The 72,089-nt window shown below is 36.6% G+C and overlaps 1 non-coding gene across 1 annotated transcript; it reads right to left on the reverse strand.

Moving 5' to 3' along the window:
- Nucleotides 1-41,341: 41,341 nt before the first annotated feature.
- LOC128288301 (small nucleolar RNA R71) lies at nucleotides 41,342-41,448 on the reverse strand. Its single transcript, XR_008278735.1, has one exon. It is a non-coding gene; the product is annotated as a small nucleolar RNA R71 (small nucleolar RNA).
- Nucleotides 41,449-72,089: the final 30,641 nt, after the last annotated feature.

Genomic DNA, 72,089 nt, shown 5'->3' on the forward strand with positions numbered 1-72,089 from the left:
ATCCCAAATCCATCCATGAGATAGTTAGAATTTAGACTAATCATCCAAGGGATGTATGAACTTTCAAAGCAACTTTAAACATACCTTAATCTTGTGAGCCTTCATAGCCGATTTTTCTCCAAGCTCATTCCCTTCCTTTCTTTCTTCTATTCGGCCAAAGATGTTCAAGGATGAACACTTTTTTCTTTGTTTTCTTTCTTCCATTCACGGCAAAGGGGGGGCATGGATGAGACAATTTTTTTTTCATCTCTCCTCCCTTTTGCATTACTTTAATCCTAACCCCTTTTTTTTATTCTTTCTAACATAACTCACTAACACAACATGTTAACAACATGTTTCCACCCATAGCATGGCCGGCCACTATGCTTTAATTTTGGGTAATTTGACATGCAAACCCATCATTTCACAACATGCATTATTAGGCCACTTTACATTTGCCTAGCACATTTCCAAATTTTCTCACATAAGTCCTATTTGATAAAATTCACTTACTATTAACAAAATTCAAACATGAAATTTTCACACATGCATATGTACATATAATGAGCATCAACTATGACGGTTAATTATTTTTATGACTCGGTTTAGTGGTCTCGAAACCACTTTTCGACTAGGGTCAATTTAGGGCTGTCACAACTCTCCCCCACTTAAGAAATTTTCGTCCCCGAAAATCTTCCCAGTAAATAGGTTTGGGTAACGTTCTTTCATAGAGTTCTCAGTTTCCCAAGTAGCTTCTTCCATCCCGTGTTTGAGCCGTAACACTTTCACTAAAGGAACCCTTTTGTTTTGTAACTCTTTCACTTCACGAGCCAGGATACGAATCGGTTCTTCTTCATAACTCATATCGGGTTTAATTTCAACCTCTGATGGATTAATTATGTGCGATGGATCAGATCTATAATGTTGAAGCATCGAAACATGAAAGACGTCGTGAATCTTTTCAAGTTCAGGGGGCAAAATCAATCGATACGCAACTGGACCGACTCGTTCGGATATTTCATATGGCCCGATGAACCTCGGACTCAATTTGCCCTTACGCCCAAATCTGAGTATCTTTTTCCAAGGTGAAACTTTAAGAAACACTTTATCTCCCACGATATTCAATGTCCTTTCGTTTCAAATCCGCATACGATTTCGACGATCGTGGGTCGCCTTCGGACTTTCACGAATTATTTTACTTTCGCTCAAAGATCTCTAATCAAATCAACTCCGAAAATTTTTCTTTTACCGAGCTCGGTCCAAAACAATGGTGTACGGCATTTTCGACCGCATAAAGCCTCGTAAGGCGCCATCTTAATGCTTGACTGAAAACTATTGTTGTAAGCGAATTCAATCAAAGGTAAATACCGCTCCCATGAACCATTAAACTCGAGGATGCAACATCTCAACATATCCTCAAGTATCTGAATTATCCGCTCGGATTGACCATCGGTTTGTGGATGAAAAGCGGTGCTAAAATGCAGCTTGGTACCCAAAGCTTCTTGCAATTTCTTCCAAAATCGTGAGGTGAATCTCGGATCTCTATCCGACACAATAGAAATCGGTACCCCGTGTAATCTCACAATCTGAGAAACATACAACTCAGCTAGTTTTTTCCAATGAAAAATCCGTGCGTACAGGGATAAAGTGAGCCGACTTAGTCAGTCTATCCACAACAACCCAAATCGCATCTTTCTTACTTGCCGATACTGGCAACCCAGATACGAAATCCATCGTGACTTGATCCCATTTCCATTCAGGTATCATGATCGGCTGGAGTAAACCCGTAGGCACTTGATGTTCCGTCTTCACTTGTTGACATATTAAACACTTAGATACAAAATCGAAAATCTCTCGTTTCATACCACGCCACCAAAACTGGCGTCTCAGATCGTTGTACATTTTCATACTCCCTGGGTGAATTGATATTCGGCTACAATGAGCCTCGTTCAGAATCATCGGAATGAGTTCTGAATTTCTTGGAACGCACAAACGACTTCTGAACCTCAAACAATCGTCATTATCAATTTGAAATTCGGATTCCATATTCGGAACACATTCAGCCCATTTTGCAACCAATTCATCATTGACTTTCTGAGCTTCACGAATTTGATGAATCAATAATGGTTTGGCCTTTAATTCAGCTACTAGCACATTGTCGGGTAGAACAGACAAGTGTACATTCATCGTCAGAAAGCAAACAAGTGATTTCCGACTTTAAGGCGTCCGCAACCACATTAGCCTTTCCCGGGTGATAATCAATGACAAGCTCATAATCTTTTAACAACTCGAGCCAATGTCTTTGTCGCAGATTCAAGTCTCTTTGAGTCATCAAATATTTGAGACTTTTGTGATCCGAATATACATGGCACTTCTCACCAAATACGTAGTGTCGCCACATTTTCAAAGAAAATACGATGGCAGCTAGTTCGAGATCATGGGTCGGATAATTTTTCTCATGTGGCTTCAATTGTCTCGACACATAGGCCACAACTTGACCTTCTCACATCAATACGCAACCCAACCCAAGTAGGGATGCATCACTATAAATGACAAACTCTTTGCCTGATAAGGGCTGCACTAGAATTGGAGCTTTGGTCAAATAAGTTTTTGGTTGATCAAAACTTTTCTGACATTTTTCCGTCCATTCGAACTTAACATCTTTTTGAAGTAGCTTCGTCATTGGTGTGGCTATCATCGAGAAACCTTTTACAAACCGTCGGTAGTAGCCTAAGCAAGTCCCAAAAAGCTCGAACCTCGTAATGTTTCTGAGGCTTCCAGTTAAGTATGGCTGAAATTTTGCTCGGATCAACTCGAATACCGATGCGCAGATACCACATGACCCAAGAAGCTAACCTCTTAACCGAACTCACACTTACTGAACTTAGCATATAACTGTTTATCCCGTAAAATTTGCAACACAAATCTCAGGTGCTCAGCATGTTCGGTCTCATCTCTTGAATAGACCAAGATGTCATCAATAAACACAATTACGAACCGGTCCAAATACTGTCTGAAGATCCGATTCATCAAATCCATAAATACCGCAGGGGCTAGCTGGGTATTATCAGAGGTTTGTAAATGGATTTTCTATAATTGTTGCTCCTATAACTAGATTACTCCAAAAGGATGTTAAATTTGAATGGACGAAAGAATGTCAACAGAGTTTTGAAGAATTGAAAAAGTTATTAACAGAGGCACCAGTGTTAGTACAGCCCGAATCAGGTAAAGAATTTGTGGTGTATAATGATGCTTCCCTAAATGGTTTGAGGTGTGTGCTCATGCAAGAAGGAAAAGTGGTGGCATATGCTTTGAGGCAGTTAAAACCTCATGAGAGGAATTATCCTACTCACGATTTGGAATTGGCTGCGGTGGTGTTTGCTTTGAAAATTTGGCGACATTATTTGTATGGTGAAAAGTGCCGAGTATATATCAATCAAAAAAGTCTTAAATACTTGATGTCACAAAAAGACTTGAATTTGAGACAGCGAAGATGGTTGGAGTTATTGAAAGATTATGAGCTTGTTATTGATTATCATCCGGGAAAAGCGAATGTGGTTATCGATGCTTTAAGCAGAAAGTTGTTGTTTGCTTTGAGAGTTATGAACACTCAGTTGAAAATGTCAGATGAAGGTTCGATTCTAGCAGATTTAAGAGTAAAACTGAAGTTTTTACAAGAGATTTCTGAAGCTCAAAAAGATGATCAAGATTTGCAAACCAAGAGAAAACGGTGTGAAGTTAATACAGAGTTAGATTTTAGAATTGGTTCTGATGGGTGCTTAATGTTTAAATATCGGATTTGTGTACCACAGAATGAGGAATTGATTCAAAAGATCCTACAGGAAGCACATAGTAGTTATTTCTCGATTCATCCGAGTAGTACGAAAATGTATAATGACTTGAAGAAAATGTATTGGTGGAATGGAATGAAAAGAGATATATCAGAGTTTGTGTCCAAATGCTTAATTTGTCAACAGGTGAAAGTTGAACACCAAGTGCCTTCGGATTACTTCACCTATAATGGTTCCCTGAATGGAAATGGGATCGGATTACTATGGATTTTGTTTCAGGATTGCCATTGACTCCGGGAAAGAAAGATGCCATCTGGTTAATAGTTGACAGATTAACTAAGTCGGCTGAACTGTATATTAGAGAAATTGTTAGATTACACGGAATACCATTATCGATTATTTCAGATAGAGATCCAAGGTTTACCTCGCAGTTTTGGCAAAAGTTGCAAGACACGTTAGGTACAAAGTTAAATTTTAGTACTGCTTTTCATCCACAAACTGATGGACAATCAGAAAGAATAATTCAGATCCTTGAAGATATGCTTAGATGTTGTGTATTGGAATTTCAAGGAAGTTGGGAACGATATTTGCCGCTGGTAGAATTTGCTTACAACAATAGTTATCAGACGAGCTTGAAAATGGCACCTTATGAAGCATTATATGGTCGTAAGTGTCGAACGCCATTGTATTGACTGAACTCAAGGAAAATCGATTTATGGAGTTGATCTAATAAAAGAAATCAAGAAAAGTGAAAGTAATTCGAGATTGTTTGAAAGTCGCCAGATAGATGTAAATCTTATGCGCACCTAAAGCGAAAGGACATTGAATTTCAAGTTTGTGATAAAGTATTTTTAAAGGTGATTCCGTGGAAGAAAGTCCTTAGATTTGGACGGAAGGGCAAATTAAGTCCGCGTTTTGTTGGGCCGTATGAAGTAATTGAAAAGTTGGACCCAGTAGCATATCGGCTAGCATTACCACCGAATTAGAGAAGATTCATGATGTGTTCTACGATCTATGTTACGTCGGTAACGTTCGGATCCTTCACATGTAGTTTCACCGACGTAAATTGAACTACAACCAGATATGACCTACGAAGAAGAACCGATTAAGATTTTAGCTCGAGAGGTCAAACAACTAAGGAATAAAATGTTGCACTTGTGAAGGTGTTGTGGGAAAGGCATGGGGTAGAAGAAGCTACATGGGAATCTGAAGAAACTATGAGAAATCAATACCCACATCACATTTCCAGTAAGATTTTCGAGGACGAAAATCCTTAAAGGGGGAGAGTTGTAATATCCCGAATTAGGGCCTAATCGAATAGTGGTTTCGTGACCATAAATCCGAGATAGAAATAATTATTTTATAATTATTTTGAGGTTTATGATATGATTGCATGATTATGTGAAAATTTCGTGATGAAATTCTATGCCTAAAGTGCTTAAATTGAAAGTAGGGACTAAATCGAATAACTTGCAAAACTTGCATTCTAGAAGTTTTTAGTATGAAATTGTTTTGGAATATTAATGAGGAGGTCTTAAATAGCAATTTGACCAATTTTAAGTTCATGGACAAAATTAGGACATGGAAGGAATTTTTGGAAAGTTTAGTAGTAAGGGTATTTTGGTCATTTAGTTATTAAAATGAATTAAAACAAAATTAAAAGCCAATTTTGCCCATCTTCTTCATTAGGCCGAAATTGCAAGGGTTCTCCATAGCTAGGGTTTGTTTCAAGCTTCCAAGCTCCATAGTAAGTGATTCCAAGCCTCGTTTTTAATGGTTTTTACGTTTTTGAGATCCCGGTAACTCGATAAAGCTTATGTTAGCAATAATTTAACCTAGGGTTTATATTTGGAAAAATACCCATAGGTGAAATTTGTGTATTTTGATGTTTTATGATAGAATATGAAGTTTTAAATTATGTTAGACAACTTGTACTACTCGATTTTAAGCGAAAACGAGTAAAAGGGCTTAATCGGTAAAAATACCTAATAGTCATAAGTACATGTTAGAGTGAGAATTTGATGTTGCCATAGAAGAGAAAAGTGATCAGCATGTTGTAAAACATAGTAATAAGGAATAAAGTTTAATCCCGAGCCTAGGGGCAAAAATGTAAATATGCAAAAGTTTAGGGGCAAAATTGTAATTTTTCCAAAATTTGAGTTAAGGATTAATTTGATAATGTGAGTATTAAATGAGCTAAATGTGTTATTTTAGATCAAGAAAGACGTGTAATCGACCTCAATCAAGGAAAAGAAAAGATTGTGGACTAAATTGCAAAATCTTTGTATTTTGGTACCAAGGTAAGTTCATGTGTAAATAAAGTAGCATAATTGTTATTTTTAAGTTATTGATGTTAATCATATGTTATGCTGAATTTTATTATGAAATGTATGCTTTGTGGTTAATTTCAAATAATATGTAAATTATGTGAGCTACTTGTTAAATATAATTGTTACCGAGTATTGACTTCGGCATTCTACGGAAGACGGCAAGGATAAGTGTTCGAGAAAAATCCCGTTTGAACTTTAGGAATAGATTAGGATACAAGTGACATGTCACTAGGATGGTTGAGCATCCGAACTCGTTGAGTTGAGTCCGAGTTCACTTATGGATGCGAATGTCCGAACTCGTTGAGTTGAGTCCGAGTTCACTTATGGATGCGAACGCCCGAGCTCGTTGAGTTGAGTCCGAGTTTGCTTATGGGCGGGTTACAGGATTGCTTGATTGAATATATGGCACTTATGTGCAAGTTGTCCATGTATCCGAATTATATTCCGATATGTTCAACGGGTAAAGTTTTACTCAAATGGAGGAATACTCGAGATGAAAAGAGACGTATTGGTAAGTGATGAGAAATGGACATTTTGGACAGGTATGTATTTAACCCTCGGGTTGAGTGTTGATTACAACCACGATAAGGTAATAAGATGATGAAAAATGATTAAAAAAATGTGATAAGTGTGTTGATGATATATGCTAATGTTGATTAGTTTGATTGTTTGTTATGTTATTTATTATTTACATATGAACTTACTAAGCATTTATGCTTACTCCCTCCTTCTTACTCATTGTAGTTTTGGACAAGCCGGTTCGGGAGTTGGGATAGGTCAAGGCTCACCACACTATCAGGAAGATTTTTGGTAAATGGCTTGTAAATTTAAGTATGGCATGTATAGCAATATACCTTTTTTGTGTAAATGATCTTATGGTATGGTGATGGAATGGTTGAGGAAATGCTTGATAATGATAAATTATGAAAATAGTTAGTTTAGATTATATTTGATGTTAAGGAAAATTATTAAGATACTTAGTGCATATAAACTCATAAAAGGGATGAAATTTGCCATAAATGAATCATTGCAGCAACAACGACACAAGTTTAAAAATTTACTAAACATCATAGAAATTGAACTTGGTGATGGACTACATATAAAATTGAAGCTTATTATGTCTAGTTTCACATGAAACAAATGAAACAGGTAAAGGAATTATATGTTACAAGATATTTGAATTTTAGTGAAACAGGGTCATAGCAGTTTCTGAATCCCCTGTTCCAACTTTATAAATTCACCATAAATTGTAAAGATATAATTAGGTAGTGTATTTTATATTCTCAGAATCCTTATTGAGTCTAGTTTCAGTATAAATAAACCTCATAGTAATATGGATTTTTTACAGAGGGAAATGTGGTTCGTGGTAAACAGAGGTCAGACCAGTCAAGTCCTGAAATAGGGGTAACTTTAACTAATAAACTGTACTAATTGGACCAACTAAAAATTCTATAAAAAAATTAGTAGATAGGTATATGAGTCTAGATTTAGGAAAAATTTACGGATCTTGATTTCGAGTTTCGTAACTCGAGATATGATTTTTCTTGTGACTGTGATGCAAGTAGCTTAAAAGCTGTGAATGTAGAAATTAATAATCCAAAGTTCTAAATATGTTAAATTAAGCTTAGTAACACCTCATACTCGACTCCGGTGACGGTCTCGGGCGTGGGGGCTTTACATAACACATACTTTGGTAAAATTACCTTTTACCCCTAACTTTTCACTATTTACAATTGGTCCTTAGGCTCAGAAATGAAATGCATGCATTTTCTTTACTACCCAAGCCTAGCCGATTCATATTCCTACTCCTAGCAAAGTGTACATTTTTCTTTATTTCACATATTTACTACCCATTTTACAAATTTTACAAATAGGTCCTTTACATGCATTTCAATCAAAATCACTTAGTAAAAGATGTTAAACACACATCAAACTTTCATATTCCTCCATTAAACATCAAAATACATACATGTCACATATGGGTATGTTTTTGAACATGAACCCTAGCTTAAAATAAGGGTAGAAATAGCTATATCATGCTTCAAGGATCTCAAAAACATAAAGAACATAAAAAACAAGGTAGGATGTACTTACTATTGAGCTTGAAAAGTTGAAAAACCCTAGCTATTGAACCCTTAGGAATTTTGACTAAGGCATGGAGAAGATGAGCAAATTTTGCTTCATTTTTCCCTTTTTATTCTTTTATTAACCAAATGACTAAAATGCCCTTTAATGCATTTCTTTCAAATTTTCCTATGCATGCCTATTTTGTCCAAAATTTTAAAACTTGGTCAAATTACTATTTAAAGACCTCAAATTAATAATCCATAGCAATTTCATGCTTAAAGCTTCTAGAACTCAAGTTTTGTAACTTATTCAATTTAGTCCCTAACTTCAAATTTGGACACTTTAGGCATAAAATTTCTTCATGAAAATTTTACACAAACATGCATTCATATCATGGATCATCAAATAATCATAAAATAATTATTTCTACTTTGGATTTGTGGTTTCAAAACCACTGTTCCGACTAGACTCTAATTCGGGATGTAACAAATACACAAAATTCACATAATTTCATTATACTCTAGCTTAGCCAAATTAACTATAGGTACCTAGCAGCCCATAACTTTCATTTATTCCACATTTCAACCCATCAATTTACACATTTCACAATATAATCCCTATTTGACATTTTTGTGAGAAATCACTTTACAAAACATTACAATCTATCATCAAGCTTTCATATTTCATCATTAGACATCAAAGAACTCATAGATTCAACAATGGAAACTCTTATAATTTTTAACAGTTTCAAAATTAAAGGTACGGGCTAGCTAGATTAAGTTGCAACGATTACAAAAACATAGAAATAATAAAAAATCGAGTAAAAATTACTCACCAATTAGACCATGAAATAGCTGAAAAGCTTCAATGGCTTCTCCAAACATCAATTTTCAGTGGTGGAAGATGATAATATGAATATAATTTCTTTTTGTTTTATTAATTTAACTTTTAATTATTCAATACCAATATTAACCTTTATTATAAACTTATAAAATCATATAATGGATGTCTAATATTGTCCACCAACATTTCAAATGGTCTAATATCATCACAAGGACCTTAAATTTAATAAACCATAGCTATATAATACCTTTAACAAGTAGAATGTAAGTTTTGCATTTTACGTGATTTGGTCCTTTTTCTCAAATTGATTAATAAAACGATAAAATTAATTCACGAAATTTTCGAAATTTTCACACATATCAAATATCATGCTGCAAACACTAAAAATAATATTAAAATAATATTTTGACCTCAAATTTGTGGTCTCGGAATCACTGTTCTGAGTTGACTCAAAAACAGGCTGTTACATTAGACCTTGATGTGTAGAGTTTTGTCATCTCCTCACTGTTGTTACAATGGACACACCTCAAACACCCAATAAATGTGAAAGGCTCAAGCAAAAATAGGAAAACTAAAGATACGCGAGAACTCCCAAAATGGGAAATCGAATCCTTAGTAGAAGAGCCAAGCAATGCATTATTATGTTAGAAAAGCGGATGCTCATTCGCATCTCTTTAGCTTCAATAGGCTGGTACTATGCCGGCTAATAGAAAAGTCAATGAGAAAGAAAATAAAGGGGAAGAGAGGGTTGATTTTCAACCATATAATCGTCAACAATCACATCGTGAGCTGAAAGGTTAAGGCCTTACTTTAATACCAATGTTGACAACTTTAAAAAATCATATTTAAATTACTCTTGCCATTAATACAAAAATTTTTATAAAAAAACAAAAATTTAAATAATATAAATTAATAAATAATTCATAAAATATTTTGAAAAATTACACGAATTGCCGTCTACTACAACCCAAATTTATCGAACGAAAAACTGGTAAAATATATGCAATTACCAAACCTAATTTTGGGCAATTTAGGTTGGTGGAAAAAACCTATTATGATTAAAAGGCAAAGTATAAAATTGTTCAATTTTATTATCTCCTCTAAATGTTCTAAACTTAACCCATCATGGTATCCCTCTATCTTTCTTCGATTTCTCCACTTTTATCGTGTTGTCTAAGATCACCGCCACCGTCAGTCTCACCATTAACGGTGATAAGAACATGGTGTTCATGGATGCATTGAACTGAAAAAATCATTCACTTTTTTTACCCTTTTTTTTATCAATGAAGAATATGGAATTGGAGTTTTTTTTTTTAAAAAAAAACACTTACCCAGGCTGCATCGGTGTGAGCGAGGCCATGATGGGATGGGTTCCAATATTAGTTGAAGAATTGAGGGATGGAAATCCCTAAGAAGAGTGATAATCCTGTTATGATAAGGTTTCTCATGCAATTCATGTTTCTGAATAGTAGACACGATAATATAACGGAACCTGCAATCAACAAAGCAACAATATTTTCTCTAAGGTTACTAAGATAGGATAAACCAATATTTAGTCCTAAATGAAATAATTTTTTTCATCTTGGTCCACATTTGTCCTAGACAAAATTGGGAATTTTTGTCATGAACTTGGATTCGAATGATGTAACACTTTTAATCTCTGACGCCATCACCTAAAATTTCAAATTCTAAAAAATACTAGAAATATATTAAAATATTAATTTTAAAAAATCAGGTGATGGCATAGTAGAATTTAAAAATATCATTTTAGTATAATTTAATGAAATCTAAATTTAAGGATTAAATTGAGAAAAGTATCAAGTTCTTAAACTAATATGACCTTTTATGGTAAAATAAATAACTTTAAACCGGGCTCGAATTTTGATTAATTGAGTAAAGATCTATATGACACCCTAAACTCGGCCAGCATGGTCCTACCCAAATTTTGAGTGACATATTAGCCACCGAGGTGACTCTCCAAAAAAACTACCACAAATCACATCAAACATCCATACTCACCATACATATACAAAATATTTCATACAAGCATTTTCATCTAAGAGCATGCTTTTCTAAATCAAACTATAAGTCATATAATAAGCGTATAGACTGTTGTTGCCACCTGAGTTAGAAAAGATTCATAATATGTTCCATGTTTTGATGCTTCGTAGATATCGATCTGATCCCGAACATGTGATTAATCCGTTAGACATTGAGATTAAGTTTGATATGACATATGAGGAAGAACCGATTCGTATTCTGGCTTGCGAAGTTAAAGAATTGCAAAATAAGAAAATTTCATTAGTGAAAGTACTATGGCATAGACACGGAGTTGAAGAGTCAATGTGGGAGCCAAAGGATGCAATGAAAGAATGCTATCCGAACCTGTTCACCAATAAGATTTTCGGGGACGAAAATCTCTAAGAGGTATAGTTGTAACAGCCTAATTTAGACCTTATCCGGAACGGTGGGTTTTGGACCACGAATCTAAGTCAAAAAAATATTTAAAAATTATTTTCTGTGTTCATTACGTGTGAATTTATGTGTGTGAAAATTTCATTCGAAAATTTTATCATTTGAGTGCCCGATTTAATAAAAGGGCTTAATCGCATAAAATGAAAATTTGATGGTTTAATTTGTAATGGCTGAATTATGGTTGTTTTTATAATTTGAAGTGTTTAAGTTGTAATTAGACCATAGTTAAAGGTGATGGACGGTGTGACCTTATTTTATAATGGTTACATATTAATTAATAAAGGTTAAAAATGTAAAATGGTAAATATGTTAACATAATAAAACATATAATAAAATATCATGCATTCATCTTTTATTTGCATGACCGAATGTTAAAGAAAATATAAAGAAATAAGGTTTTCAAAGTTTCAACCAAGGTTTTGCTTGATTAAGACATGTAACTAGCTCCGTTTTTTATAATTTTTACGTTTTTGAGATCGTTGCAGTGTAATGTACAAAGCCCATGCTTGAATTTCTAATTTTGATGAATATTTTGAGTTATGACATTGATGAATAATTGAGCTTTGTGATGTTAGATGATGAACTATGAAAGATATGTTTTAGATTAATATATTTTGTATTGGAATTTTTGATGAATTTGAGTAATTAGGGCTAAATTGAGAAAATAATAAATTGAGAGACTAAAATGTGAAATAAATGAAATTTATGCACTTGTATGAGCATGGGTAACATTCGGCCTAAGCGTGGTGTGTGCAAATTTTGCAGGTTTTGTGTTTTGTGCAATTTGGACTAAATTGTAAAAAAAGTGTAAAATGTCAGGGGCAAAATGGGAATTTGCCCACTTATGTGTTTTTGGACTAAATTGAATGGAATTATATTTGAATGAGTTTAATTTGAATATGTTTAGATCAAGAACTAAAGAAATCGGATTTGGATTAGGGGAAAACCAAAGTTGTCGATGTAATAGGCCAATTTTGGCCTAGACTTAAAAACCAAAAACAGAGACTAACTAAAAAGTCCATCAGTCCAAATATTACAAAACAGCCCATTTACAACGGGACCCAATGACCCAAAACCTAAACCTAGGCTTAGCCAAACAGCAAATCCTAGCAGCAAGGAGCATTGTAGCCCTAGCCTCCAGCGCCGTACGACTTCCAACACACCTCCACACGCCAGCTCATAGCCTTCATACGCCTAGTGCCACGCTCTTCAGTGCCTGCAGAAAAAAAAACAACAAAAAGCAAGCAAAATGAAAGCAAAAAAAAAAAAGTGGAAATATTGTAACAGAGATTGGCTATAAAAGCCCCACAAAAACGAATGTATTTTTGTTACAAAAAAATCAATACAAAAAAGAAAAATAGATTCACAAAGCAGAGAAATCGAATTCATTTTCAAAGGTGGTTCATTCATTGATTCTTGGTCCTTATTTTGCTCTTTCATTTTTTCCTTTATCTTACAAATATACAAAAGAAAAAGAAGAAAGTTTGCTTCTCTGTTGTTTGGTATTGATTTAGCCAACGTCCGCTTCTCCAGTCTAAAGGTTGACGGATCCCTGTGGATCTGGTTAGAACCGCGACGGGGTAGAGGCGCGTTTGGCGCCGATGAAGCCCACGGGTCAACTGAGAGGGAGGAGAGGTTGAAAAGTTTTGAGAAAAAAGGTTTTGAAATCTGTTTTGAGAGAATAATCGCCCAAGTGAGGTTATTAAGGCAATTTTTTTGGTTCATATATGTGTTCAAAAACGGTGTCATTTTAAGTCGTGAGCTTTGGCATTAAAACGGCGTCGTTTCACGATGCAAACCGCCCACCCGACCTGTTTACCCTCAGTACCCACACGTTTTCGCGGTGAAGGGATATTTGTGCTATAAATCCCTCCACTCCTGCACCGTTCCTTAATTAAGTCTCAATCATGTTTTATTTGTTTTTTACATTTTCCTTGAGATTTGCGTGTTGTTAAAATTTAATCCTTATTGGAACGTTGCGTTTTGAGATTCGGGATATTTTCATTCCAAGTCCCTTCTCATTTGTGCGCGTTTTATTTCGATCTTCGGCTCTGTTTTAATGATTTGCTTTATTTATAAATTATCCTTTCAATTTTGGTTCTTATTTCAATTAAGTTTAAGTTTATATTCTTAAAATTTATTTATTATTCATTTTTAACCTATTATTTTAGCATACTATTTTGAACTATTTTATTAATTTCATTTTGTTTTTTTTTTCTTTTTGTATATTGTTGAATTGTTTTATTATATAATTTATCATTTTAAAATTTTCTCCATGCAATTCTATGTTTAAAAATTTTTATATAATATTTATCCTCATACATTCATATTTTTATATACATATATATAATTTACATTGAATTACTTATTTAAATTCCTTTTCTAACATGTTCATATACTTCTTCTTTTAAATTTACTTATGTATATTGTTTGTTTCTTTTAAGAATCCCATTTTGGTATTATATTTTGTTTGTTTCAAATATTTTCCTATATTATTATCCTTTTGTACATACATTATTTATATTAAGTTTTCATTTCATATATATCGTCATTTTTAAACCAATATGTTTTATTTTAAGTTATTTTGTATATTATTTATTTCATATTTCTTCTTACATAATATCTATTTTAATAATCATTCATAAATTATTAGTTTCATTATTTTTATACATGTAAACTCATTCAAACCCTAGCATGTGTTGTTCATTCATGAATTTTCCTATATCGATAGTTTATAAATTGTTTTATATCACATTAACTCCTGGTTTTCATATTGTTTTGTATATTATGTGTTGTTTTAGTTTTCATATTATTTTACGTATTATTGTTTCATATTGTTTATTAGTCTTTTGTATTATTATTTCAATTTTTGTTCATCTATGTTGAAACTTGTTATATTTTATTCTAATTTGTTTCTTGTATGTGAGCTCATTGTTATTGTGTGGATGTTAATTTGTTCCTTTTTGTTCATTTGTATAATATTTCACCTATGTATATTGTTCCATGTTTGTAACTTTGATTTTTCTACATTATTGCACCGTGATTCAAATTTCAATGTTTTGATTAATATTGGTCGTCTCATTTTGATTTCAAGTAAATCAAGTAAAGGTGTTTTGAGTCTATTTTATAATTGTTTATTTGAAAAGTTTCCCAAAACAAAGGTAATGTTTGATGTTTGGAAATTCGAGAAATCGTGCCCTAATGTGTTGGGTTTCAGTTTTTTGTTGGACCAAATAATTGAATATCCTTTTGTAATTTTCAAATGTATGAGCTTTTGGAAATCAAGAATTGATCGTGGTTTCGAGGGTTTAAAAGGTCATGTCCTAACTGAAACTCCCCCACGCCCGAGACCGTTGCCGGAGTCGAGTATGAGGTGTTACTAAGCTTAATTTAACATATTTAGAACTTTGGATTATTTATTTCTACATTCGCAGCTTTTAAGCTACTTGCATCACAGTCACAAGAAAAATCATATCTCGAGTTACGAAACTCAAAATCAAGATCCGTAAATTTTCCCTGAATCTAGACTCATATACCTATCTACTAATTTTTTTCTAGTATTTTTGGTTGGGCCAATTATTACAGTTTATTAGTTAAAGTTACCCCTGTTTCAGGACTTGACTGGTCTGCCCTCTGTTTACTACGAACCATATTTCTCTCTGTAAAAAATTCATATGAATATGAGTTTTATTTCTACTGAAACTAGAGTCAATAAGGATTCTGATAATATAAAATACACCACCTAATTATATCTTTACAATTTATGGTGAATTTCTAAAGTTGGAACAGAGGATTTAGAAACTGCTATGACCCTGTTTCACTAAAATTCAAATAACTTCTAACATATAATTCCTTTACTTGTTTCATTTGTTTCATGTGAAACTAGACATAATAAGCTTAAATTTGATATGTATTCCATCACCAAATTCAATTTTTATGATTTTTAGAAAATTTTTAAACTCGCGTCAGTGTTGCTGCAGTATCCTGTTTATGGAAAATTTTATCCCTTTTGATGAGTTTTTATACACTAAGTATCTTATTAATTTTCCTTAACATCAAACATAATCTAAACTAACCATTTTCATAATTTATCATTATCAAGCATTTCCTCAACCATTCCATCACCATACCATAAGATCATTTACACAAAATAGGTATATTGCTATACATGCCATACTTAAATTTACAAGCCTTTACCAAAAGTCTTCCAGATAGTGTGACTGAGCCTTCGACCTATCCTGACTCCTGAGCTGGCTTGGCCAAAACTACAATGAGAAAGAAGGAGGGAGTAAGCATAAATGCTTAGTAAGTTCATATGCAAATAATAAGTAACATAACAAACAGTCATACCAATCAACATTAGCATGCATCACTAAAACACATGTCATATTTCTAATCATTTTTCATCATCTTATTACCTTATCGTGATTGTATCAATACTCAACCCGAGGGTTAAATACATACTTGTTCAAAATATCCATTTCACATCACTTACCAATACGTCTCTTTACATCTCAAATATTCCTCCATTTGAGTAGAACTTTACCTGTTGAACACCTCGGAATATAATTCGGATACATGGATAACTTGCACATAAGTGCCATATATGAAATCAAGCAATCATGTAACCCGCCCATAAATGAACTCAGACTTAACTCAACGAGCTCGGGCGTTCGCATCCATAAGTGAACTCGGACTCAACTCAACGAGCTCGGATGCCTAGTTACATCTCACGAACTCGGACTCAACTCAACGAGTTCGGACATTCGCATCCATAAGTGAACTCGGACTCAACTCAACGAGTTCGGATGCTCAACCATCCTAGTGACATGTCACTTGTATCCTAATCTATTCCTAAGGTTCAAACGGGCTTTTCCCTCGAACACTTATCCTTGCCGTCTTCCGTGGAATGCCGAAATCAATACTCGGTAACAATTATATTTAACAAGTAGCTCACATAATTTACATATTATTTGAAATTAACCACAAAGCATACATTTCATAATAAAATTCAGCATAGCATGTAATTAACATCAATAACTTAAAAATAACAATTATGCTACTTTATTTACACATGAACTTACCTTGGTACCAAAATACAAGGATTTTGCAATCTAGTCCACAATCTTTTCTTTTCCTCGATTGAGCGTCTTTCTTGATCTAAAATAACATATTTAGCTTATTTAATACTCACATTATCAAATTAATCCTTAACTCAAATTTTGGAAAAATTACAATTTTACCCCTAAACTTTTGCATATTTACATTTTTGCCCCTAGGCTCGGGATTAAAATTTATTCCTTATTCTTATGTTTTACAACATGCTGATCACTTTTCTCTTCTATGGCAACATCAAATTCTCACTCTAACATGTACTTGTGACTATTAGGTATTTTTACCGATTAAGCCCTTTTACTCGTTTTTGCTTAAAATCGAGTAGTACAAGTTGTCTAACATAATTTAAAACTTCATATTCTATAATAAAACATCAAAATACACAAATTTTACCTATGGGTAGTTTTCCAAATATAAACCCTAGGTTAAATTATTGCTAACATAAGCTTTATCGAGTTACCGGGATCTCAAAAACGTAAAAATCATTAAAAACGGGGCTTAGAATCACTTACTATGAAGCTTGAAAGTTGAAGAAACCCTAGCTATGGTGAGAGTGAAGTTTCGGCAGCAACTAAATGGGGAAGATGACTATTTTGTGTTATTTTTCCCATTTTATTTCATTTAATATCAAAATGACCAAAATGCCCCTCCTCACTAAACTTTTAATAATTCCTTCCTTGTCCTAATTTTTCCCATGAACTTAAAATTGGTAAAATTTCTATTTAAGACCTCCTAATTAATATTTCAAAATAATTTCATACTAAAAACTTCTAGAATGCAAATTTTGTAACTTATTCAATTTAGTCCCTAACTTTAAATTAAACTCGTTATGCCCAAAATTTCTTCACGAAATCTTCACACAATTATGAATTCATATCATAAACCTCAAAATAATTATAAAATAATTATTTCTATCCCAGATTTGTGGTCACGAAACCACTATTCCGATATTACAACTCTCCCCCCCTTTAAGGATTTTCGTCCTCGAAAATCTTACCTGTAAACAGATGTGGGTATTGATTTCTCATAGTTTCTTCGGATTCCCATGTAGCTTCTTCTACTCCATGCCTTTGCCACAACACCTTCACAAGTGCAACATTTTTATTCCTTAGTTGTTTGACCTCTCGAACTAAAATTTTAATCGGTTCTTCTTTGTAGGTCATATCTGGTTGTAGTTCAATTTCTGTCGGTGAAACTACATGTGAAGGATCCGAACAATATCGACGTAACATAGATACGTGGAACACATCATGAATCTTCTCTAATTCAGGTGGTAATGCTAGCCGATATGCTACCGGTCCAACTTTTTCAATTACTTCATACGGCCCAACAAAACGCGGACTTAATTTTCCCTTCCGTCCAAATCTAAGGACTTTCTTCCACGGAGACACCTTTAAAAATACTTTATCACCAACTTGAAATTCAATATCCTTTCGTTTTAGATCTGCATAAGATTTCTGTCTATCTGAAGCAGCTTTCAAACAATCTCGAATTATCTTCACTTTTTCTTCAGTTTCTCTTATTAGATCAACTCCATAAATCTGATTTTCCTTGAGTTTAGTCCAATACAATGGCGTTCGACACTTACGACCATATAATGCTTCATAAGGTGCCATTTTCAAGCTCGTCTGATAACTATTATTATAAGCAAATTCCACCAACGGTAAGTATCTTTCCCAACTTCCTTGAAATTCCAATACACAACATCTAAGCATATCTTCAAGAATCAATTATTCTTTCCGATTGTCCATCGGTTTGTGGATGAAAAGCAAGATCGAAATTTAACCCAGTACCTAACGCGTTTTGCAACTTTTGCCAAAACCGCGAGGTAAACCTTGGATCTCTATCTGAAATAATCGATAATGATATTCCGTGTAATCTAACAATTTCTTTAATATACAGTTTAGCCAACTTGTTAAGAGAATAATCGGTACGTACCGGGATAAAATGAGCCGACTTAGTTAATCTATCAACTATTACCCAGATGGCATCTTTCTTTCCGGAGTCAATGGTAATCCTCGAAACAAAATCCATAGTAATCCGATCCCATTTCCATTCAGAACCATAATAGGTGAAGTAATCCCGAAGGCACTTGGTGTTCAACTTTCACTGTTGATGATTAAGCATTTGGACACAAACTCGATATATCTCTTTTCATTCCATTCCACCAATACATTTTCTTCAAGTCATTATACATTTTCGTACTACCGGATGAATCGAGAAATAACCACTATGTGCTTCCCAGTAGGATCTTTTGAATCAATTCCTCATTCTTGATACACAAATCCAATCTTTAAACATTAAACACCCATCAAAACCAATTTTGAAATCGACTCAGATCAACTTCACATCGCTTTCTCTTGGCTTGCAAATCTTGATCATCTTTCGAGCTTCGAAATCTCTTGTAAAACTTCGGTTTTACTCTTAGCTCGCTAGAATCGAACCATCATCTGACACTTACAACTGAGTGTTCATAACTCTCAAAGCAAACAACAACTTTCTACTCAAAGCATCAGCAACCACATTTGCTTTTCCCGGATGATAATCAATAACAAGCTCATAATCTTTCAATAACTCCAACCATCTTCGCTGTCTTAAATTCAAGTCTTTTTGTGACATCAAGTACTTAAGACTTTTATGATCGGTATATACCCGACACTTTTCACCATACAAATAATGTCGCCAAATTTTCAAAGCAAACACCACCGCAGCCAATTCCAAATCGTGAGTAGGATAATTCCTCTCATGGGGTTTTAACTGCCTCGAAGCATATGCCACCACTTTTCCTTCTTGCATGAGCACACACCCCAAACCATTTAGAGAAGCATCACTATACACCACAAATTCTTTACCCGATTCAGTTGTACTAACACCGGTGCCTCTGTTAATAACTTTTTAATTCTTCAAAACTCGTTGACATTCTTCCGTCCATTCAAATTTAACATCCTTTCTGAGTAATCTAGTTATAGGAGCAGCAATTATAGAAAATCCATTTAGAAACCGCCGATAATACCCACTAGCCCCAAGAAACTTCTAACTTCGTTACATTTTTGGTGGTTTCCAATCAACAATGGCTGAAATTTTACTAGGATCAACCTATATACCATCACCGAAACACTATGACCCAAAAATCCAACTTCCCGTAGCCAAAATTCACTTTTACTAAACTTAGCATACAAATGCTTATCTCTCAAAGTTTGCAAAACTATCCTCAAATGCTCAAGATGCTCAGATCATCTTTTGAATAAATTAAAATATCATCTATAAACACCACAACAAATTTGTCCAAGTATGGCCGAAATATGCGATTCATTAAATCCATAAACACAGCAGGAGCATTTGTCAACCCGAATGGCATAACTAAAAATTCATAATGACCATACCTTATTCTAAAAGCACTTTTAGGCACATCCGACTCCTTTACCCGCAGTTGGTAATACCTAGATCTCAAGTCAATCTTTGAAAACCATGTCGCTCCTTTTAGCTGATCAAACAAATCATCAATTCTTGGCAACGGATACTTGTTTTTGATTGTCACCTTGTTTAACTGGCGATAATCAACACACAACCTCATAGAACCATCCTTCTTTTTCACAAATAACACGGGAGCACCCCAAGGTGAAAAACTCGGTCTCACAAAACCTTTATCAGTCAACTCTTGCAACTGCGACTTTAATTCCTTCAACTCTGCTGGTGCCATTCTATACGAAGCAATCAAAATCGAGTGTTCGGTAGATCAAATCAATACCAAATTCTACTTCCCCGACCGGAGGCAAACCCGCAATTCTTCCGAAATACGTCCGCAAATTCACACACAACCCAAGACCGATTCAACTTTCTTTTCAACTTCTTTTGTATTAATTACATATGCCAAATAAGCTTCATAACCCTTTCTCAGATATCTTTGAGCCGACATTGAAGAAATCACACTAGGCAATGACTCTGATTTATCTGATTCAACCCGCAGAGTTTCACCATTTTCACACTTTAATTCTATAACCTTTTCTTTGCAATTTATTTTAGCGTCATGCAATGTCAACCAATCCATACCCAAAATAACATCAAACTCATCAAACGGAAACAACATCAAGTTGGCCGGAAAGTAATGATCCCGAATTATTAAAGGACATTTCTTACAAACTTTATCAACAGTCACACATTTGCCTAACGGATTCGACACTCTAATCATAAATTCTGTATTCTCAACAGGTATATTCATACTAGACGCCAATTTCATGCACACATATGAATGAGTAGAACCGGGATCAATCAAAGCAATAACATTAACATTATAGAGAGAAAATGTACTGGTAATCACATCAGGTGAGGAAGCATCTTCACGCGCTTTAATAGCATAAGTTCTAGCCGGAGCCCTTCCTTCAGGTCTAACCGGTGCATCCCTGGCTACATTCTTACTGCTTGCTTTGCTTCTAGCTTTTCTTGGATATCTTCCTCTCGAATCCGTCCCACTTGTTTTTGTATTCTGAAATTTTTCTTTTTCAGCTCTCTCTGGGCAGTCTCTAATAAAATGATCCGGAGAACCACATCGAAAACATTCATTTGCTCTACACAGACCAAAATGATTTCTACCACACCGCTGGCACTCAGGTTTAACAAATCTCGAGTTCCCTACACTGGCTGCCGAAGTAGTCTGGGATTTAGGACCCACATTTTGCTTCTTATAATTCCCATATGATTGCCCAGCTGAAGCTTGGGAACGAGGATTCATATTCCTTGACTTTCCAGGTTGCTGTGAAAATGAACTACTCATCGGTCTTTTCTTCTAATTTCTAGTTTCAGCCTCTACCTTTTTCTTTTCTTTAAGTAATTCTTCGGCCTTACAAGCTCGATCAACCAATACTACCATTTCTTTTAATTCAAGAATTCCAACAAATACCTTGATGTCTTCGTTGAGCCCGTCTTCAAATCGTCGGCACATCTTGGCCTCTGTAGGAACATACTCTCTGGCATACTTACTTAATCGAACAAACTCTCTTTCATACTTTGTAACCGTCATATTACCTTGCTTCAGCTCAAGAAAATCTTTACGCTTCTGATCAATAAATCTTTCACTAATATATTTCTTCCGAAACTCTTCTTGAAAAAATTCCCAAGTTATTTTCTCTTTTGGTACCACCGAAATCAAAGTCTTCCACCAATTATAAGCTGAATCCCTCAACAAAGATATAGCGCATTTTAAACATTCTTCAGGTGTACAAGATAGTTCATCAAATACCCGGATAGAATTCTCAAGCCAGAACTCTGCTTTTGTGACACCCCGAATGTGACCCTAGTCGGAGAGTGGTTTCGGGACCACGAAACCGAGTCACAAGAATAATTAAGTGTTATATTCCGTACTTATTGTATGTGGAATTGGTATGCGTAAATATTTCGTGTCTCGATTTTTATTAATTAGGTGCTAAATTATAAGAAAGGACTTAGTAGTGAACTTTGAAAGTACGATAGGGAAATAGGTGATGACTAATTAAAGCATGCATGCAAAATAATGGACTTGCATGTCAAATTCCCCTTTCTACAAGTAATGGCCGCCATGACAAAGAAATATGGGTCAAACATGTCATGAAACATGTTTTGTTGGGCATTAGGGAGAAATAGTAAACAAATAAGCATGGGTAAGAAAAGAATGAAAAAAAAAATGTGTGTGAGAGAGTGACATACCCCATTGCCGTGAGTTGTAGAGAAGGAAAGAAAAAATTTTGTTCATCCTTTCTTTGAGCCAAAACTAAGGAAGAAGGAGGATTTTTGCTTCATGCTTGGTTTGGAAGAGATCTAGAAGGAGATTTGGCTAAGTTTGCATCAAGATTAAGGTATGTATGAGGTTGTGTTGGGAGTTTCATGCATGTTTTGGTTGCTAACTTGATGTGCATGTTAGCCATGGCTCAAATCTTTGGTATGCCATGGAAATGGTATTTGGCCAAAGTTGTTATAGTGATAAAGCCATTGCATGCTAAGTGTGAAGCTTGATGATGATGCATGCAATGATGGATTTTCTACTCATGAGTAAGATTTTGAGTTTTCTTTGTTTTATCATGATTAAAGTTGAAAAGGAGCATGATTGTCATACTTGGCCATGATGCATTCTTGAGCATGATTCGTGCTTCTTGCATGTTAGTTAAAAGTTTGTGTTTTGGATGGCTATGGACACCTTGAAAATTCGCCATGCTCATATATGCATATATATGATTGCACATTATGTTTGGTTATGAACTAAGTGCTGAATATATTGATTTAAAGAAGAAAATGTGGAAGAATGCTTGTGAAATTGCAAGCACAATTCGCCTAGCACACATATAAGTGCTTGATGCTATATTATAAGTTTTGGGCCACAATGTGCAAAGCATAAATTAGTAGATTGCATGCTGTTTTTGTGAGGTATTAAGTGCAAAATTGACCTCAACATGTACATGAATATTCGCCTTGGGTAGCCTATTGAAGGCCTTAGCATTTCCTTGATGCTCAAATAAATTGTATTGAATTGCTTGATGTAGTATAAAATGTGCATGACCATTGTGTATTCAAGCTAAAGAGTGGCCATATGACCATTTAAAATCCTTGTCATATTCGCCATAAGCAAGCACAATGAGGTTTTAATAAATTGAATTTGTTTGAATTAGCTCAAGAGCTAAGAGGGCCACAATTGGACAAGGGAAGGAAAAGGTGATCGAATAGCCGAAAAAGCCGTTCGACAACATCCGAGGTAAGTCCTCAAGAAGTGACCTTACTTGAATTATGTGAGATGAAATATGGATGTGTATGATTATTGATTATGTGTGTATGAGTATTTGAATTCCACCCGGCTAAGTCCCAAGGCGAATATGCTAATGATATTAATTGTGTTTGAGCCTTAGTAACGAAAATGAAATATGTATGTCCAATGATTATTGATGTATGTGTGCATGAGAAATTGAATGATATCCGGCTAAGCCCAAGACAATTATGCTGGAAATTATATCCGGTTAAGACCAAGGCAATTGTGCTAGTGGTTATATCGGGCTAAGGCCGAAGGCATTCGTATGAAGTTATTCTATCCGGGCTAAGACCAAGGCATTTGTGCACGTGATTATATCCGGTTATATTCAAGAATCTTGGGCTGGAGGTGAGTGTTGGTTGCTGAAATGAATTTAATTAGTACACTCGGACAGCCCAAAGGATAAGGTACGTTATATGTGCATTGGAAAGTCGACGCGTTTGAGCAACATTCGCTCAATCGACTAATGAATTTCAGTTATTGAATTGATTGATGCTTTGCGAACTTATACAATGATGAAGTATGAAGTAAGAATGTGTATTAATGAAATGATGCATTTGGCTATGTGAATGTATTGCTGTAAATTATAGTTCATTATATTCCTTGAGACTTACTAAGCATAAAAATGCTTACCCCGCTGCTTTGGCTCTTAGTTTTCTAGATTTCGCCGAGGCAATCGGATTTGGGATCGTTGAAGTCGAAGTCATCCACACTATCAAGCCTCCATTTTGGTATAAATTTTGGTTGAACTTGAGATGGCATGTATAGGACTACCTCTTGTTTGTTAAATACGTTGTAATGTAAGTATGTATGGCCATGCGAAAATGGCTCTAAAAGGGAGCATGAACTTAGACTTATTGTGGGTTGTATGTATATATATTTGGGGTCATGATGTGGCTATGGTTTGGAAATGGGAATGTTGGTCATATGATCAGCCATTGGCATGGTTAAAATGATCATATATGAACCTATGTATGGCAAGATTAGTTGAATCATGGAGACTACCAAATAGGTAAGTCCTACCTTAAAACAGATGCTGCCAGCTGCAGTGGCGTGAATGTGAAAATCACCATAATTCATAGGAATGGAATCAAATAGTGAATAAGCTATGTAAATGAACCTTGATGAGTCTATTTTCATATGGAAGAAACGAAACGGTCATAGGAGTTACAGGTTAAGAGATATTAAAGCTATTGTGAGACAGGGCCAGAATGGTTTCTGGGTTCCCTGTCGCAACTTTAAAATTCACTATAAATTATCCAAAAGAATTAGGAGATATACCTTATATGTACAGATTCCATTTTGAGTCTAGTTTCATTAGAAACAAACGACACCAGCATTAAAGCCCTGTGCAGAGAGATATTCAAGTTATACCGCGCGAAGGTCAGAGCAGTCGATCCCTGTAACTTGGGTAACTTTAACTAATAAACTGTACCAATTGGCCCGACCAAAATCCTAGAAATAAATCCATGGATGTATATATGAGTCTAAATTCAGGGAAAATTTACGAAACCAGTTTCCGAGTTTTGAAACTCGAGATATGATTTTTAAGGCGACAGTGACGCAGTTTTCCAGCCTGACTGGAAATGTCAAATTGGTGGGCAAAAACATGTGAACTTGGTTTGTTAACCCTGTCCCATACACGGCGATGGTCTCGGGTTTGGGGTGTTACAATTTTATTGGTATCAGAGCCACGGTTTAGTCGATTCTAGGACTACCGTGATGTGTTTGGGGTCTAGCTATACATGCCATTAAATGATGAATCGATAGTGTGATGAATTCTGACAATTTGACTTCATGTTTGTTTATAGCAATGGATCCCGATCCCAACCGAAAGCGATAGTGATGATGTGGAGAGTGTGGCGCTGCTCCCGCGCAAGGGACAGCGGCGGCGGACTCTCAACCTATGGCCAGCAATCCTAATGACGAGGCTAAGCAAGCCTTTTATAGTGTGATGAACGAATGGTTTAATCAATACATTCGAACCAACACTACTGTTCCACCACCTCCATTCCCGATTTAATGCAACCCCGCACCTACAATACCTCCGGTGATCGACCCAATAAGGTCGGGTAAGCCCCAATCGATAGGATTCAAAACATGGGGCCACTGAATTTAAGGCTACGGATGATGATGATGCCGAGCGAGCTGAATTATGGTTAGATAACACTATCCGGTGCTTGATGAGCTATCCTGTACACCCGATGAGTGCTTAAAGTGTACCATCTCCTTGCTACGCGAGTCCGCCTACTATTGGTGGAGTACTCGACTTGTGGTGCCTAGAGAGCAAGTGACTTGGGAATTCTTTCTAACCGAGTTCAAAAAGTATATCGATCGAGATTCATCGACCAAAAGCGGAGGGAGTTCCTTGATCTTAAGCAAGGTTCTATGTCCGTTATCGACTACGAACGAAAGTTTGTGAGGCTTAGCCAGACGCGAGAATGCATTTCGTCCGAAGCTATTATGTGCAAACGCTTCGAGGATGGGCTGAACGATGATATAAGGATGTTTGTTGGCATTCTCGAGATCGAGAGTTCGTAGTACTTGTTGAGCGAGCTTGTAAAGTCAAGAGCTTAGAAAGGAGAAACAAAAAGCTGATGTGGGGATTGGAGAATTCGAAGAGGTCCTCGGAAAGTCTCTTCAACAAGCATCGAAGAGATTTCGAGATGATGCGAGCCGGTCTAGAGGCGTTTGGGATTTTCTAGACGAGGACGCGATCGACCCCTGTGACCACACGAGTCACCTCGATTGCCGGTGGCGGAAATGATCGCCGAGAGAGGACGGAGTGTCCACATTGTGGCAAATGGCATTCGGGAGCTGTTGGTTTCGTGATCGCTCCTCGCTATAAGTGTGGATCGCCGACCATTTTATGAAGGATTGCCCGAGGATGCATGAACAGAATGCAAGTCGAGTGCAAACCCGGGTGCTACCATCGCCGAGGTAGGCCACCTAGAAATATGGGCAATGTCATTGGCGGTCGAGAGGATCTAGAGATGCTACCATCGATTCGAGGCTCGTGCTCTGCTAGGACTTATGCCATACGCCGCACGCCGAGGATCTTTGCCTCTCCGGATGTTATTACCGGTACTTTCACTCTTTTCAATACAAATGTAATTGCTTTGATTGACCCCGGTTCTACTCATTCTTATATATGTGAAACCTTAGCATCCAAAGAAGACTTTGCCCATTGAGTCTCATGAGTTTGTAATTCGGTGTCAAACCCTTGGGTCATTACGTGCTTGTTAACAAAGTGTGCAAGAAAAGTCCCCTAGTGTTCCGAGGTTCTTGTTTTCCGGCGGACTTAATGCTTTTGCCATTCGATGAGTTCGATGTTATTCTTGGTTTGGATTGGTTGACCATGCACGATGCGGTTGTAAATTGCAAGAGCAAGACTATCGATTTGAGGTGCGCGAATAATGAAATAATTCGGGTTGAGTCCACGGACTTAAAGGGTTGCCATTGTAATATCGCCGATGTTGGCCCGAAATATGTAAGAAAAGGGTGCGGCGTACCTTGCGACGTACTCGATGACAAGGAATCGAGAAGAAACCCGAATCTGTGCTCGTGGTTTGTGAATACCCGGATGTTTTCCCCAAGAATTGCCGGGTTTACCATTGCTCGAGAAATAGAATTTGGCATCGAATTGGTACCGGTACCACCCCAATTTCGATAGCTCCGTGATCGTATGGCACCAACGGAATTGAAGGAGTTGAAAACTCGGTTGCAAGAATTGGTGGATAGAGGTTTTGCTCGCCCGAAGTTTTTCGCCTTGGGTGCGCGGTGTTGTTCGTGAAGAAGAAGGATGGAACCATGCGACTATGCATCGACTATCGTCGACTTAACAAAGCGACGATAAAGAACAAATATCCGCTGCCACGTATTGATGACTTGTTCGATCAACTGAAGGGAGCCTCGGTGTTCTCGAAAATAGATTTGAGATCGGGCTACTATCAATTGCGAATCCGAGATTCGGACGTGCCCAAGACCGCCTTTGAGCGAGATATGGTCACTATGAGTTCTCGGTGATGCCGTTTGGGCTCACTAATGCCCTCGCGGTATTTATGGATTTAATGAATCGAATCTTTAGACCATATTTGGATCGATTCGTAGTCGTGTTCATTGATGACATCTTGGTCTATTCAAGAAATGAGACCGAACATGCTGAACACTGCGGTTAGTGCTGCAAATTTTACGGGACAAGCAATTATATGCTAAGTTCAGCAAGTGTGAGTTCGGTTAAGAGAGGTAAGCTTCTTGGGTCATGTGGTATTCAGATCGGTATTCGAGTCGACCGAATAAAATTTCAGCCATACTAAATTGGAAGCCTCCTAGAAATATTACCGAGGTTCAAGCTTTTTGGGGCTTGCTTTACACTACCGACGATTTGTAAAGGCTTCTCAACGATAGCCACGCCGATGACGGCTACTCCAAAAGGATGTTAAGTTCGAATGGACGGAGAAATGCCAAAAAGCTTCGATCAACTGAAAACTTATTTGATGAAGCCCCAATTCTAGTGCAACCCGAGTCCAAGCAAGGAGTTTGTCATCTATAGCGACGCCTCTCTACTTGGGTTAGGTTGCGATTAATGCAAGAAGGTCGAGTTGTGGCCTATGCGTCGAGGCAATTAAAGCCACATGAGAAAAATTATCCGACTCATGATCTCGAATTGGCCGCCATCGTATTCGCTTTAAAGATTTGGCGACATTACTTATTTGGTGAAAGGTGCCATGTATACTCGGATCACAAAAGTCTCAGTATTTGATGACCCAACGAGACTTAAATCTGCGACAAAGACGTTGGCTCGAGCTGTTAAAGGATTATGAGCTGATCATTGACTATCACCGGGAAAGGCGAATGTAGTTGCGGATGCCTTGAGTCGTAAATCGTTATTCACTTTACGAGCGATGAATGTGCACTTGTCTATCCGATCCGACGGTGTGTTAGTGGCTGAAATGAAAGCCAAACCATTATTGACACACCAAATTCGAGAAGCTCGAAAGTCGATGACGAGTTGGTTGCAAACGGCTGCGTGTGTTCGAACAAGGACTCGGAGTTTCAAATCGACGATGACGATTGTTTGAGGTTCAAAAGTCGTCTGTGTGTCCCAAAGAATTGAACTCATTTCGATAATTCTGAATGAAGCCCATTGTAGCCGAATGGCAATCCACCCGGGAGTACGAAGATGTACAATGATTTGAAACGTCGATTTTGGTGGCATGGTATGAAGCGAGACATCTCCGACTTTGTTTCAAGATGTTTAATATGTCAACAAGTGAAAGCGGAACATCGGTGCCTTGAGATTACTTCACCAATCACGATACCCGAGTGGAAATGGGATCGAGTCACAATGGACTTTGTATCCGGACCGCCATTGTCGCAAGTAAGAAGGATGCGGTTTGGGTCGTGGTAGATCGATTGACTAAGTCGGCCCACTTTGTCCCCGACGCACGGATTTTTCAATGGACAAATTAGCGGAATTGTACGTTTCTCGATTGTGAAATTACACGGGTGCCTATTTCTATCGTGTCGGATAGAGATCCGAGATTTACCTCGCGGTTTTGGAAAAAGTTGCAAGAAGCTTTGGGTACCAAGTTGCATTTCAAGATCGCTTCCACCCCCAAACCGATGGTCAATCCGCGGGTAATTCGGATACTTGAGGATATGTTAAGATGTTGCGTCCTCGAGTTTAGTGGTTCATGGGAGCGGTATTTGCCGTTGATTGAATTCGCTTACAACAACAAACTTTCAATCGAGTATTAAGATGGCACCTACGAGGCTTTGTACGGCGTAAATGCCGTACACCATTGTTTTGGACCGAGCTTGGTGAAAGCAAGATTTTCGGTGGATTTGATTAGGGATGCGAATGTAAAGTGAAAGTAATCCGTGAAAGTTTGAAGATAGCCTTCGATCGTCGTAAGTCGACGCGGATATGAAGCGTAAGGATATCGAGTATCGTGGGTGATAAAGTGTTCCTCAAGGTATCGCCTTGGAAAAAATACTCGAGTTGGTAGTAAGGGCAAGTTGAGCCCGAGGTTCATTGGGCCATATGAGATATCGAGCGAGTCGGTCCGGTGGCATATCGTTTGATTTTGCCCCGAACTCAAAAGGTTCACGATGTCTTCCACGCTTCGATGCTTCGACGTTATAGATCCGATCCATCGCACGTGATTAGTCCATCGAAATTGAAATTCAAGCTAATATGAGTTATGAGGAAGAACCAATTCGTATCCTATCACGAGAAGTGAAAGAGTTGCGAAACAAGCGGGTTCCGCTAGTGAAAGTGTTATGGCTCAAGCACGGATAGAAGAAGCTACTTGGGAGACCGAGAACTCAATGAGAGAGCGATATCCGAACCTATTTACCGGTAAGCTTTTGGGACGAAAATCTCTTGAGTGGGGAGAGTTGTGACACCCGAATGTGACCCTAGTCGGAGAGTGGTTTGGGACCACGAAACCGAGTCACAAGAATAATTAAGTGTTATATTCCGTACTTATTGTATGTGGAATTGGTATGCGTAAATATTTCGTGTCTCGATTTTTATTAATTAGGTGCTAAATTATAAGAAAGGACTTAGTAGTGAACTTTGAAAGTACGATAGGAAATAGGTGATGACTAATTAAAGCATGCATGCAAAATAATGGACTTGCATGTCAAATTCCCCTTTCTACAAGTAATGGCCGGCCATGACAAAGAATATGGGTCAAACATGTCATGAAACATGTTTTGTTGGGCATTAGGAGAAATAGTAAACAAATAAGCATGGGTAAGAAAAGAATGAAAAAAAAAAATGTGTGTGAGAGAGTGGCATACCCCATTGCCGTGAGTTGTAGAGAAGGAAAGAAAAAATTTTGTTCATCCTTTCTTTGAGCCAAAACTAAGGAAGAAGGAGGATTTTGCTTCATGCTTGGTTTGGAAGAGATCTAGAAGGAGATTTGGCTAAGTTTGCATCAAGATTAAGGTATGTATGAGGTTGTGTTGGGAGTTTCATGCATGTTTTGGTTGCTAACTTGATGTGCATGTTAGCCATGGCTCAAATCTTTGGTATGCCATGGAAATGGTATTTGGCCAAAGTTGTTATAGTGATAAAGCCATTGCATGCTAAGTGTGAAGCTTGATGATGATGCATGCAATGATGGATTTTCTACTCATGAGTAAGATTTTGAGTTTTCTTTGTTTTATCATGATTAAAGTTGAAAAGGAGCATGATTGTCATACTTGGCCATGATGCATTCTTGAGCATGATTCGTGCTTCTTGCATGTTAGTTAAAAGTTTGTGTTTTGGATGGCTATGGACACCTTGAAAATTCGCCATGCTCATATATGCATATATATGATTGCACATTATGTTTGGTTATGAACTAAGTGCTGAATATATTGATTTAAAGAAGAAAATGTGGAAGAATGCTTGTGAAATTGCAAGCACAATTCGCCTAGCACACATATAAGTGCTTGATGCTATATTATAAGTTTTGGGCCACAATGTGCAAAGCATAAATTAGTAGATTGCATGCTGTTTTTGTGAGGTATTAGTGCAAAATTGACCTCAACATGTACATGAATATTCGCCTTGGGTAGCCTATTGAAGGCCTTAGCATTTCCTTGATGCTCAAATAAATTGTATTGAATTGCTTGATGTAGTATAAAATGTGCATGACCATTGTGTATTCAAGCTAAAGAGTGGCCATATGACCATTTAAAATCCTTGTCATATTCGCCATAAGCAAGCACAATGAGGTTTTAATAAATTGAATTTGTTTGAATTAGCTCAAGAGCTAAGAGGGCCACAATTGGACAAGGGAAGGAAAAGGTGATCGAATAGCCGAAAAAGCCGTTCGACAACATCCGAGGTAAGTCCTCAAGAAGTGACCTTACTTGAATTATGTGAGATGAAATATGGATGTGTATGATTATTGATTATGTGTGTATGAGTATTTGAATTCCACCGGGCTAAGTCCCGAAGGCTAATATGCTAATGATATTAATTGTGTTTGAGCCTTAGTAACGAAAATGAAATATGTATGTCCAATGATTATTGATGTATGTGTGCATGAGAAATTGAATGATATCCGGGCTAAGCCCAAGACAATTATGCTGGAAATTATATCCGGTTAAGACCAAGGCAATTGTGCTAGTGGTTATATCCGGGCTAAGCCCAAGGCATTCGTATGAAGTTATTCTATCCGGGCTAAGACCAAGGCATTTGTGCACGTGATTATATCCGGTTATATTCGAAGAATCTTGGGCTGGAGGTGAGTGTTGGTTGCTGAAATGAATTTAATTAGTACACTCGGACAGCCCAAAGGATAAGGTACGTTATATGTGCATTGGAAAGTCGACGCGTTTGAGCAACATTCGCTCAATCGACTAATGAATTTCAGTTATTGAATTGATTGATGCTTTGCGAACTTATACAATGATGAAGTATGAAGTAAGAATGTGTATTAATGAAATGATGCATTTGGCTATGTGAATGTATTGCTGTAAATTATAGTTCATTATATTCCTTGAGACTTACTAAGCATAAAAATGCTTACCCGTTGCTTTGGCTCTTAGTTTTCTAGATTTCGCCGAGGCAATCGGATTTGGGATCGTTGAAGTCAAGTCATCCACACTATCAAGCCTCCATTTTGGTATAAATTTTGGTTGAACTTGAGATGGCATGTATAGGACTACCTCTTGTTTGTTAAATACGTTGTAATGTAAGTATGTATGGCCATGCGAAAATGGCTCAAAAGGGAGCATGAACTTAGACTTATTGTGGGTTGTATGTATATATATTTGGGGTCATGATGTGGCTATGGTTTGGAAATGGGAATGTTGGTCATATGATCAGCCATTGGCATGGTTAAAATGATCATATATGAACCTATGTATGGCAAGATTAGTTGAATCATGGAGACTACCAAATAGGTAAGTCCTACCTTAAAACAGATGCTGCCAGCTGCAGTGGCGTGAATGTGAAAAATCACCATAATTCATAGGAATGGAATCAAATAGTGAATAAGCTATGTAAATGAACCTTGATGAGTCTATTTTCATATGGAAGAAACGAAACGGTCATAGGAGTTACAGGTTAAGAGATATTAAAGCTATTGTGAGACAGGGCCAGAATGGTTTCTGGGTTCCCTGTCGCAACTTTAAAATTCACTATAAATTATCCAAAAGAATTAGGAGATATACCTTATATGTACAGATTCCATTTTGAGTCTAGTTTCATTAGAAACAAACGACACCAGCATTAAAGCCCTGTGCAGAGAGATATTCAAGTTATACCGCGCGAAGGTCAGAGCAGTCGATCCCTGTAACTTGGGTAACTTTAACTAATAAACTGTACCAATTGGCCCGACCAAAAATCCTAGAAATAAATCCATGGATGTATATATGAGTCTAAATTCAGGAAAATTTACGAAACCAGTTTCCGAGTTTTGAAACTCGAGATATGATTTTTAAGGCGACAGTGACGCAGTTTTCCAGCCTGACTGGAAATGTCAAATTGGTGGGCAAAAACATGTGAACTTGGTTTGTTAACCCTCGGGTCCGACACCGGCGATGGTCTCGGGTTTGGGGTGTTACAGCTTTCTCGGCATCATTATCAATATTTGCTTTAAATTCTTCGGCCCCTTGCTTGCGAATTCTATCAACTGGAGTTCTATGAAATTTCATCAGATCCATACCTTGAGGCATCGGGGGTATAGGTTGAGAAATTGGGGGAGGTGGGGGAGGTCGTACATTTGGGTTCGTACGAACGAACTCAGTGTACCATGTACTCATCATTTGGAGAAAGGCTTCCCGATCCCTTTCTCCTCCTCCCTGACCAACAATAGGAGGTGGATTTTCAGTCGGCGCTGCTCCTTCAGCTGGAGCTGGCGCATTACTCTCTACTTCATCTGCCACAGCTGGATCGAGATCCTTTTACTATATAAAAAAAATCATTTAAAAAGGTCAGAAGTCGTCACACTATCACAATTTATACAGATGGCATGTATAGCAAAATCCGTACATACAACACGTAGTCCGAGAACCGACTAAACCTGCTTTGATACCACTAAATGTAACGCCCCCATGCCCGAGACTGTTGCCGGAGTCGAGTATGAGGTGTTACTAAGCTTAATTTAACATATTTAGAACTTTGGATTATTTATTTCTACATTCGCAGCTTTTAAGCTACTTGCATCACAGTCACAAGAAAAATAATATCTCGAGTTAAGAAACTCAAAATCAAGATCAGTAAATTTTCTCTGAATCTAGACTCATATACCTATCTACTAATTTTTTTCTAGAATTTTTGGTTGGGCCAATTATTACAGTTTATTAGTTAAAGTTACCTCTGTTTTAGGACTTGACTGGTCTGACCTCTGTTTACTATGAACCACATTTCTCTCCGTAGAAAATTCATATGAATATGAGGTTTATTTCTCCTGAAACTAGACTCAAAAAGGATTCTGAGAATATAAAGTAAACCACCTAATTATATCTTTACAATTTATGGTTAATTTCTAAATTTGGAATAGGGGATTCAGAAACCTACTATGACCCTGTTTCACTAAAATTCAAATATCTTCTAACATATAATTTCTTTACTTGTTTCATTTATTTCATGTGAAACTAGACATAATAAGCTTCAATTTGATATGTATTCCATCACCAAATTCAATTTCTATGATTTTTAGTAAATTTTTAAACTTGCATCAGTGTTGCTGCAGTATCCTGTTTATGGCAAATTTCATCCCCTTTGATGAGTTTTTATACACTAAGTATCTTATTAATTTCCTTAACATCAAACATAATCTACACTAACCATTTTCATAATTTATCATTATCAAGCATTTCCTCAACCATTCCATCACCATACCATAAGATCATTTACACAAAATAGGTATATTGCTATACATGCCATACTTAAATTTACAAGCCTTTACCAAAAGTCTTAGGATAGTGTGGTGAGCCTTGACCTATCCCGACTCGAGCTGGCTTGGCCAAAACTACAATGAGTAAGAAGGAGGAGTAAGCATAAATGCTTAGTAAGTTCATATGCAAATAATAAGTAACATAACAAACAGTCATACCAATCAACATTAGCATGCATCACTAAAACACATGTCATATTTCTAATCATTTTTCATCATCTTATTACCTTATCGTGATTGTATCAATACTCAACCCGAGGGTTAAATACATACCTGTTCAAAATATCCATTTCACATCACTTACCAATACGTCTCTTTACATCTCAAATATTCCTCCATTTGAGTAGAACTTTACCTGTTGAACACCTCGGAATATAATTCGGATATATGGATAACTTGTACATAAGTGCCATATATGAAATCAAGCAATCATGTAACCCGCCCATAAATGAACTCAGACTCAACTCAACGAGCTCGGGCGTTCGCATCCATCAGTGAACTCGGACTCAACTCAACGAGCTCGGATGCCTAGTTACATCTCACAAACTCGGACTCAACTCAACGAGTTCGGACATTCGCATCCATAAGTGAACTCGGACTCAACTCAACGAGTTCGGATGCTCAACCATTCTAGTGACATGTCACTTGTATCCTAATCTATTCCTAAGGTTCAAATGGGCTTTTCCCTCGAACACTTATCCTTGCCGTCTTCCGTGGAATGCCGAAATCAATACTCGGTAACAATTATATTTAACAAGTAGCTCACATAATTTACATATTATTTGAAATTAACCACAAAGCATACATTTCATAATAAAATTCAGCATAGCATGTAATTAACATCAATAACTTAAAAATAACAATTATGCTACTTTATTTACACATGAACTTACCTTGGTACCAAAATACAAGGATTTTGCAATCTAGTCCGCAATCTTTTCTTTTCCTCGATTGAGGTCGATTCCACGTCTTTCTTGATCTAAAATAACACATTTAGCTTATTTAATACTCACATTATCAAATTAATCCTTAACTCAAATTTTGGAAAAATTACAATTTTACCCCTAAACTTTTGCATATTTACATTTTTGCCCCTAGGCTCGGGATTAAACTTTATTCCTTATTCTTATGTTTTACAACATGCTGATCACTTTTCTCTTCTATGGCAACATCAAATTCTCACTCTAACATGTACTTGTGACTATTAGGTATTTTTACCGATTAAGCCCTTTTACTCGTTTTTGCTTAAAATCGAGTAGTACAAGTTGTCTAACATACTTTAAAACCTCATATTCTATCATAAAACATCAAAATACACAAATTTCACCTATGGGTATTTTTCCAAATATAAACCCTAGGTTAAATTATTGCTAACATAAGCTTTATCGAGTTACCGGGATCTCAAAAAAGTAAAAATCATTAAAAACGGGGCTTAGAATCACTTACTATGAAGCTTGAAAGTTGAAGAAACCCTAGCTATGGTGAAAGTGAAGTTTCGGCAGCAACTAAATGGGGAAGATGACTATTTTGTGTTATTTTTCCCATTTTATTTCATTTAATATCAAAATGACCAAAATGCCCCTCCTCACTAAACTTTTAATAATTCCTTCATTGTCCTAATTTTTCCCATGAACTTAAAATTGGTAAAATTTCTATTTAAGACCTCCTAGTTAATATTTCAAAATAATTTCATACTAAAAACTTCTAGAATGCAAATTTTGCAACTTATTCAATTTAGTCCCTAACTTTAAATTAAACTTGTTATGCCCAAAATTTCTTCACGAAATCTTCACACAATTATGTATTCATATCATAAACCTCAAAATAATTATAAAATAATTATTTCTATCTCGGATTTGTGGTCACGAAACCACTATTCTGATTAGGCCCTAATTCGGGATATTAAACTAACGTGCTGGATGTGATATTTTATTCCTTCGTAACAAGAGAATTTTAACATCCAATTCGAGTTGTTCAAATGTTTTAAAAGAAACCGTATTTCAAAATCTTTTAAAATTTTAGACATAAGGACATTATTTAATCAATTAGGTACAAATTCTGGGAGTAACGAGGGTGCTAATCCTTCCTCGTACGTAACCGACTCCCGAACCCTTTTTTTTAACTTTATAGACCAAAATTAATTTTTTAATAAAATGTTTTATTAGGTGATCCGATCACACCTAAACAAAAAGGATTGGTGGCAACTCCATACCTTGTCTTAAAGTTGATCCCCTATTTTTCAAAATATAAAAAATGGTTTCGACAGCTTGGCAACTCCACTGGGGAATCGAGAGAGTCAAGCTGTAAATTGATTAATTTATGTCTTTTTATTGAAAATTGAAAATTCGATTTAAAATACGATCTTTTCATTACATTTCATCTATTATCCTCATGATCCTGGTCATGATCCTTGCGTTGTTGGTTCAAGTCTTTAAATGTTTTTGCATAATGCATTGCATGACCACTCAGTCTTACCCTTTAAGTGGGAGTGAGAAACTAGTCCTCTGTGAGGTTTTCACCTCCGTATAGGGTGGTGGATCGCTTCCTGGATACATCCGTACCTATGTCTTCGTATAGTTGCATGAAAAAACAAGATATTGTGTCAGTGACGCAACCTCGATGAATAACGAGCAATGTCAACCCAAGTGTAAAAGGGGTCACTCTCGGGAAAAGAAAGATGATACTCTGCATTCATATAAATATCAGACATATACATCTGGTCATTACACCCAGGGAATGGTGTAACAAATCAAATTGATTGAAGATAATACAAATCCTATATCTCTGAGTTGCAGCAAGATGGATGGAAGAAACCAAATGTTATTCCCCTGAAGATTGCAGTGGGAGGTACAAACTTTATGTCCTAGGAGGTACCGTGGAAGGGACTTTGAAATTACAGTGAGGCAAGCTTGCTGAGTAGAATATGATTGTTTCTTTGGGTTTTCTGTCAAGAATACCAACTGAACAAGATGGCAGCATAATACGTCAGTGATAATGCCCTGATGAACAACAAGCGATGATACCTTAAGCATTTAAAAAAAAAAAGAGGATCATTCTAATTTCTGCATTCATATATCAATCATAACACATCTAGTTAGGAGCATTTGATTCATTTCGATCATAGAATCCTAATCATTTGGCATAAGCATAGGTACATGAAACCGATTCTATAGATGATGTCCCTAGAGTATGGTGTAGCAACATCAGTGAATTAATAGATCTTATCTCCATAAGGTAGCAATAGAGCAGATCAAGGACGATGAATCTTATCTCCCTGAGGTAGTAAGGGAGCAGATTTAAGCCACTAGCCTTGTCTCCCTGAGCAGCAATGGAGCAGGCTGAAGATTGTAGATCTTATCTCCATAAGGTAGCAATGGAGCAGATTGAAGATGGCGAATCTTGTCTCCTTAAACAGTTGTAAAGTAAAGCGATTTAAGCTACCATCCTATCTCTCTAAACAGTAGTGGAGTAGGCTGAAGATTGTAGATCTTGTCTCCCTAAGCAGTAGTGGAGCAGATCGAAAATGGCGAATCTTGTCTTCCTAAGCAGTAGTAGAGCAGATTTAAGCCACCATCCCATCTCCCTAAGCAGTAGTGGAGTAGGCTGAAGATTGTAGATCTTGTCTCCCTAAGTAGTACTAGAACAGATCGAAAATGGAAAATATTGTCTCCCTAAGCAGTAATGGAGCAGATTTAAGCCACCATCCTATCTCCCTAAGTAGTAGTGGAGTAGGCTGAAGATTGTAGATCTTGTCTTCCTAAGTATTAGTGGAGCAGATCGAAAATGGCGAATCTTGTCTCCCTAAGCAGTAGTAGAGGAGATTTAAGCCACCATCTATCTCCCTAAGCAGTAGTGGAGTAGGCTAAAGATTGTAGATCTTTTCTCCTTAAGCAGTAGTGGAGCAGATCTAAAATGGAGAATCTTGTCTCCTAAACAGTAGTGGAGTAGATTTAAGCCACCATTTTATCTCCTTAAGCAGTAGTGGAGTGGGCTGAAGATTGTAGATCTTGTCTCCCTAAGCAGTAGTGGAGCAGATCGAAAATGGCGAATCTTGTCTCCCTAAGCAGTAGTGGAGCAGATTTGAGCCACCATCCTATCTCTCTAAGTAGTAGTGGAGTAGGCTGAAGATTGTAGATCTTGTCTCCCTAAGCAGTAGTGGAGCAGATTTGAGCCACCATCCTATCTCTCTAAGTAGTAGTGGAGTAGATGAAGATTGTAGATCTTATCTCCCTAAGTAGTAGTGGAGCAGATTGAAGCCATCAGCCTTATCTCCGTGAAGTTCCAGTGGAGCAGACTAAAGATAGCAAGCTTTATCTTCCGAAGTAGTAGTGGAGCAGGTTGAAGTTAAAGCCTTATCTCCCTGAAGTTGCAGTGGAACAGACTGAAGCTACAAATATCTTCTCCTTGAAATTACATCGGAGTAAATTGAAGCTACAAGTCTCATACATATGATTAAAAAGTGGATTGGGATCACTTGAAGAAAAAAAAAAGAAGCGAGAGACTCAGCAAGTCTAGGAAAAATTGGTCCTTTTATAATCTTTGGTCCATTCTCATTACACGACAACGAGCAAAGAGGGGCAGCTGTAATAGGCCAATTTTGGCCTAGACTAAAAAACCAAAAACAGAGACTAACTAAAAAGTCCATCAATCCAAATATTGCAAAACATCCCATTTGCAATGGAGCCCAATGGCCCAAAACCTAAACCTAGGTTTAGCCAAACTACAAACCCTAGCAGCAAGGAGCACCGCAGCCCTAGCCTCCAGTGTCGTACGACTTCCAAAACACCTCCGTACGCCAGCACACAGCCTCTATACGCCTAGTGCCACGCTTTTCAGTGCCTACAAAAAAAAAAACAAACAACAACAGCAAGCAAAATGAAAGCAAAAAAAACAAAAGTGGAAATATTGTAACAGAGATTGGCTATAAAAGCCCCACAAAAATGAAAGTATTTTGGTTACAAAAAAATCAATACAAAAAAGAAAAACTGATAAACCATAATTTATACATATTTTTACCCCATGCTTAACACATTTATGGATGGTTTCTCCTAAGAATTGGTGAATTCGATGCTCCTAATCCTTTAATTTCATGTTTTATACTTAGGTGAGCATAGGAGAATAAAAGAGCGAGAAACGGTCTGAAAACAGAGAAAATGGACCCAAATGGAAAACAACACGGCCTGAACTTCCTCACACAAGCGTGTCACAGGGCTGTGTCCTTTTGGCAAGGTCAAAGCACGATTTACACGGGTAGATCAAACGCCCATGCCCATTTAACAGCCTTGACCATGGCCTTAAGCAATCGCACACAGGACTGTCCCTACTGAGCCCAAGTTTAGTCCAATTTGGAAAAGGGCAATTTTGAGGGCTCTTAAGCATTCCAAAGCCTATTTAAACACCTGGGAAGGCACTTAAACGGGGGACACAGAGTAGGAAGCAAGGAATTACTAAAGGAAAGCCGATTGATCCATCTCAAGAGTCGAATTCATCATCAAGACTAGAGATCTCCCTTCAAGTTCCTTCAGGAGTTTTGGGTTTTCTTATATTTTGTTATCTTTATGCTTTTGAGATGTTTTCTTTCATAAGTATGAACTAAGCCCTAAATACCTAAGGGGAATGAAACATAAGATAGATCTTGTTATTATTATCTAAATTGTAGGATAAATATTTGACTTGTTCTTAATTATGTGTTCTTAATTCTTGTTTTGATATTCCAGGATATTGATTCAAGTTAAGCTCTTATTCAGAGGAAGAATAGACCCTGTCTAAGAGTAAATTTGTCATAATTAAGCGGAGTTGATTGCACGCCTAGAGATAGGGTGACAAGATTTTGCCGAATTAGGGTGAAACCTAATAAGGGAATCTATAGATCGAGTTAATGAAATTCTAGGGTGTTAATTAGAAAGAGATTTCAATTATTCAACCTAGGGTTAGACGTTATTAGTCTCGAGAGAGATAATAATATAACTTAGGGATTTCTACAGATCAAGTCAAATAAATAAATTGTCTGATTTAGAATCAAGTAACAAGTGAAGTCTAGGTGGATTTGTCCTTAGGTATTGTCTCAATCAATCGAATTTTCCCAAAAGTATTTTCCCAAGTTTTTTTCTGTGCATTCTTATTTAGTAATTAGTTTAGACAACCAAAATTCTTAAATTTTATGCTAGATAATAAAAAGGAAGTAAATACTAATACTAGTAGTTCCTTTGGGTTCGACAATCCGGTCTTGCTGAACTATACTACTATTCGATAGGTACACTTGCCTTAATCGTGATAATAAGTTAGTCTCAAGAACGTTTCATTTATAAATCTTTAAAACCTATTACGAATATCACACATCAATTTTTTGGCACCGTTACCGGGGAACTAGCATATTAGGAAAACTCAATTTTTATTACTTTAGCCATTTACTTTATTCGCAATTTAAGTTTTTCTTTTCTTTTTTTTTCTAATTCTTAATTTATTTTCTTTTGACATGTTTTTCTAGTTTATGACTAGAAGAAACCCGTCAGGACCACTACTTTTTGACGGTGAGATCGACTGCACAGTTCACAAGAACCGGAGAGAAATAAGGCGAAGCTTAAGATACATAGAAGATGAGCAGGAGGATGATACTTCAACCATAAACCGAGGAGATGGCTGAAAACCAAGAAAATCCACTACCTCCTGCGATTGCTGCTGATCCAGTAAATTAGAATCCTGCTCCACGCACTGTGTATGATTATGTTAAACCTAGTTTAACAAGAACTGAGTCAAGTATACTTAGACCTACTATTGCTGCAAATAATTTTGAACTGAAACCTAACACAATTTAAATGATACAACAGTTTGTTCAGTTTGATGGTTTGCAGGACGAGGATCCCCTTGGCAAATTTCTTAGAATTTTGTGATACCTTTAAAATTAATAGTGTTTTTAATGACGCAATCCGCCTTCGGTTGTTTCCCTTTTTGTTAAGGAATAAGGCTAAACAATGGTTGAACTCGTTACCACGAGGGTCAATCACTACTTGGGAACAAATGATCAAAAAGTTTTTATTAAAATGTTTTCTGCCGGCTTAAATAGCTAAATTACGTAATGATATCTCTTCTTTTGTGCAGATGGATTTAGAAACACTCTACGATGCATGAAAGAGATACAAGGACCTTTTGAGAAGGTGCCCTCACCATGGGTTACCACTTTGGCTACAGGTTCAAATGTTTCATAATGGCTTGAATCCTTCGACTCGGTAGATGATTGATGCAGCAGCTGGAGGAACCATCATAATAAGACACCTAAAAATGCCTATGAATTTATAGAAGAGATGTCACTCGCTCCCACCGGCTGGCTGATGGAAATATACTTACTATCGGGGATATTCGTGTTACTTCGTCGAATAACTATTAGTGGCAAGTCATGAGGATAAAGCCAACGAAAACAGCCGGTGATGAGGTGCGATTCAAATGGAGGAGGAGCATGCACAGAATATCAACCCTTCAACCCTAGCATCAAGGAGGAACAAGTCCAATAAATGGGTAACAATAACTCTAGACCCCAAAATAACCCATATAGTAACACTTATAATGCAGGTTAGAAGAACCATCCCAATTTCTCATAGGGCGGTCAAGAAAATCAAAGGCCATAACATCCTCCGAGTTTTCAACAACCACCTTACCAGCAAGAAAAGAAGCTGAACCTTGAGGAAATATTAACAAAATTTATCTCAGTGTCAGAAACTCATTTTCAAAATACCGAGACAGCATTCAAAAATCAACAAGCATCAATCCAGGGGCTCAAAACTCAGATTGGACAGCTCACCAAATTGATTTCTGAACTACCACAAGATAGCCTGCCAAGCAATACTGAATCTAACCCAAGGGAGCAACTCAACGTGATTGCCCTTCAAGATGAGGAAGGGCTAGTTGCAGAACCAAGGCCAGAAACGGTGGTAAGCAAAGGTAAGGATAAGGTAGGCCACAATGAGCCAAAGTCGGTAATTACAGAATATAAACCTTGTGTGCCATACCCCAAGGCGACAAGGAAAGACCGTTCAGATGAACAATTTGGTAAATTCCTTAAACTTTTAAAGAAACTACATATTAACTTACCATTTATTGAAGCCCTTTCGCAGATGCCCAATGCAGTCAAGTTTTTAAAGGAGCTTCTAGCAAATAAACGGAAGTTAGATGAAGCATCGCATGTGGAGCTGAACGCGGTCTGCTCAGCCATTCTACAAAATAAGTTGGCCAAAAAACTAAAAGATCCAGGGAGTTTTACAATTCTTTGTTTAATTGGTATCTTAGATGTTAATAATGCGTTGGCTGATTTAGGGGCTAGTATTAATGTTATGCCTTACAAGTTGTTTAAGCAACTAAGTCTAGGGAAACCCAAACAAACTAGGATGAGCATTCAATTGGCTGATAACACCACTAGATTTCCTAAGGTATCATTGAAGATGTTCTTGTTAAGATCGATAAATTTATATGCCCAGTAGACTTTGCTGTTCTAGACATGGAAGAGGATAGTAACGCACCCTTAATTTTAGGAAGGCCCTTTTTAGCAATCGCAAAAAAAATTATTGATATTGGCACAGGTGAACTCAGACTTCGTGTGGGAGATGAAACAACCACCTTTCAAGCCCATAATTCGAATAACACATCAAAAATCAAAGGTGACTGTACAAATCATTCGGCTAAAACTAACCATATGGTGCAACCTTCTTTGCAGGAAACAAATTCGAAAAACATACATAAGCCAAGCAACAACAAAGAACCCGTCCAAGAAGAACGAAGGTTACAAATCGAGGAGCTAGATGAATGGCGGACACATAAATCAAGAAAACACGATAAACCAAAACCACGCCATGATGAGCCTAATTCTTCCAAAAATCAACTTCAAGTTGGAGACAAAGTACTACTAGATGCAGCAAATCTCGAATCGCACTTCTGAACCGAATGAAGAAACCCCTCTTACGGTAACTAGCATTTTTCCATACGGTACGATCAAGGTAAATCACTCAAAATTCGGCATGTTCAAGGTAAATAGTACTCGTCTTAAACCTTATGTTGATAAAATTTATAGCAGGGATGATGAGTGTAAACTCCTCGATCTACCATGATCACACACAGAGAGGTAAATCGAGCTTAGACTATACATAAGCACTTCTCGAGAGGCACCCCGAGCACTAACGGTGCTAACTTCTTTAAATTTTAGTCTTTAATATTTAATTCACTAACTGAGTCACTGAACACAGGATTTTCAAAACCACACGGCCAGGCACACAGGTGTGTCGTAGGCCGTGCACATACCACGGGATGCAACATGGTCGTGCGATACAGTTGTGTGAAAACAGGGCAAAAATTTCTTCCCCAACACGGGATGTGATAAGTAGCCACGGCCGTATGACATGGCCGTGGGCGAAACTGCCAAAATAATACAGGCGTGCAACACGTCCGTGTTTTGAAGCCATGGGTAAACCTGTCAATTTAACACAGGCGTGCCCCTGCATACACGGGCGTGGGAGAAGCTAACGGAGATCGACACGACCAATGCGCCTAATTTCGAAAACTACAAAATTCACGGGCTGAGATTAGAGCACACGGGCGTGCCCCACGGCCATGTGCCCCAATTTATCTATAAACACCTATTATTTATTTTATTTTATTTTTATCTCTATATTTTGAAATTATTATTTTTATTTCCTTTTAATACTATTTTATCCTGAGTTTTTATAATTTTTATTCTTCGGCTATTTCATTACGAGTAATTATGCTTCAGTATACCTCTTAAAGAGTTCTTGATTTTATCACAGTCAGAAAGAGCTCCAAAGCTCATCATCGCATAGGAACTAAAAACTCCACCAAGAAAGGTTCTCCATGACTGTCATGTCCTGCTCGACCACGACCATAGCTACCACCAGATATAATATTCTTTTGGTGCAGGACTTATTGACTAATGAACCTCTACCACTACCAGAGTATCCTCCTCCACTCTTACGCCGATTATCCTCCAAAACTCCAGTTCAAGGAATTCATTCATCATTTAGGAAGTTTCACTTCTCTCCCTATCTTATGATTATAAATCTATCTTTTTCATTATATCTATCTTTGTACATTGAGGGCAATGTACATCTTAAGTGTGGGGGGTCTTTTACATTATCATTAGAAATCCCTGAATTGTGTCTTATTCTCATGTAAATCATTTATATCACTATTAGAATGAATTTTAATTAATTTATGATTTTTATTGATATGTCTTGAATTAGAATATAGGCATTTATGCATTAAGTGTTTAAACTTTAAGACATTAGGGAATCAAGCATGATAAGTTGATTTTTGAAGAATTAAAAACTTATAGGTTGTTTTTCCCAAGTTTAGGTATTATCTTGAGTTGAAATTCACAAGTTTAAACATCAAAAAGCCATAATTTTTGTGAGATTTTAAGCCTTTAGAGCATCTATGCTCTATCATTTCTTTCATGCTCACTTTTATTGTTGCTTTGAGTGCGTCAGTATTGAATTGTTATTCTAGAACTTGCTTGATTATGCATGTCAAGACCACACCATTTGATTTGATATGTCAAAATGATAAAGGCACTTAGGTTTAACCCACTCACTCCACAAAAGCCTACCTACATAATTAACCCTTAGTGAACCCCTTTGAGCCCAACAAGCCATTAATTGATTTACCCTCAATATTAACCCATAAACCATTATTGTTAAAATCCCCTAATTTGACCCCTATTTTTGTCGAGATTTGATTTGAACTAATTGCTTAGCAATGTTTTGCTCTTCTATGTAGCTGACTTGTTCTTAAAAAAAAATTCATACTTACATATTAGTAGTAATTCTGTATTGTTGAGCCGCAGTATCTAAATTTCATCTTTTGAGAAAAAGCTCACTTGTACTCAATTGATGTTTAATTACTTTTTCTAGTTAGGTAATTTTTCAATTCAATCTCGATTCTAACCTTTTCTTTCAACTTGTGACCACACATCCTAACCAAAGCCACGTTACAATCCTTTAAAGACCTTTTGATTGATGTTCATTGATAAACCGTAATTTATACATATTTTTACCCCATGTTTAAGGCATTTTATGGATGATTTTCCATTAGAATTGGTGAATTCGATGCTCTTAATGCTCTAATTTCATGTTTTATACTTAGGAGAGCATAGGAGAGCAAAAATAACAAGAAACGGGCCAAAAACAGAGAAAATGGGCCAAAGTACGAACTTAAAACAGCTTGGACTTCCTCACACGGGCAGACCACACGGCCGTGTCAATCTGGCAGAATCGAAGCACGACTCACACGGGTATATTGTGACAACCCAAAATTGACCCTAGTCGGGATGTGGTTTCGGGACCACAAAACCGAGGCATAAAAATAATTTAAAAATTTATTTTGATGCCTATGATATGTGTTAATTTGTGTGTGACATTTTGATGATTTGATTTAGAGTTATAAAGGTGAATTTCACTAGAAAGGACCTAGTAGTAAACTTTGAAAGTATGATAGGGAAATGTGTGATGACTAATTAAAGCATGCATGCAAAACAATGGACTTGCATGTCAAATACCCCTTTTATAGGTGGTGGCGGCCATGGCAGAGAGGATGGGCAAAACATGTCATAGACATGTTTTGTTGGTGCATTAGGGAGAAATGATAAAATAAAGAGTATGGGCAAAGAAAGAAAAAAATGGTCTCATCCATGCTTCTCCCCCTTGCAGTTGTATGAGAGAAAGAAAACAAAGAAGAAAAAAATTGTTCATCTATTCTCATTTCTTTGGCCGAAAATACTAAGGAAAAAGGAAGGATTTTTGCTTCATGCTTGGTTTAGAAGAGAACTAGAAGTAGATTTGGTCATACTTGTATCAAGATTAAGGTATGTTTGAGGTTGTGTCATGAGATTCATGCATGTTTTAGTTGCTAACTTGATGTTCATGTTAGCCCATGGTTCAAATCCTTGTTATGCCATGGAAATGGTATTTGGCCAAGGTTGATATTGTGTTAAAGCCACTGCATGCTAAATGTGAAGCTTGTTGATGATGCATGTAATAATGGATTGACTACTCTTGAAATTTCTTTTAGCATTCTTGAGTAAGACATGGAGTTTTTTTTGTTTAACCATGACCAAAAATTGAAAGGGATGGTGTGTGATGTATTCGCCATGGCATGCTCATAAGTGCGATTTATGCTTGTTGCATGATAGGTAAAAATTTGTGTTTTGATATATGTTTATATGTGATTATGATCACCTTGAGATTCAGCCTTGCACCTATATGTGTATATATGTTTGCACATGATGTTTTGGTTATGAAGTAAATGATAAATGTGTTTGTTTAAAGAAGAAATTGTTGGAGAATGTTTGTAAAATTGCAAGTATATTCGGCCATTAAGGTGAGTATGTGGGTGATGATGAATCAAATTTTGGTGCATATTCGGTTATGTGTGTATACATATATATATATATCTATATACATGAGTATGCCCATTCGTGATGTTGCCTTTAATTATGTGTATAATCGACTAAATGGGTAATTAGTAAGAGTGGTTGCCGAATGTACAAACAAACATATGCATGTGTAATTGAACTGAAAATGTTTAGCAAGATGATTAAACTAGTTGATTTATTAATCAAGCTCAAGGAGTTAAAGGAGGAGAATCAAGCAAGGGAAAGGCGAAGGTCATCGAGTAGCCGACTTGGAACTATTTTACCCAACACAAGGTAAGTCACTAAGCACGTATTTGGTATTGATTTAAATAGACATATTGTCTATGTAATTATGCCGAAAGGAATGATAAATTTATATACATGTATGTATGTGGTGATGAAAGTATTGAAGGAAAAGAAAAGAGGTGTGATGTATTGAGTTGTTGATTTTGGCACTAAGTGTGCGGGTCTAAATGGGCACGGTGACAAGATTGGCACTAAGTGTGCGGGTTTAAAATTGTACAGCACTAAGTGTGCGAGTTTGATTATATAGCACTAAGTGTGCGAGCTGAATATATATATAGCACTAAGTGTACGGACTCAATATATGCTTTTGCATCACTATTGGCACTGAGTGTGCGACATTATCGAGTTAATCACGGACAGTGGATTGGGTAAGTACCTTGAGCTCATGGCGAATAGGCACTATGTTCATGTTCGGGGATGAGCTTGGTAAGCTTTAAATCTATGTGATGATTGCAATTGTATGATTGTGATGAAAATGAGTTGGTGTGTAAAAATGCCTCAAATATCTTATTGAATAGAATATGAAATGTGGATGTATGACTTGGTATGAGATTGAACCGAAAGGTCCGAGGAATTATGGTATAGTTTCGACATGGATGGAGTACCTAACCTCGTTTATTGTTTCATGTTGTGATAATTTTATTGATGGATGATTGTCGAATGCTTAGGACTTCATCGAGTTATAAACTCACTCTGTGTTTTCTTGTCACCCATTTTAGGTCCTTTGGATCCGTCTCGTTTGCGTGCTCGGAACCATCGTTGAAGTCATCACACCGGCTGGAAATCTTTTGGTATTGTCTTCGTAGTTGAACTAGGAGAACATTTGGCATGTATAGGCTATATTGTTTTGTTGAATTTTGGGTTGTAAACTTTAAGCCATGCGAAAATGGCCTATGTGGTTGGTTGAGTGTGATTCTAAAACCTATAGTCACGAGTCTTAGAAACCTTAATTTTGATAAGGTGGCCATAGTTTGTATTATGTATGATGAAATAGTTGGCCATGGAAGAATTATGAAATAGTCATTGTTTGCTTTAGTAACAGATGCTGCCAGCAGCAGTGAGGTGAGATGGAAAAATCCCTAAAAATGGTAGAAGTAGAATTAAATAGTGAATAAATTATGAAATTTAACCTTGATGAATCTATTTTCATATGGACGAAACGAAACGACCATATGAGCTGTATTTTAAGAGATATTCAGGTTTTTGCGAAACAGGGCCAGAACGGTTTCTGGATCCCCTGCGCTAACTTTTGAAAATTCACTATAAATTAACCAGAGAGAATTAGAAGTCATGCTCTATATGTACAGATTCCCTTGTGAGTCTAGTTTCTCTAGAAACAAACGGCATAAGTGTTGGAGCCCTGTACAGGAAGATATCCAAGTTGTAGTGCACAAAGATCAGTGTAGTCGAACCCTGAAACAGGGGAGACTTTAACTAATAAACTGTACTAATTGGCTCGACCAAAAATTCTAGCAAAAAATGTGTAGATGATATTATGAGTATAGTTTCAGGGAAAATTTACGGAACTGATTTTCGAGTTCGGGAACTCGAGATATGATTTTTTTAAGGTGACAGTGACGCAGTTAGCTAGCCTGCCTGGAACAGAAATTAAATATTTCCAAGAGAGAAATAAGGGAAGTAAGCTCGGTAACACCACGTGGTCAAATCCGGTGACGGTCACGGGTTTGGGGTGTTACATATATCACACGCCCGTGCCATTCTAACAGGCTCAAACACGGCCTGAAGAAATCGCACACGGACGTGTCCCTGCCAAGCAAAGTTAATTCCAATTCAGAAAAAGCCACTTTTGAGGGCTCATAGGCATTCCAAAGCCTATAAATACACCCTATAAGAGGAAAAAAAAGAGACAAAGAATAGGGAGTAAGGAATTACTCCAAGAAAGTCGATTGATTCATCTCAGAAGCCGAATTTATCATCAAGACTGAAGATCTCTCCTCAATTCCCCTTCAGGAGTTTTGGGTTTTCTTTATGTTTTGTATTCTTTATTTTTTATGAGATGTTTTCTTATTTAGTTATGAACTAAATCCCCTAAATACCTAGGGGAATGAAACCTAAGACGAATCTTGTTATTATTTTCTGAATTATATGATAAATATTTAACTTGTTCTTAATTATGTGTTCTTAATTCTTGTTTTGATATCCCAGGGTACTGGTTCCAGATAAGCTCTTATTCAGAAGAGGAATAGACCCTGGCTAAGAGTACATTTATCATAATTAAGCGGAGTTGATTGCGCGCCTAGACATAGGGTGACAAGATTTTGCTGGATTAGGGTGAAACCTAATAAAGGGATCCATAGATCGAGTTAATGTAACCTTAGAGTGTTAATTAGAGAAAAGTCTCAGTTATTCAATCTAGGGATTAGACGTTATTAGTCTTGAATAGGGATAATAACATAACTTAGGGATCTCTACGGAACAAGTTGAATGAATAAATCGTCCGATTCAGAGCCAGAATAACAAGTAAAGTCTAGGTGGATTTTTCCTTAGGTATTATCTTAAGTCAATCGATTTTCCCAAAAGCAATTCCCCAATTCTTTTCTATATGCGTTCTTAGTTTAGATAATTAGTTAATTAAAATAAAACCTCTTTATTCTTCGGCTAGATAATAAAAAGACAGTCATTACTAGTACTTTTAGTTTCTTTGGGTTCTACAATCCGGTCTTACTAAAACTATACTACTGTTCGATAGGTACACTTGCCTACATCGCGATAATAGTTAGTTCAAGAATGAGTAGTTATAAATATTTAAAACCTATCACGAAATCACGTGATCATTCATCTCAATATATAGTGGTGGAGATTTGATTTTCATGCAAGCCTATGGTAATGACTTTTCATTATTGGCTATTGAGTGCTTCATGTATTATCCTTAAACACCTTGAGTGACTTGAGTGAATATTTAGCTAGGATGTGAAAATCTGTGATATTTTGAGTCGAAGGTAATTACTTAGATGAGGGGAGACACCTATGCTTTCATGATAAAATACTCAAATTAGAATGTTTGAAACTTTGATGTTCTTTCAGTCAAATTCTCAATGTATGATTACTTATGGATTATTTTGAGATATTATTAATAGGAATTATAAATTAAGAAGAATTTATTTTGATTGTGAGTTGAGGGTTTTTCTTGAGGACAAGCAAATGCTTAAGTGTGAGGGTATTTGATAAACCATAATTTATACATATTTTTACCCCATGCTTAAAGCATTTATGGATGGTTTCTCCTTAGAATTGGTGAATTCGATGCTCCTAATCCTTTAATTTCATGTTTTATACTTAGGTGAGCACAAGAGAATAAAAAGAGCGAGAAACGGGCCGAAAATAGAGAAAATAGACCCACATGGGAAAACAACATGGCATGGACTTCCTCACACGGGCGTGTCACATGGCCGTGTCCCTTTAGCAAGGTCAAAGCACGATTTACATGGGTAGATCACACAGCCGTGCCTATTTAACAGCCTTGACCATGGCCTTAAGCAATGGTACATGGGCGTGTCACATGGGCCTGTCCCTGCCGAGCCAAGTTTAGTCCAATTCATAAAATGAAAATTTTGAGGCTCTTAAGCATTCCAACTCCTATTTAAACACCTGAGGAGGCAATTAGATGGGGGATGCAGAGTAGGAAGCAAGGAATTACTCAAGGAAAGCCGATTGATCCATCTCAAGAGCCAAATTCATCATTAAGACTGGACATCTCTCTTCAAGTTCCTTTAGGAGTTTTAGGTTTTCTTATGTTTTGTTATCTTTTTGCTTTTGAGATGTTTTCTTTCATAAGTATGAACTAAAGCCCTAAATGCATAAGGGGAATGAAACCTAAGACAGATCTTGTTATTATTATCTGAATTGTATGATAAATATTTGACTTGTTCTTAATTATGTGTTCTTAATTCTTATTTTGATATTCCAAGGTATTGATTCAAGTTAAGCTCTTTTTCAGAGGAGGAATTGACCCTGTCTAAGAGTAAATTTGTCATAATTAAGTAGAGTTGATTGCGCGCCTAGAGATAGGGTGATAAGATTTTGTCGGATTAGGGTGAAACCTAATAAGGGAATCTATAGATCGAGTTAATGAAATTCTAGGGTGTTAATTAGAAAGAGATTTCAATTATTCAACCTAGGGTTAGACGTTATTAGTCTCGAGAGAGATAATAATATAACTTAGGGATTTCTACGGATCAAGTCAAATGAATAAATCGTCTGATTCAGAATTAAATAACAAGTGAAGTCTAGGTGGATTTGTCCTTAGGTATTGTCTCAATCAATCAAATTTTCCCAAAAGTATTTTCCCAAGTTTTTCTTTCTGTGCATTCTTAGTTAGTAATTAGTTTAGACAACCAAACCTCTTAAATTTTAGGCTAGATAATAAAAAGGAAGTAAATACTAGTACTCGTAGTTCCTTTAGGTTCGAGAATCCGGTCTTGTTGAACTATACTACTGTTCGATAGGTACACTTGCCTTAATTGTGATAATAAGTTAGTCTCAAGAACGTTTCATTTATAAATCTTTAAAACCTGTTACAAATATCACGCGTCAAAAAAAGATTCACAAAACAGAGAAATCGAATTCATTTTCAAAGGTGGTGAATTCATTGATTCTTGGTCCTTATTTTGCTTTTTCATTTTTTTCCTTTATCTTACAAATATACAAAAGAAAAAGAAGAAAGTTTGCTTATTTGTTGTTTGGTATAGATCTAGCCAACGTCCGCTTCTCCGGTCTAAAGGTCGACGGATCCTTGTGGATATGGTTAGAACCGCAACGGGGTAGAGGCGCGTTCGGCACCGATGAAGCCTACGGGTCGACTGAAAGGGAGGAGAAGTTGAAAAGTTTTGAGAAAAAAGGTTTTGAAATCTATTTTGAGAGAATAATTGGCCAAGTGAGGTTATTAAGGCAATTTTTTTGGTTCATATATGTGTTCAAAAACGGTGTAGTTTTAAGCCGTGAGCTTTGGCCTTAAAACGGTGTCGTTTCACGACGCAAACCGACCACCAGACCCGTTTACCCTTAGGACCCGCGCATTTTCGCGATGAAGGGACATTTGTGCTATATATCCCTCCCCTCCTGCACCGTTCCTTAATTAAGCCTCAATCATGTTTTATTTGTTTTTTATATTTTCCCTAAGATTTGCACATTGTTACAATTTAATCCTTATTGGAACGCTGTTCTTGAATCATGACTTATAAGCTTATAACATAAACTGCATTGACATATCTTCCAAAGAAATCAATATTAGTTCTATTACTATAGCTTTATGCGCATAGTACATAAAAACATGAACCATTTTGCATGCCTAATATCTAAGTTATTATATTAAATTATTAAGCCAAAAGACAAGTTAAATCTTTACAAAAACATAACCAAACACGCCTAATTCATACGACCACAAAATGAATTACGGTATACTCATTCTTTTATAATATAATTAATCATTAATACACAAAGCACAAAAAATTTTATTAAATTCTCATATAAGCATTTTGTTATCTTATAGCATGAATTACTATTCATATGGTCAATTTCCAATAAAATAGTCGAATATTAAAACATGCTAAATACATATGCTTTATTCAATGTCTACTTTCATTTTACTCTATTACTTTACACGCATGTAATGTTTCATATAACCAAACCAATATGTCAATCATAATTTGCATTTCAGATCAAACACATCACAAATATGTATATATACATATAACATAACAAACACTTGTCTAATGCTATAAAGTATCAAAGCCGAATCTAAACATGTTAATATCACTTTTTTTGCAATGTATCAAAGGTCATACATAAGACCAATTCATTGAATACAAATTGATTATGCATATATATATATATATATATAGCTAAAATTTATATTCAATTCATAATGTATCATTTATTCAACTTAAATACTTGCATTTCCAAGCTAAATGATCATTCCATAATCAATAACTCATTATGCATTTTTACCTACTAAATTAACCACATATCTATGACAAATCAATAAACAATTACTACATTTCACATAATAATCCATTTTCAATCTCAATTGTCGAATTCATCCATCCATGATATCAAGCATATCTCACACATATCATATATCATTAAAATACACATTACTTTTGAACATGATCAAGCTAAAACCATTCATTAAGCATATTACTCAACCATATATCCAACCATAATTTCACTTATATGCCATAATCGAATATACTTTAATACCAAATCACATAATAACAACTTAAAAAAGCATATCAACAAAGTTCACATATATTTATCTATGTATAAACCATAGCCGAATCACCAAAACCACAACCAAACATAACCGTAATTTGATCAAACCTTGAAACCGAACTTAACAAAATAAACAAGCCATTTTCGCATGGATTAAATATATATATACACATACCAAAATCAACATATCCAAATATAATCTAGCCTATACATGCCATAGGTTTGAAATTTAGCTTATAAAAATACCGAAAGCAGTTGATAGTGTGTTAGACTTTGCTGACGATCCCTGAGCTTGTAACTAGTCTCTAAAATCTATAAAACAGTGGCAAACATACACACACAATAAGCTATCATAGCTTAGTAAGTCATAAGCAAACAAATTACTAAATTATACATGTCTTACACATAATTTTGCATTTCATTAAGATATCATTTGCATCATATATAATTTGTATTACATATAAAATAGTCAACTTACCTTATTTTCAAATAGGCAATTTAACTATCACATACCTGATAACTTAAGCTCGATTACACATTCGATCATAACTTATCATTGCTCGTTGAACCATTCGAAATTCAATAGGATACTTGGATAATCACACATATCATACAGTGCCAACGTCCCAGATGTGGTCTTACATGTAATCACATATCGATGCCCTTTGTCCCTGCATGTGGTCTTACATGAATCAAATACGATGTTGATGTCCCGACATGGTCTTACATATAATCACATATCGATGCCAACATCCCAGACGTGGTCTTACATGAGAACACATATCGGAAATCCTATGTCATGGCATATGTATCCTAGCTATTCCTAAGGTTCGTATAGGGCTTTCAGATGTCGTAACTCAGTTGAATCAAATTCATAAACATAGCTCCCAAGCATATTCATATTCGGCTACCATATATAGACTTTCACATAGTTCATTTCAGCATATAAAACTCGTATTTATTTAAAATTAACAGCATCTATTTGCTTATAAACTTACCTCAGACAACGATAATCGGAATGAGACGATTATTCGACTGTCGAAACCATTTTTTTTTATTTTGAAAAAGGGGGATCGACTTTAAGACAAGGTATGGAGTCGCCACCAATCCTTTTTGTTTAGGTATAATCGGATCACCTAATAAAACATTTTATTAAAAAATCATTTTTTGTCTACGAAATTAAAAAAAAAACGGGTTCGGGAGTCGGTTACATACGATGAAGGATTAGCACCCTCGTTATGCCCAGAATTGGTACCTAATTGATTAAATAATGTCCTTATGTCTAAAATTTAAAAAGATTTGCAATACGGTTTCTTTTAAAACATTTGAACAACTCGAATTGGATGTTAAAATTCTCTTGTTACGAAGGAATAAAATATCACATCCAGCACATTAGGACATGTCCTTTTAAACCCTCGAAACCAAGATCGATTCTTGATTTTCAAAAGCTCATACATTTGAAAATTACAAAAGGATATTCAATTATTTGGTCCAACGAAAAATTGAAACCCAACACGTTTGGCCACGATTTCTCGAATTTCCAAACACAGAACACTGCCTTATTTTGAAGTTTAAAAAAACACGGATGAAACTTTAAAGGGATATTTGATTATTTGGACAAGTGAAAATTCAAAACCCAGTATGTTAGGGCACGATTTCTTGAATTTCCAAACATCAAACATCCCCTTTCTTTTTGGGAAACTTTTCAAATAAACAATTATAAAACCAGGTCAAAACACCTTTACTTGATTTACTTGAAATCAAAATAAGATGACCAATATTAATCAAAACATTGAAATTTGAATCACGATGCAATAATGTAGAAAAATCAAAGTTACAAACATGGAACAATATACATAGGTGAAATATTATACAAATGAACAAAAAGGAACAAATTAACATCCACACAATAGCAATGAGCTCACATCCAAGAAACAAATTAGAATAAAATATAACAAGTTTGAACATAGATGAACAAAATTGAACTAATAATACAAAATACTAATAAATGATATGAAACAATAATATGTGAAATAATATGAAAACTAAAACAACACATAGTATACAAAACAATATGAAAACCAAGAGTCAATGTGATATAAAATAATTTATAAACTATCAAATATAGGAAAATTCATGAATGAACAACACATGCTAGGGTTTGAAATAGTTTACATGTATAAAAATAATGAAACTAATAATTTATGAATGATTATTAAAATAGATATTATGTAAGAAGAAATGTAACACCCCAAACCCGTGACAGTCACCGGATTTGACCACGAGGTGTTACCGAGCTTACTTTACTTATTCCTCTCTTGGAAATTTTTTTTTTTGTTTTCCTTTTTCTGTTCCAGGCAGGCTAGTTAACTGCATCACTGCCACCTTAAAAATCATATCTCGAGTTCCAGAACTCGAAAACCAAATCCGTAAAATTTCCCCGAATTTAGACTCATATATCCATCCATGAATTTATTTCTAGAATTTTTGGTCAGGCCAATTGGTACAGTTTATTAGTTAAAGTCACCCCTGTTTCAGGGTTCGACTACACTGACCTTTGCACATTACGACCTGGATATCATCTCGTACAGAGCTCTAATGCTCTTGCTGTTTCTTTCTAATGAAACTAGACTCAAAGGGGAATCTATTCATATAAGGCATGACTTCTAATTGTTTCTGGATAATTTATGGTAAATTTTCAAAGTCGAAACAGAGGATCCAGAAACTGTTCTGGCCCTCTCTCACGAAATCTTGAATATCTCTCAAAATACAGCTCATATGGTCGTTTCGTTTCATCCATATGAAAATAGACGCATCAAGCTTCGAGTACATAATTTTCTTAGCAATTAATTCCACTTCTACTATTTTTGGTGATTTTTCGATTTCATATCACTGCTGCTGTCCGCAACAGTTACTGCAGTAGACTATGCCAATTTCATGAATCTTTCCTTGGCCTTACTAATCATTCAACATACATGGCACAACTATGGCCACCTTATCAAAATTAAGGTTTCTAAGACCCGTGGCTATAGGTTCTAGCATCCCACTCAAACGACCACATAGGCCATTTTCACATGGCTTAAAGTTTACAACCCAAAATTCAACAAAACAAAATAGCCCATACATGCCAAATGTTCTCCTAGGTTGGCTAAGAAGACAATACCAAAAGATTTCCAGCCGGTGTGATGACTTCAACGACGGTTCCGAGCACGCAAACGAGGTGAATCCAAGAGACCTAAAATGGGTGACAAGAAAACACAGAGTGAGTTTATAACTCAGTAAGTCCTAAGCATTCGACAATCATCCATCAATAAAATTATCACAACATGAAATAATGTACGAGGCTAGGTACTCCATCCATATCGAAAATATACCATAGTTCCTCGGACCTTTCGGTTCCTTCTCATACCAATTCACCCAATAACATTTCATATACTGTTCAATAGAATAATAGAGGCATTTCCATACATCATCTCATTTCCGCAATAATCATGCAATCAAATGAACTTTCGTCTATTCCACGATACTTTATTTACGGGAATGCAATTGAAATCATCACATAGATTTAAAACTTACCAACTCAACCCCGAGCATGAACATAGCATCTATTAGCCATGAACTCAAGGTACTTACTTTTTCCGCTGTCCGTACTCAACTCAATAAAGTCACCCTTCCGTATAAATATTCAATCGGAAATATATATATAGAGTTCGCACACATAGTGCTTAATACTCGATCACGCACACTTAGTGCCATGTGATTTAAGCCCACACACATAGTGCCATATAGTCCAAACTCGCACACTTAGTGCCATACATTTCAAGCTCGCACACTCAGTGCCAATCTCGTCATCGTACACATTTACTTCTCGCACACTTAGTGCCGAAAGCCAACTTTCTACACGTTTCACTATCTCTTTTACATTCAACGATATCATCTTTTCATCTCATTAAACACAATTGCATAGATTTTACAATCATTTAAGCAATATCAAATATATGCTTAATGACTTACCTTGTGTTGGGCAAGGAATTTCCAAGTCGGCTACTCGATGACCTTCGTCTTTCCCTTGCTTGATTCTCCTTCTTTAACTCCTTGAGCTTGATTTAACAAATAAATTGATTCAATCATTTGAGTATCGAAAAGAGGAACTCAAGGCACTTAGCCCACATATGTTCACTAGACATTAAAGTCACATAAGTACGGAATTCATGAATCAACTCAACACACAAAGCCTTCAACATGCTTACTCATGGCGAACAACACAACCCCTTAGGTACTCATTCATGGGCCGATTATGCATGTTGGTGTTATGCCAATTACATGTTTAATACCACACATGAATGGCACACATTTTACTAGCTAATGCTTTACATATTGTAGCTCAATACACATCTATCATTTACTTCATAACCAAAACATAATCACAAGAAAATACATACTTTGAGATAGTATATATGTCATACCAATACATCATGTGCAAACATATGTACACTTATAGGTGCAAGGCCGAATCTCAAGGTGTTCATAACCATCCAAAACACAAATTTTTACCAATCAAGTATCAAGCATAAATCATGCTCATGAATGCACCATGGCCGAATACCTCACAACCATACCCTTTCAACTTCGGTCATGGTTAAACAAAGAATTCAATGTTTTACTCAAGATTGCTACAAAGAAATTTCAAGAGTAGTCAATCCACCACTACATGCATCATTAGCAAGCTTCACATTTAGCATGCAATGGCTTTAACACAATAACAACCTTGGCCAAATACCATTTCCATGGCATAACAAGGATTTAAACCATGGCTAACATGAACATCAAGTTAGCAACTAAAACATGCATGAATCTCATGACACAACCTCAAACATACCTTAATCTTGATGCAAGTATAGCCAAATCTCCTTCTAGTTCTCTTCTAAACCAAGTATGAAGCAAAACTCCTTCCTTTTTTTCTTAGTATTTTCGGCCAAAAGGGATGAACAAGGATGAACAATTTTTTTCTTTGTTTTCCTTTCACTCACGGCAATAGGGAGGAGAGAAACCTTCACACACATTTTTTTTTTCATTCTTTTCTTACCCATACACCTTTGTTTATTATTTCTCCCTAATGCACCAACAAAACATGTTTCATGACATGTTTAGCCCATACTCCCTTGTCATGGCCGGCCACTTCATGTTAGGGGGGGAATTTGACATGCAAATCCCTTATTTTTGCATGCATTATCAACTAGTCATCACACATTTCCCCATCATACTTTCAAAGTTTACTACTAGGTCCTTTCTAGTGAAATTCACATTTATAACTCTAAATCGAAACATCAAAAATGTCACACATGAATTAACACATATTACAGGCATCAAAATAAATTTTAAATTATTTTTATGCCTCGGTTTTGTGGTCCTGAAACCACATTCCGTCTAGGGTCGTTTTAGGGCTGTCACAACTCTCCCCCACTTAAGAAATTTTCGTCTCGAAAATCTTACCGGTAAATAGGCTCGGGTTTCGCTCTTTCATAGAGTCCTCAAGTTCCCAAGTGGCTTCTTCAATTCCGTGTTTATGCCACAACAGTTTCACTAATGGGATTTTCTTATTGCGCAACTCTTTCACTTCGCGCATCAGAATGCGAACCGGCTCTTCTTCATAACTCAAATTAGGCTGAACCTCGACCTCAGATGGAGTAATTATGTGTGTCGGGTCAGACCTATATCGTCGAAGCATCGAGACATGGAAAACGTTAGAATCTTTTCAAGCTCGGGGTAAAATTAATCGACGCCATCGCCCAACTCGTTCGGATACTTCATACGGACCGATGAACCTCGGACTCAATTTGCCCTTACGGCCAAATCTAAGCACCTTCTTCCGTGGTGAGACTTTGAGAAATACCTTGTCTCCAACCCGATATTCAATGTCTTTTCTTCTCAAATCCGCATACGACTTTTGGCGATCCGGCGACTTTCAAACTTTCACGAATTACTCGAACTTTCGCTCGGCATCCTTAATCAAATCAACCTCAAGATTTTACTTTCACTAAGTTCAGTCCAGAATAATGGGGTACGACATTTATGACCGTATAAAGCCTCGTAAGCCGCCATCTTAATTCTTGATTGAAAACTATTGTTGTAAGCGAATTCAATCAAAGGTAAATACCGTTCCCATGAACCACTAAACTCAAGGATGCAACATCTCAACATATCCTCGAGTATTTGAATTATCCGTTCGGATTGACCATCGGTTTGGGGATGAAAAGCAGTGCTAAAATGCAGCTTGGTACCCAAAGCCTCTTGCAATTTCTTCCAAAATCGCGACGTAAATCTTGGGTCTCTATCCGACACGATAGAAATAGGCACCCCATGCAATTGAACAATTTAGGAGATGTATAATTCTGCCAATTTATCGAGCGAAAAATCCGTGCAGACAGGGATAAAATGAGCCGACTTAGTCAATCTATCAACAACAACCCAAATCGCATCCTTCTTACTCGCTGACAATGGCAATCCGGATACAAAGTCCATGGTGACTCGATCCCATTTCCACTCGGGTATCGTGATCGGCTGAAGTAATCCTGATGGCACTTGATGTTCCGCTTTCACTTGTTGACATATCAGACACCTTGAAACAAATTCGAAATGTCTCGTTTCATACGGACCACCAAAATTGGCGTTTGTGTCATTGTACATTTTAGTACTACCGGGTGGATTGACATTCGACTCATTGTGAGCCTCGTTCAAAATCATCGAAACAAGTTCCGAATTCCTTGGAATACATAATCGACCCTTGAACGTCAAGCAATCATGGTCGTCAATCTGAAACTCCGATTCCTCATTCGAAACACATTCGGCTCGCTTAGCGACCAATTCGGCGTCGACCTTCTGAGATTCAAGTACTTGATGAATCAATAACGATTTGGCCTCTAGTTCGATTACTAGCTCCTCATCGGGTGAAACGGATAGGTGAGCATCCATCGCTCTCAAGGCAAACAGTGCCTTGCGACTTAGAGCATCGGCCACCACGTTGGCCTTTCCCGGGTGATACTCAATGATGAGTTCATAGTCTTTCAACAACTCAAGCCAACGTCTTTGTCGCAGGTTTAAATCTCTTTGAGTCATCAAATATTTGAGACTCTTGTGGTCCGAATAAATATGACACCTTTCTCCAAACAAGTAATGCCGCCATATTTTCAAGGCAAACACTATGGCTGCTAGTTCAAGGTCATGGGTCGGATAGTTTCTCTCATGCGGCTTTAGTTGTCTCGACGCGTAAGCCACAACTCGACCCTCTTGCATCAATACACAACCTAGCCCAAGCAAGGATGCGTCACTATAAATGATGAACTCTTTACCGGACTCCGGCTGTACTAGCACTGGGGCCTCGGTTAAATAGGTTTTTAGTCGATTGAAACTTTCTTGACAGTGTTCCAACCACTCGAACTTAACATCTTTTTGGAGTAGTTTCGTCATCGGCGCAGCTATCATCGAAAAACCTTTCACAAATCGTCGATAGTATCCGGCAAGCCCCAAAAAGCTCCTAACTTCGGTAATATTCCTTGGAGGTTTCCAATCAACTATGGCTGAAATTTTGTTCAGTCCACTCGACACCGTCACGGACACCACGTGCCCCAAAAGCTAACCTCTCTCAACCAAAATTCACATTTTTGAAATTTGCGTATAATCGCTTATCTCGTAAGATTTGCAACACTAGCCTCGGTGTTCAAAGATGTTCATTTCATCTCGAATAGACCAAAATGTCATCGATAAATACAACTACGAACCGATCCAAGTATGGCCTGAAAATTCTATTCATTAAATCCATAAATACCACAGGGTATTAGTAAGCCCAAACGGCATCACTAAGAATTCAGTAGTGACCGTACCTCGTTCTAAAAGTAGTCTTGGGTATGTCCGATCCTCGGACCTCAACCGATAGTACCCGACCTCAAATCTATCTTTGAAAACACCGAGGCTCCTTTAATTGATCAAACAAATCGTCAATTTGTGGCAATGGATATTTTTCTTTATCGTCATCAGTATTTAGCGGCGATAGTCGATGCACAATCTCATAGTTCCATCCTTCTTCTTCACAAACAATACCGGTGCGCCCATGGAGAAAAACTCGATTCGAGCGAAACCTCTATCCTTCAATTCTTGCAATTGAACCTTCAATTCCTTTAATTCCGTTAATGCCATACGACACGGGGCTATTGAGATCGGCGTAGTACCGGTACAACCGATGCGAATTCCACTTCTCGAACCGGTGGCAATCCGGTAACTCCTCGGAAAAACATCTGAATACTCACAAACCATCGGTGCTCGATTCGAGTTTCCTTTCCATCTCTTTACTTTCAAACACATACGCAAGGTATGTTTCACACCCCTTTTTCACATACCTCCGAGCGGTTATAGAAGATACTATCGCTGGCACTCCTTTTAAATCAATAGACTCGACTCGGACTACCTTGTTATTTGCACTCCTCAAATCAATGGTTTTCCTTTTGCAGTCCACCACGGCATCATGTACGGTTAGCCAATCCATACCAAGAATAACATCGAATTCATCAAATGGTAGAAGCATCAGATCGGTCAGAAAACAGGATTCTCAAATTATTAGGGGGCATCTCTTGCACACTTTATCAACGAGTACGTATTGACCCAAAGGGTTTGACACTCGAATTACGAACTCAGTAGACTCAACAGGTAGAGTCTTACTGGATGCTAAGGTTTCACATACATATGAATGAGTAGAGCCGGGGTCAATCAATGCAATCACACTAGTACCAAAGAGAGTAAAAGTACCAGTGATAATGTCAGGGGAGGATGCCTCCTCTCGTGCGCGGATGGCATATGCTCTAGCAGGAGCACGGGTCTCGGATCGAACAGTAGTGTCGAGGCTCCTCTCGATTACCACCCCTACCTCCGTAAATTCTCGGGGCCTACCTCTAGCCGTCGTTCCACTAGGTCTTGCACCTTGCATCTTATTCTTCTCATCTAGCTCCGTGCAATCTCTAATGAAGTGGTCCTTCGAACCGCATCCATAATAGACCCTATTAACAGACTTACCCCAACATTCACCTAGGTGTCGTCTTCCACACTGGGGGCATTCAGGCTTTTCTTGACGATTATTGCCCACACTAGCAACCGAAGTAGCTCGTGAGTCCATCGATGGTCGTGCTCTAATGGAAATCCCCGCAGTCGCCCTCGACTTATTTGTGTCCTCTCTGAACTTCTTTACAGCCGAGAACGGAGCTTTACTCGTCGATCTTTTACGATAATCTCTTGCTTCAAATTCAGCCTTCTTCTTTTCCTTTCCAAGTTCTTCCGCCTTGCAGGCTCGTTCGACTAGTGTTACGAACTCCTTTATCTCCAAAATACCCACTAGTAGCTTTAACTCTTCATTCAATCCTTCTTCAAATCTTTTGCACATAGCAACCTCATCAGCCACACACTCCTGGGCATACCGACTGAGTCTTAAGAACTCATGTTCAGATTCGACATCTTGTCATACGGCTTTGCTTGAGTTCCAAGAATTCCTTACGCTTCTGATCGATGAACCGTTGACTAATGTATTTCTTTCGAAATTCTGATTGAAAGAAATCCCAAGTAACGCGTTCGTTTGGGACTATGGAAATTAAAGTCCTCCACCAATAGTAAGTCGAGTCTCGCAACAAGGATATAGCACACTTAAGACATTCATCGGTGTGCATGATAGTTCATCAAACACTCGAATGGTGTTATCAAGCGAACTTCGGCCCTTTCGGCATCATCAAGAACTAGGGCCTTGAACTCCTCGCCCCCGCTTCCTAATCAAGTCCACAAGTGGTTTACTCAGCCTCACAGGATCGAAGAATCGGAGGCATTGCGGGCTCTTGGGGCGAGTATTTGAATTCGGGAATGGTTGGACATCGGGTTGGTTCGGGCATATTGCGCGACCCACTCCTTCATCAAGGTGAAGAAGGCTTGTTTCGCCCCTTCATTTTGATTATTCGATGATGACTGAGGCTCAACAGGCGGTGTCCCTTGCGCGGGAGCAGCCGCTACACTTTCAACGTCATCCGCCAAGGGTCTCTCTATCCTGGGTTCCATTTGCTAATCAAAACAAAAATTTCAACCGTCAGAAGTCATCACATTTTTTTTAAGCACTAACAATTTGGCATGTATAGCTAGACTCACACGCGCTATGGTAGTCCTAGAACCGACTAAACCATAGCTCTGATACCAATTAAATGTAACACCCCAAACCCGTGACCGTCACCGGATTTGACCACGAGATGTTACCGGGCTTACTTTACTTATTCCTCTCTTGGAAAAATTTTTTTTGGTTTTTTTTGTTTTCCTTTTTCTATTCCAGGCAAGCTAGTTAACTGCGTCACTGCCACCTTAAAAATCATATCTAGAGTTCCAGAACTTGAAAACCAAATCCGTAAATTTTCCCTGAATTTAGACTCATATATCCATCCATGGATTTATTTCTAGAATTTTTGGTCAGGCCACTTGGTACAGTTTATTAGTTAAAGTCACCCATGTTTCAGGGTTCGACTACACTGACCTTTGCGCATTATGACCTGGATATCATCTCGTACAGAGCTCTAATGCTCATGCCGTTTGTTTCTAATGAAACTAGACTCAAAGGGGAATCTATTCATATAAGGAAAGACCTCTAATTGTTTCTGGATAATTTATGGTAAATTTTAAAAGTCGAAACAGAGGATCCAGAAACTGTTCTGGCCCTGTCTCACGAAATCTTGAATATCTCTCAAAATAAAGATCATATGGTCTTTTCCTTTCATCCATATGAAAATAGACCCATCAAGCTTTGAGTAAATAATTTTATTAGCAATTAATTCCACTTCTACTATTTTTGGTGATTTTTCGATTTCATATCACTGCTGCTGTCTGCAACAGTTACTGCAGTAGACTATGCCAATTTCATGAATCTTTCCTTGGCCTTACTAATCATTCAACATACATGGCACAACTATGGCCACCTTATCAAAATTAAGGTTTCTAAGACCCGTGGCTATAGGTTCTAGCATCCCACTCAAACGACCACATAGGCCATTTTCACATGGCTTAAAGTTTACAACCCAAAATTCAACAAAACAAAATAGCCCATACATGCCAAATGTTCTCCTAGGTTGGCTAAGAAGACAATACCAAAAGATTTCCAGCCGGTGTGATGACTTCAACGACGGTTCCGAGCACGCAAACGAGGCGAATCCAAGAGACCTAAAATGGGTGACAAGAAAACACGGAGTGAGTTTATAACTCAGTAAGTCCTAAGCATTCGACAATCATCCATCAATAAAATTATCACAACATGAAATAATGTACGAGGCTAGGTACTCCATCCATATCGAAAATATACCATAGTTCCTCGGACCTTTCGGTTCCTTCTCATACCAATTCACCCAATAACATTTCATATACTGTTCAATAGAATAATAGAGGCATTTCCATACATCATCTCATTTCCGCAATAATCATGCAATCAAATGAACTTTCGTCTATTCCACGATACTTTATTTACGGGAATGCAATTGAAATCATCACATAGATTTAAAACTTACCAACTCAACCCCGAGCATGAACATAGCATCTATTAGCCATGAACTCAAGGTACTTACTTTTTCCGCTGTCCGTACTCAACTCAATAAAGTCACCCTTCCGTATAAATATTCAATCGGAAATATATATATAGAGTTCGCACACATAGTGCTTAATACTCGATCACGCACACTTAGTGCCATGTGATTTAAGCCCGCACACATAGTGCCATATAGTCCAAACTCGCACACTTAGTGCCATACATTTCAAGCTCGCACACTCAGTGCCAATCTCGTCATCGTACACATTTACTTCTCGCACACTTAGTGCCGAAAGCCAACTTTCTACACGTTTCACTATCTCTTTTACATTCAACGATATCATCTTTTCATCTCATTAAACACAATTGCATAGATTTTACAATCATTTAAGCAATATCAAATATATGCTTAATGACTTACCTTGTGTTGGGCAAGGAATTTCCAAGTCGGCTACTCGATGACCTTCGTCTTTCCCTTGCTTGATTCTCCTTCTTTAACTCCTTGAGCTTGATTTAACAAATAAATTGATTCAATCATTTGAGTATCGAAAAGAGGAACTCAAGGCACTTAGCCCACATATGTTCACTAGACATTAAAGTCACATAAGTACGAATTCATGAATCAACTCAACACACAAAGCCTTCAACATGCTTACTCATGGCGAACAACACAACCCCTTAGGTACTCATTCATGGGCCGATTATGCATGTTGATGTTGAGGCCAATTACATGTTTAATACCACACATGAATGGCACACATTTTACTAGCTAATGCTTTACTTATTGTAGCTCAATACACATCTATCATTTACTTCATAACCAAAACATAATCACAAGAAAATACATACTTTGAGATAGTATATATGTCATACCAATACATCATGTGCAAACATATGTACACTTATAGGTGCAAGGCCGAATCTCAAGGTGTTCATAACCATCCAAAACACAAATTTTTACCAATCAAATAACAAGCATAAATCATGCTCATGAATGCACCATGGCCGAATACCTCACAACCATACCCTTTCAACTTCGGTCATGGTTAAACAAAGAATTCAATGTTTTACTCAAGATTGCTACAAAGAAATTTCAAGAGTAGTCAATCCACCACTACATGCATCATTAGCAAGCTTCACATTTAGCATGCAATGGCTTTAACACAATAACAACCTTGGCCAAATACCATTTCCATGGCATAACAAGGATTTAAACCATGGCTAACATGAACATCAAGTTAGCAACTAAAACATCAGGAATCTCATGACACAACCTCAAACATACCTTAATCTTGATGCAAGTATAGCCAAATCTCCTTCTAGTTCTCTTCTAAACCAAGTATGAAGCAAAACTCCTTCCTTTTTTCTTAGTATTTTCGGCCAAAAGGGATGAACAAGGATGAACAATTTTTTCTTTGTTTTCCTTTCACTCACGGCAATAGGGAGGAGAGAAGCCTTCACACACATTTTTTTTTCATTCTTTTCTTACCCATACACCTTTGTTTATTATTTCTCCCTAATGCACCAACAAAACATGTTTCATGACATGTTTAGCCCATACTCCCTTGTCATGGCCGGCCACTTCATGTTAGGGGGGAATTTGACATGCAAATCCTTATTTTTGCATGCATTATCAACTAGTCATCACACATTTCCCATCATACTTTCAAAGTTTACTACTAGGTCCTTTCTAGTGAAATTCACATTTATAACTCTAAATCGAAACATCAAAAATGTCACACATGAATTAACACATATTATAGGCATCAAAATAAATTTTAAATTATTTTTATGCCTCGGTTTTGTGGTCCCGAAACCACATTCCGTCTAGGGTCGTTTTAGGGCTGTCACAAGAAATATGAAATAGATAACATACAAAATAATTTAAAATAAAACATATTGGTTTAAAAATGATGATATATATGAAATGAAAACTTAATATAAATAATGTATGTACAAAAGGATAATAATATAGGAAAATATTTGAAACAAACAAAATATAATACCAAAATGGGATTCTTAAAAGAAACAAACAATATACATAAGTAAATTTAAAAGAAGAAGTATATGAACATGTTTGAAAAGGAATTTAAATAAGTAATTCAATGTAAATTATATATATGTATATATAAATATGAACGTATGAGGATAAATATTATATAAAAATTTTAAACATAGAATTGCATGGAGAAAATTTTAAAATAATAAATTATATAATAAAACAATTCAACAATATACAAAAGGAAAAAAATGAAATTAATAAAATAGTTCAAAATAGTATGTTAAAATAATAGGTTAAAAAATGAATAATAAATAAATTTTATGAATATAAACTTAAACTTAATTGAAATAAGAACCAAAATTGAAAGGATAATTTATAAATAAAGCAAATTATTAAAACAGAGCCGAGGATCGAAATAAAACACGCACAAATGAGAAGGGACTTGGAATGAAAATATCCCAAATCTCAAAACGCAGATTTCCAATAAGGATTAAATTGTAACAATGCGCAAATCTTAGGGAAAATGTAAAAAACAAATAAAACATGATTGAGGCTTAATTAAGGAACGATGCAGGAGGGGAGGGATATAAAGCACAAATGTCCCTTCACCGCGAAAATGCGCGGGTCCTGAGGGTAAACGGGTTTGGTGGTCGGTTTGCGTCGTGAAACGACACCGTTTTAAGGCCAAAGCTCACGGCTTAAAACTACACCGTTTTTGAACACATATATGAACCAAAAAATTGCCTTAATAACCTCAATTGGCCAATTATTCTCTCAAAATAGATTTCAAAACCTTTTTTCTCAAAACTTTTCAACCTCTCCTCCCTTTCAGTCGACCCGTGGGCTTCATCGATGCCGAACGCGCCTCTACCCCGTTGCGGTTCTAACCATATCCACAAGGATCCGTTGACCTTTAGACCGGAGAAGCGGATGTTGGCTAGATCGATACCAAACAACAAATAAGCAAACTTTATTCTTTTTCTTTTGTATATTTGTAAGATAAAGGAAAAAATGAAAGAGCAAAATAAGGACCAAGAATCAATGAATGAACCACCTTTGAAAATGAATTCAATTTCTCTGTTTTGTGAATCTATTTTTGACGCGTGATATTCGTAACAGGTTTTAAAGATTTATAAATGAAACGTTCTTGAGACTAACTTATTATCATAATTAAGGCAAGTGTACCTATCGAATAGTATTATAGTTCAGCAAGACCGGATTCTCGAACCCAAAGGAACTACGAGTACTAGTATTTACTTCCTTTTTATTATCTAGCCTAAAATTTAAGAGGTTTGGTTGTCTAAACTAATTACTAACTAAGAATGCACAAAAAGAAAAACTTGGGAAAATACTTTTGGGAAAATTTGATTGATTGACACAATACCTAAGGACAAATCCACCAAGACTTCACTTGTTATTTGACTCTGAATCAGATGATTTATTCATTTGACTTGATCCGTAGAAATCCCTAAGTTATATTATTATCTCTCTCGAGACTAATAACATCTAACCCTAGGTTGAATAATTGAAATCTCTTTCTAATTAACACCCTAGAATTTCATTAACTCGATCTATAGATTCCCTTATTAGGTTTCACCCTAATTCGGCAAAATCTTGTCACCCTATCTCTAGGCGCGCAATCAACTCTACTTAATTATAACAAATTTACTCTTAGACAGGGTCAATTCCTCCTCTGAAAAAGAGCTTAACTTGAATCAATACCTTGGAATATCAAAATAAGAATTAAGAACACATAATTAAGAACAAGTCAAATTTTTATCATACAATTCAGATAATAATAACAAGATCTGTCTTAGGTTTCATTCCTTTTATGCATTTAGGGCTTTAGTTCATACTTATGAAAGAAAACATCTCAAAAGCAAAAATATAACAAAACATAAGAAAACCCAAAACTCCTAAAGAAACTTGAAGGGAGATCTCCAGTCTTAATGATGAATCCGGCTCTTGAGATGGATCAATCGGCTTTCCTTGAGTAATTCCTTGCTTCCTACTCTGCACCCCCCCTCTAAGTGCCTCTTCAAGTGTTTAAATAGGAGTTGGAATGCTTAAGAGCCTCAAAATTGTCCTTTTCTGAATTGGACTAAACTTGGGCTCGGCAGGGACACGCCCATGTGACACGCCCATGTACGATTGCTTAAGGCTGTGGTCAAGGCTGTTAAATAGGCACAGCTGTGTGATCTACCCATGTAAATCGTGCTTTGACCTTGCTAAAGGGACATAGCCATGTGACACGCCCGTGTGAGGAAGTCCATGCCATGTTGTTTTCCCATGTGGGTCTATTTTCTCCGTTTTCGGCCCGTTTCTCTCTCTTTTTATTCTCTTGTGCTCACCTAAGTATAAAACATGAAATTAAAGGATTAGGAGCACCGAATTCACCAATTCTAAGGAGAAACCATCCATAAATGCTTTAAGCATGGGGTAAAAATATGTATAAATTATGGTTTATCAAATACCCTCACACTTAAGCATTTGCTTGTCCTTAAACAAAACCCTCAACTCACAATCAAAATAAATTCTTCTTAATTTATAATTCCTATTAATAATATCTCAAAATAATCCATAAGTAATCATACATTGAGAATTTGACTGAAAGAACATCAAAGTTTCAAACATTCTAAGTTGAGTATTTTATCATGAAAGCATAGGTACACCTCCCCTCATCTAAGTAATTACCATTGACTCAAAATATCACAGATTTTCACATCCTAGCTAAAGATTCACTCAAATCACTCGAGGTGTTTAAGGATAATACATGAAGCACTCAATAGCCAATAATGAAAAGTCATTACCATAGGCTTGCATGAAAATCAAATCTCCACCACTATATATTGAGATGAATGATCGCGTGATTTCGTGAGAGGTTTTAAATATTTATAATTACTCATTCTTGAACTAACTATTATCGTGATGTAGGCAAGTGTACCTATCGAACAGTAGTATAGTTTTAGTAAGACCGGATTGTAGAACCCAAAGGAACTAAAAGTACTAGTAATGACTGTCTTTTTATTATCTAGCCGAAGAATAAAGAGGTTTTATTTTAATTAACTAATTATCTAAACTAAGAACGCATAGAGAAAAGAATTGGGGAATTACTTTTGGGAAAATAGATTGACTTAAGATAATACCTAAGGAAAAATCCACCTAGACTTTACTTGTTATTCTGGCTCCGAATCGGACGATTTATTCATTCAACTTGTTCCATAGAGATCCCTAAGTTATGTTATTATCCCTATTCAAGACTAATAACGTCTAATCCCTAGATTGAATAACCGAGACTTTTCTCTAATTAACACTCTAAGGTTGAATTAACTCGATCTATGGATCCCTTTATTAGGTTTCACCCTAATCCAGCAAAACCTTGTCACCCTATGTCTAGGCGCGCAATCAACTCCGCTTAATTATGATAAATGTACTCTTAGCCAGGGTCTATTCCTCCTCTGAATAAGAGCTTATCTTGAACCAGTATCCTGGGATATCAAGACAAGAATTAAGAACACATAATTAAGAACAAGTTAAATATTTATCATACAATTCAGAAAATAATAACAAGATTCGTCTTAGGTTTCATTCCCCTTGGGTATTTATGGGATTTAGTTCATAACTAAATAACAAAACATCTCATAAAAAATAAAGAATACAAAACATAAAGAAAACCCAAAACTCCTGAAGGGGAATTGAGGAGAGATCTTCAGTCTTGATGATAAATTCGGCTTCTGAGATGAATTAATCGGCTTCCTTGGAGTAGTTCCTTACTCCCTATTCTTTGTCTCTTTTTTTTCCTCTTATAGGGTGTATTTATAGGCTTTGGAATGCCTATGAGCCCTCAAAAGTGGCTTTTTCTGAATTGGACTTAACTTAGGCTTGGCAGGGACACACCCGTGTGAGATTACTTCAAACCGTGTTTGAGCCTGTTAGAATGGCATGGGCGTGTGATATACCCGTGTGAGTCATGCTTCGATTCTGCCAGATTGACACGGCCGTGTGGTCTGCCAGTGTGAGAAAGTCCAAGCCATGTTAAGTTCGTACTTTGGCCCATTTTCTCTGTTTTTGGCCCGTTTCTCATTACTTTCGCTCTCCTATGCTCTCCTAAGTATAAAACATGAAATTAGAGCATTAGGAGCATTGAATTCACCAATTCTAATGGAAAATCATCCATAAAATACGTTAAACATGGGGTAAAAATATGTATAAATTACGGTTTATCAATGAACATCAATCAAAAGGTCTTTAAAGGGTTGTAACGTGGCTTTGGTTAGGAGGTGTGGTCACAAGCTGAAAGAAAAGGTTAGAATCGAGATTGAATTGAAAAATTACCTAACTAGAAAAAATAATTAAACATCAATTGAGTACAAGTGAGCTTATTCTCAGAAGATGGAATTTAGATACTGCGGCTCAACAATACCGAATTACTACTAATATGTAAGTATGAATTTTTTTTAAGAACAAGTTAGCTACATAAAAGAGCAAAAAACATAGCTAATCAATTAGTTCAGATCAAATCTCAACAAAAATAGGGATCAAATTAGGGGATTTCAACAATAATGGTTTATGGGTTAATATTGAGGGTAAATCAATTAATGGCTTGTTAGGCTCAAAGGGGTTCACTAAGGGTTAATTATGAAGGTAGGCTTTTGTGGAGTGAGTGGGTTAAACCTAAGTGCCTTTATCATTTTGACATATCAAATCAAATGGTGTGGTCTTGACATGCATAATCAAGCAAGTTCTAGAATAATAATTCAATATTGACGCACTCAAAGCAACAATAAAAGTGAGCATGAAAGAATTGATAGAGCATAGATGCTCTAAAGGCTTAAAATCTCACAAAAATTATGGCTTTTTGATGTTTAAACCTGTGAATTTCAACTCAAGATAATACCTAAACTTGGGAAAAACAACCTATAAGTTTTTAATTCTTCAAAAATCAACTTATCATGCTTGATTCCCTAATGTCTTAAAGTTTAAACACTCAATGCATAAATGCCTATATTTTAATTTAAGACATATCAATAAAAATTATAAATTAATTAAAATTCATTCTAATAGTGATATAAATGATTTACATGAGAATAAGACACAATTCAGGGATTTCTAATGATAATATAAAAGACCCCCCACACTTAAGATGTACATTGCCCTCAATGTACAAAGATAGATATAATGAAAAAGATAGATTTATAATCATAAGATAGGGAGAGAAGTGAAACTTCCTAAATGATGAATGAATTCCTTGAACTAGAGTTTTGTAGGATAATCGGCG

The sequence above is a fragment of the Gossypium arboreum genome, unplaced genomic scaffold (assembly GCF_025698485.1).
Source record: "Gossypium arboreum isolate Shixiya-1 unplaced genomic scaffold, ASM2569848v2 Contig00199, whole genome shotgun sequence".
Classification (NCBI taxonomy): Eukaryota; Viridiplantae; Streptophyta; class Magnoliopsida; order Malvales; family Malvaceae; genus Gossypium; species Gossypium arboreum.